Source organism: Nesoenas mayeri, assembly GCF_963082525.1.
Source record: "Nesoenas mayeri genome assembly, contig: SCAFFOLD_43, whole genome shotgun sequence".
NCBI classification, from domain to species: Eukaryota; Metazoa; Chordata; class Aves; order Columbiformes; family Columbidae; genus Nesoenas; species Nesoenas mayeri.
The window spans coordinates 715,473-785,554 of NW_027659994.1; the positions used below are offsets into that span (position 1 = coordinate 715,473).

The 70,082-nt window shown below is 50.1% G+C and overlaps 4 protein-coding genes and 2 pseudogenes across 6 annotated transcripts; 4 read left to right on the forward strand and 2 right to left on the reverse strand.

Moving 5' to 3' along the window:
- Nucleotides 1-10,223: 10,223 nt before the first annotated feature.
- LOC308052460 (nuclear RNA export factor 1-like) lies at nt 10,224-12,866 on the forward strand (annotated as a pseudogene). Its single transcript has 7 exons — nt 10,224-10,268; nt 11,532-11,587; nt 11,678-11,784; nt 11,868-12,003; nt 12,415-12,461; nt 12,551-12,593; nt 12,774-12,866. The product of its transcript is annotated as a nuclear RNA export factor 1-like (transcript).
- Nucleotides 12,867-13,015: 149 nt separating this feature from the next.
- Nucleotides 13,016-13,741, forward strand: LOC308052466 (transmembrane protein 223-like). The gene is made up of 2 exons (XM_080364543.1): nt 13,016-13,290; nt 13,370-13,741. The coding sequence occupies exons 1-2, from the start codon at nt 13,029-13,031 to the stop codon at nt 13,669-13,671; spliced, it is 564 nt and encodes a 187-aa protein (XP_080220669.1). The 5' UTR covers nt 13,016-13,028; the 3' UTR covers nt 13,672-13,741.
- A 255-nt stretch (nt 13,742-13,996) lies between these two features.
- On the reverse strand, nt 13,997-17,060 carry LOC308052461 (TAF6-like RNA polymerase II p300/CBP-associated factor-associated factor 65 kDa subunit 6L). Its single transcript, XM_080364540.1, has 6 exons — nt 16,911-17,060; nt 16,709-16,817; nt 15,976-16,070; nt 15,552-15,832; nt 15,345-15,477; nt 13,997-14,915 (listed from the first exon to the last, which is right to left on the reverse strand). Exons 1-6 carry the CDS (start codon nt 17,055-17,057, stop codon nt 14,436-14,438), a joined length of 1,245 nt encoding a protein of 414 aa, XP_080220666.1. The 5' UTR covers nt 17,058-17,060; the 3' UTR covers nt 13,997-14,435.
- A 256-nt stretch (nt 17,061-17,316) lies between these two features.
- On the forward strand, nt 17,317-19,302 carry LOC308052463 (zinc finger HIT domain-containing protein 2-like; the record flags this gene model as incomplete). The annotated part of the gene is made up of 2 exons (XM_080364541.1): nt 17,317-17,693; nt 17,767-19,302. The coding sequence occupies exon 2, from the start codon at nt 18,193-18,195 to the stop codon at nt 19,300-19,302; it is 1,110 nt and encodes a 369-aa protein (XP_080220667.1). The 5' UTR covers nt 17,317-17,693; nt 17,767-18,192.
- A 24,688-nt stretch (nt 19,303-43,990) lies between these two features.
- Nucleotides 43,991-44,929, forward strand: LOC308052464 (olfactory receptor 14A16-like; the record flags this gene model as incomplete). Its single annotated transcript, XM_080364542.1, has 1 exon — nt 43,991-44,929. One exon carries the CDS (start codon nt 43,991-43,993, stop codon nt 44,927-44,929), a length of 939 nt encoding a protein of 312 aa, XP_080220668.1.
- A 6,979-nt stretch (nt 44,930-51,908) lies between these two features.
- LOC308052465 (olfactory receptor 6E1-like) lies at nt 51,909-54,966 on the reverse strand (annotated as a pseudogene). Its single transcript has 3 exons — nt 53,939-54,966; nt 52,269-52,431; nt 51,909-52,050 (listed from the first exon to the last, which is right to left on the reverse strand). The product of its transcript is annotated as an olfactory receptor 6E1-like (transcript).
- Nucleotides 54,967-70,082: the final 15,116 nt, after the last annotated feature.

Genomic DNA, 70,082 nt, shown 5'->3' on the forward strand with positions numbered 1-70,082 from the left:
CCGTGGACACTGTTTGTGTCACAAACGCCCCTTGACAGGTTGTGTGTCAAAAAGCCACCTGGACACCGTTTGTGTTACAAACCCCATTGGACAGCGTGTGTGTGTCACAAACCCCATTGGACAGTGTGTGTGTCAGAAACACCACTGGACAGTGTGTGTGTCACAAACCCCTCTAGACAGCGTGTGTCACAACGCCCCGTGGATACTGTGTGTGTCACAAAGCCCCCTAAAGAGTGTGTGTGTCACAAACCCCAGTGGATAGCTTGTGTGTCACAAACCCCATTCGACAGTGTGTGTGTCACAAACTCCATTGGACAGCGTGTGAGTCAGAAACCCCATTGGAAAGCGTGTGTGTCACAAACCCCATTAAACAGGTTGTGTGTCACAAACTCCATTGGAAAGAGTGTGTGTCACAAACTCCATGGGACAGCCTGTGTGTCACAAACCCCATTGTACAGTGTGTGTGTCACAAACCCCATTGGACACCGTGTGTGTCACAAACACCCCTAGACAGGGTGTGTGTCACAATCCTCAATGGACAGGCTGTGTCTCACAAACCCCTTTAGGAAGCGTGTGTGTCACAAATCCCATTGGACAGTGTGTCTGTCACAAACCCCATTGGACAGCGTATGTCACAAGCACCCATGGACAGGGTGTGTATCACAAACCCTATTGGACAGCCTGTGTGTCACAAACCCCATTGAACAGCGGGTGTGTCACAAACCCCATTGGACAGCAGGTGTGTCACAAACCCCATTAAACAGGGTGTGTGTCACAAAGTCCATTGGACAGTGTGTGTGTCACAAACCCCAATGGACAGCGTGTGTGTCACAAACGCCCCTGGACAGTGTGTGTGTCACAAACCCCATTGGACAGCGTGTGTGTCACAAACCTCATTGAACAGGGTGTGTGTCACAAAGGCCCCTGGACAGCGTGTGTGTCACAAATCCCATTGGAAGGTGTGTTTGTCACAAAACCCGTTGGACAGAGTATGTGTCACAAACCCCATTGGACAGCATGTGTGTCACATAACCCATTGGACAGTGTGTTTGTCACAAATACCATTGAACACTGTGTGTGTCTCAAACCCCATTGGACAGGGTTTGTGTAACAAACCCCATTGGACAGCGTGTGTCAGAACTCCCCCTGGAAACTGTGTGTGTCAGAAAAACCCCTGGACACCGTTTGTGTCACATACGCCCCTTGACAGGTTGTTTGTCAAAAAGCCACCTGGACACCGTTTGTGTTACAAACCCCATTGGACAGCGTGTGTGTGTCACAAACCCCATTGACAGTGTGTGTGTCAGAAACACCACTGGACAGGGTGTGTGTCACAAACCACTTTGGACAGCGTGTGTCAGAATCCCCCCTGGATACTGTGTGTGTCACAAAGCCCCCTAAACAGTGTGTGTGTCACAAACCCCAGTGGATAGCTTGTGTGTCACAAACCCGATTAGACAGTCTGTGTGTCACAAACCCAATTGGACAGCGTGTGCGTCACAAACAGCCCTGGACACCTTTTTTGTCACAAACGCTCCTGGACAGGGTTTGTGTCACAAACTGCATTGGACAGCGTGTGTGTGACAAACACCCCTCGACACCGTTTGTGTCACAAATGACCCTGGACAGGGTGCGTGACACAAACCCCTTTGGAGAGTGTCTATGTCACAAACCCCTTTGGACACCGTGTGCGTCACAAACACCCCTAGACAGGGTGTGTGTCACAGTCCTCATTGGACAGGCTGTGTGTCACAAATCCCATTAGACAGCGTGTGTGTCACAAACCCCATTGGAAAGTGTGTGTGTCACAAACCCCATTGGATAGCGGGTATGTCACATACCCCATTAAACAGGGTGTGTGTCACAAACTCCATTGGACAGAGTGTGAGTCAGAAACCCCATTGAAAAGCATGTGTGTCACGAACCCCATTAAACAGAATGTGTGTCACAAACCCATTGGACAGCGGGTGTGTCACAAACCCCATTGGACAGCGGGTGTGTCACAAACACCCCTGGACAGGGTATGTGTCACAAACCCCATTGAACAGTGTGTGTATGTCACAAACCCCAGTGGACAAGGTGTGTGTCACAAAGCCCTCTGGACACCGTTTGTGTTACAAACGCCCCTGGACAGGGTGTGTGTCAGAAATCCTGTTGGACAGCGTGTGTGTCACAAACCCCATTGGACGGTGTGTGTGTCACGAACACTCCTCGAAAGGGTGTGTGTCACAAAGCCCATTGGACAGCGTTTGTGTCACATAACCCATTGGACAGTGTGTTTGTCACAAATACCATTGAACACTGTTTGTGTCACAAACCCCATTGGACAGTGTTTGAGTAACAAACCCCATTGGACAGCTTTTGTCACAACTCCCCCTGGAAACTTTGTGTGTCACAAACCCCATTGGACAGGGTCTGTATCACAAATTCCATTGGACAGCGTGTGTCACAAGCCCCCGTGGATACTGTGTGTGTCATAAAAACCCCTGGACACCATTTGTGTCACAAACGCCCCTTGACAGGTTGTGTGTCAAAAAGCCACCTGGACACCGTTTGTGTTAGAAACCCCATTGGACAGCGTGTGTGTGTCACAAACCCCATTGGACAGTGTGTGTGTCAGAAAAACCACTGGACAGCGTGTGTGTCACAAACCCCTCTAGACAGCGTGTGTCACAAGCCCCCGTGGATACTGTGTGTGTCACAAAGCCCCCTAAAGAGTGTGTGTGTAACAAACCCCAGTGAATAGCTTGTGTGTCACAAACCCCATTCGAAAGTGTGTGTGTCACAAACTCCATTGGACAGAGTGTGAGTCAGAAACCCCATTGGAAAGCGTGTGTGTCACAAACCCCATTAAACAGGTTGTGTGTCACAATCTCCATTGGAAAGAGTGTGTGTCACAAACCGCATGGGACAGCCTGTGTGTCACAAACCCCATTGTACAGTGTGTGTGTCACAAACCCCATTGGACACCGTGTGTGTCACAAACACCCCTAGACAGGGTGTGTGTCAAAATCCTCATTGGACAGGCTGTTTCTCACAAACCCCATTAGGAAGCGTGTGTGTCACAAAACCCATTGGACAGTGTGTCTGTCACAAACCCCATTGGACAGCGTATGTCACAAGCACCCATTGAGAGGGTGTGTATCACAAACCCTATTGGACAGCCTGCGCGTCACAAACACCCCTAGACAGGGTGTGTGTCACAATCCTCATTGGACAGGCTGTGTCTCACAAATCCCATTAGACAGCGTGTGTGTCACAAACCCCATTGAACAGCGGGTGTGTCACAAAACCCATTGGACAGCGGGTATGTCACAAACCCCATTAAACAGGGTGTGTGTCACAAACTCCATTGGACAGAGTGTGAGTCAGAAACCCCATTGAAAAGAATGTGTGTCACGAACCCCATTAAACAGAATGTGTGTCACAAACCCATTGGACAGCGGGTATGTCACAAACCCCATTGGACAGCGGGTGTGTCACAAACACTCCTGGACAGGGTGTGTGTCACAAACCCCATTGAACAGTGTGTGTATGTCACAAACCACAGTGGACAGGGTGTGTGTCACAAAGTCCTCTGGACACCGTTTGTGTTACAAACGCCCCTGGACAGGGTGTGTGTCACAAACCCTGTTGGACAGCGTGTGTGTCACAAACCCCATTGGACAGCGTCTGTATCACAAATTCCATTCAATAGCGTGTTTCATAACCCCCCCTGGAAACTGTGTGTGTCAGAAAAACCCGTGGACACTGTTTGTGTCACAAACGCCCCTTGACAGGTTGTGTGTCAAAAAGCCACCTGGACACCGTTTGTGTTACAAACCCCATTGGACAGCGTGTGTGTGTCACAAACCCCATTGGACAGTGTGTGTGTCAGAAACACCACTGGACAGTGTGTGTGTCACAAACCCCTCTAGACAGCGTGTGTCACAACGCCCCGTGGATACTGTGTGTGTCACAAAGCCCCCTAAAGAGTGTGTGTGTCACAAACCCCAGTGGATAGCTTGTGTGTCACAAACCCCATTCGACAGTGTGTGTGTCACAAACTCCATTGGACAGCGTGTGAGTCAGAAACCCCATTGGAAAGCGTGTGTGTCACAAACCCCATTAAACAGGTTGTGTGTCACAAACTCCATTGGAAAGAGTGTGTGTCACAAACCCCATGGGACAGCCTGTGTGTCACAAACCCCATTAAACAGGGTATGTGTCACAAACCCCATTGGACACCGTGTGTGTCACAAACACCCCTAGACAGGGTGTGTGTCACAATCCTCATTGGACAGGCTGTGTCTCACAAACCCCTTTAGGAAGCGTGTGTGTCACAAATCCCATTGGACAGTGTGTCTGTCACAAACCCCATTCGACAGCGTATGTCACAAGCACCCATGGACAGGGTGTGTGTCACAAACCCCATTGGACAGCCTGTGTGTCACAAACCCCATTGAACAGCGGGTGTGTCACAAACCCCATTGGACAGTGTGTGTGTCACAAACCCACCTGGACAGCGTGTGTGTCACAAACCCCATTGGACAGTGTGTGTGTCACAAACCCAACTGGACAGCATGTGTGTGTCCCAAACCCCATCGGACAGTTTGTGTGTCCCAAACCACATTGGACAGTGTGTGTGTCACAAACCCCATTGTACAGTGTGTGTGTCACAAACCCCATTGAATAGCATGTTTGTCACAAACCCCATTGGACAGCGTTTGTGTCTCAAACCCCATTGGACAGCGTATGTGTCACTAAGCCCATTGGAAAGCGTATATATCTCAAACTCCATTGTACAGCGTGTGTAACAAACCCACCTGGACAGCGTGTGTGTCACAAACCCCATTGGACAGTGTGTGTGTCACAAACCCAACTGGACAGCATGTGTGTGTCCCAAACTCCATCGAACAGTTTGTGTGTCCCAAACCACATTGGACAGTGTGTGTGTTACAAACCCCATTGGACAGTGTGCGTGTCACAAAGCCCTCTGAACAGTGTGTGTGTCACAAAGCCCATTGGACAGTGTGTTTGTCACAAACCCCCTTGGACAGTGTGTGCATCAGAAACCGCATTGTACAGCCTGTGTGTGGCACAAAACCTATTGGACAGTGTGTGTGTCACAAACACCATTGTACAGTGTGTGTGTCACAAACCCCCCATTGGACAACTTCTGTGTCCCAAACCCCATTGGACAGTGTGTGTGTTACAAACCCCTCTGGACAGTGTTTGTGTCACAATCCCCACTGGACTGTGTGTGTTTTCACAAACCCCATTGGACAGTGTGTTTTTCTCAAACTCCATTGGACAGTGTGTGTTTCACAAACCGCATTGGCGTGTGTGCAGTCCCAGCTTTGTGGTAGTCTGGGCTTTGCAAGGCTGGACACATGGCCTGCCTCCTTACCGCCAGTGAGGGGTTTTTGGCCAGCACTGAGCTGAGCTTCTGAATCCTCCCCACAACCCTGCTCTGCACGTACACCTTCTTGGAGGTGGTGTAACCAAAGTGCATCTGGGGAGACAAAGAATCTGCTGGTGAGCCCTGGGAATAGCAGCACCGCTCAATGCTTTAGGCCAAAATCAGCCGGTGCGCTAAACTTTCCCCTGATTTTAAGCGATGGCTGCGGTTGTGTTTTAACCCTTGCAAACCTGCTCCGCATGCACACCAGACCTGGAAGGTGTCCCGCAGTAGCGCATTGACTCTGGAAACGTGACAGTTGAGCACCAAGGCCTCCAGCATGGTGTCCATGGCATCAAAGACCTGTGAGGAAGATGTGGCCATGAAGGGTGGGAAAGTAAAACCAAGACCTTCTTGGATCTCTGTTCGTATCGCAGCACCAGTAGCCACAGAGCGGCCCAGGGGGATCGGGGCTCCCGTAACCCGGCACTTACCTTCTTGTAGAGATAAGTGTCCAGCCCCTTCAGTTCCTCATATGGAGGAATCAAGAAGACACAGGAGAAGCAGATCTGGAGGAGATCCCGCTCTTTGTCCTCCAGCAGTTTCCTCACGGAGCTGCAAAGGGACAGAGGGGCCGGTCGGATGCTGGCACAGTTGGACTTGGCTCCGCTCGAGGGGAGGGATGGGCCAGTACCTCAGGGCGGTGATGGTGCCCAAGCATTTATGCCGCATCAACAGGCTCAGCTGGTCCCCAGGCTCCTGTTCCAGCAGTGCCTGCAGAGAATAATGCAGGTGGCACCTCGTCCTTATGGTTAGACTCGGTGATCCTGAGGTCTCTTCCAACTGAAATGGATCTGTGGTGGCTGCTGGCACCCATTGCCACTAGCCCCTGGCCCTGCTCAATCCATCATTTTGGGTGGAAAAGCCCCTCAGGATCAGAATCCAACTATAACCCACTCCCGGTACTAAAATGTCCCCAAGAAGCTCGTCTGTTCACCCACCAGGGCTGGCGACTCCAGCACTGCCCTGGGCAGCCTGTTCCAACACCCCACAGCCCTTTGGGGAAGAAATTACCCCAAATTTCCAACCTCAACCTCCTTCTCCAGCCCCTTCCCCAGCTCTGTTCCCTCCTCTGAACTCGCTTCAGCTCCTCAGGGTTTTCTTGGCGTGAGGTGATCCTAACACCCCTGGGGCAACCATTTGAGCCCTGAGGTGATTCTTGTGCCATTTTGAGCCCTGAGGTGATTTTGTGCCCCTGGGGCCACCATTTTGTGTTTTGAGGTGATTTTATGCCCCGTGGCCACCATTTTGAGCCCTAAGATGATCTTTGTGCCACCATTTTGAGCCCTGAGGGGATCTTGATGCCCCTTGGGCAGATTCTTTGTGTTTTGAGGCAATTTTATGCTCCTGGCACTGCTGTTTTTTGTGCTGAGGTGATTTTGTGTGCCTGGGGCCACTTTTTTGGAGTCCTGAGGTGATTCTGGTGTCATTTTGAGCTCTGAGGTGATTTTGGTGCCATTTGGATCCCTCAGGTAATTATGGTGCCATGTTGAGGCCTGAGGTGATTCTGGTGCCCCTGGGGATGCCATTTTGTGTTTGTTTTGAAGTTATTTTAGTGCCATATTGTGCTTTGAGGTACCAGTACTAGGGGGGCCTGAGTCCCTTCCCTTAACACACCAGGTGTCCCTTCACTCTGACGTTTTCCAGCAGCTCATAGGAGCAGCAGAAGGTCTCCAGGCCCTTTGGCGTGGTGTTGTTGTTGCTGCAGTTGCACAGCTCACAGACATTGTCAAGGAACCTCAGCTTCTCCTTCACACTGTTTGCTGGGCTCTCAATGAACTTCATAATGAAGTCCAAGTTGGGTCTCCGGAACTCGTACACCGGTAACCAGCTGGTGTCTGGTAATGGACAGCAGGGAGGGCTGTGGAGAAGCCGTGTCCTGCTGGCCCCGCAGCCTCTGGGCAGGAGCTGTGTCCCCTCTGTCCCCTCTGTCCTCTCACTCATGCGGCAGCAGCTGGAACCTGGTCACCTCGTCAGGCTGACGTCGAGGTCTGATGGCCTGGGGAACATTCACCTCCTCCCATGCCACCCAGGGGTGGCAGGGGGGGTCTCTGCTCCATCTCGTGGGGAAACTTTGGTGTAAAGGAAAAGCTTCAGCAAAAAGGAAAGTCTTCGGAGATTTGAGATGCTCTTGGGAGCTCCTCACAAGGGAAAGATGTGAGATGGTCTTAGGAGATCCTCGCCACAAAGAGACGTGAATTGACCTCAGGAGCTTCTCGCCACGAAAATATGTGAAATGAGCTTGGGAGCTCCTCACATGAATCTGCCACTGGCAGCTTGAGTTGGGTTGCAGTTGGACTCGATCCAAAGGTCTCGTCCAACCCAAACAAGTCTGTGACTCTAAAAAGATGTGGGCTGCGCTTGGGACTCGCACTGGTCCCGTCGCCGTCCTGCTACAAAGTGCAGCTGGGCCCAGTGCCATGGTGACCACAGGCGGTGTCACCAGTGAGGTGTCAAAGGGCCCCACTGTCACCCCACAGGGGACCGCTGGGGATCTCCAGCCAAGTGGAGAATGGAGCAAGTGACACATGGGGGTCCAGGAGAGTTGGAGGCTTCAAACTGCTCTGGGCTAAAAGGAAAGAATCGAAGAACTGTAGAGTCGTGGAATGAAAGAATCATAGAACCTTGGAGTCATGGAATCTTGGAATTGAAGAATCAGGGAATCAAAGAATCGTAATATCCCAGAATCAAAGAATCATGGAATAAAGGAATCATAGAACCTTACAGTTGTAGAATCTTAGAATCGAAGAACCAGGGAATCAAGGAATCATAATATCCCAGAATCAAAGAATCATAGAATCACATAATCATAGAATCAGGGAATAGCAGAATCATGGAATTACAGAATCACAGAATTGTAGAATTATAGAATCATGGAATCACAGAAGCAAAAAAAAAATAAAAATCACAGAGTCACAGAATGAATATAATTGTAGAATCAAAAAATCAAATAATTAAAAAATAAAAAAAATAAAAATAAAAAATAAAAAATAAAAGAATCGTAGAATAAAAACATCAAAGAATAAAAAATATCAATCACAGAATAACAAAATCCTAGAAACACAGAATCATAGAAACACAGAATTATAGAATCAAAGACTCAAAGAATCAAAGAATTATGGAATTGCAGAACCATAGAATCATGTAATCACAGAATCAGAGAACTGTAGAATCACAGAATCAAAGAGTCACAGAATAATCAAATTGATCAAGAATCACAGAACCATGAAAACTTGTGCCCCTCGTCTGCTCTCATACCCCCCACTTCATTCCTCTCCTTGTGGCCCCCCCATAGCCCTCCCAGTCTCCTTGTGTCCCCCCTTGTGTCCCCCAGTCCCTTTGTGACCCCCACTCTTATAAGCCCCTCCTTGTGCCCCCCAAACCCATGTGCCCCACCAGTCTCCTTGTGCCCCCTGTTATAGACGATCACGATAAATAGCACGCACTCGTCAGAATAAATTGCTTAGAAGTTATTGCAGCAAGAGGCAAGCGGGCAACACAGCGCTGGGCAGCCGGGGAGTCTGCGCTCCACCACAGCACGCCTTTCCAGTAGCAGCAAGCTTGGTTAAATGTGGTAAAGGATTACATACTCATGGTTATTCCAGGAATGCCTATACATATTCATAACTTCTTCCTCAAAAAGGCCATTCTTATTAAAATGAGTTCCAAGGAATTATATCTATAGTCGTCACCTTTGGCTCTTTCCTGTTGCACCTGCACAGTGTCTCCGGGTGGTCACGGGCAGGGGTCTTTTGGATGAAGGCTGCAGTCTATCTTGTCGTGCACTTCTCATCTTTGGCCTAGCACGCTGGATTTGGCCAAGGCTCCAATGGCTTGAGCTGGTTTTCCTCCCGCTTTGTGCTGAAGACCCCCATTATCTCATTCACACACGGATGCAACTGGGCCCTTATCTCTGTCAGTCTCTTACTGAATGTTCTGCAGGATACACTAAATTAGGCTTTTACACATATCTGTGGAACAAGTTTTTTACAAAGACTACATACAGGTTGCATTGTTTAATGGCAGCATGTACTAATATCATGTTATATGCTCAGGTTTCACAGTCACTGATAACATATCCGTTTAGACCAGTTTGATTAACAAATATATCCTTAAGTCTATTACACCCCCGACTCTTGTGCTCCCCCCTCTTGTGCCCCCGGGGTCTCCTTGCTCCCCTCACTTCATTCCCTCCCTTGTGCCCCCCTCTTTAGCCACCCAGTCGCCGTGTTTGTCCCCTATCTTGTGTTCCCCCTTCCGTCCCTCAGGTCCCCTTGCTCCCCCCCACTTCGTTCCCCCCCCCCCCATTTCCCCCACTGACCCCCCCCTCCTCACAGAGTCTCCCCCGAGCAGCCTCGTGACCCCCCAGAGCCGCCTCCCCTCAACAGCAACTTCAACAACAGCTGCAGGGTGCAAAGGGGCCCGAGGGGCCAGGGGGGCCGAGCCCGACAGGCAGATGCAGCTGGTGACCAGCCTGTGACCCCGCTCGCAGGAGGGTTTGCACGAAGGACCCGCCCTGGGAGGGGAGCGGCCTCAGAAGGGGGTCCGGGCCTGCAGGGGATGGCGGCCTTGCTCGAGGACCCGGCCTTGCACGAGGAGCTGGAGTAAAGCAAAGACCTGGACTTGCACGAGGACCCAGACTTGCACGTGGACCTGGCCTTGCACGAGGATCCAGCCTGAGGCAAAGACCCGGCCTTGCACGAGGACGCAGCCTCGCACAAGGGCTCCTCCGTGCCCCCCAAGCTGGACATGGGCCCCTTGTGAACCCCCACCCCATGTCAGCATGAGGATCCTCGTGCCCCCATCAAAAGCACTGGACTTGGCAGGGGTGGGGGTTCCTCGTGCCCCCCACCCTGGACATGTGGGGGTGGGGGGGGATATGGCCTCATTTTGAGGGGGGACCCCACCAAAAGCCATCGGGAGGGCCCCTGTGTCCTTGGCAGCACCGAGCCGGGGCGAGGAAGGGGGGGTGGGGCTGAACCCCCCAAAACTGAGGGGACCCCCCCCAGCTGACACTTTTGTTGCCAAAATCTCCCACATTCCCCCCAAAAAGAGACACATTTTCCTTGTACTATAGATGTAAATGGACCAGCCCTGCCCACCCAGGGAAACTGAGGCATGAGGGGGCCCCGTCCCTTGTTCCTTTGCCCTCCCCCCCAAAAAAAAAAACACCCCCAAACATGGAGAGGGGGCAAAGGGACAAGGACACCCCCCTTTGCCCCCCCCAGGGCTTGGGGACCACCCTGAGATCGGGGGAACTCTCCCCAAGTTTTGGGGATCCCCCCAGAGTCTGCAGACCCCTGTTCAATTTGGGAACCACCCCGTATTTAGGGATGCCCCCAGGGCTTCAGGATCCCCCCCTGGAATCTGGAGTTTTGGGGACCCCTCCTGGGCTCTGCAACCCTCTCCCCCAAATTTGGGGACCCCCGCAGGGTTTGAGGGGACCCCCCCAGGGCTTTGGGATCTTCTCTTGGGATCTGGGGAACCCCTCAAGTTTTGGGGATACCTCCCTCAGACTTCGGGGGGCCCCTCCAGTATTTACACTTCCCCCCATATATTGGGGACCCCCTCAAGCTCCCGGTCAAGGGAGGACACAGGGTCCAGCCCCCCCCAGGTTTTGGGGTGTCCCTCCCTTATCCTACAACCCACCGGCCACTTGGGGATCCCCACATTTGGGTGGGAGGGGAATTTTCCCCCTTCCCCCCTGGATCTTGGGGTCTTTCCCCCCCGCCAAATTCTGCCAAACCAAATTTGGGTCGAGTGCATCAAACCAACAAAACTGGAGGAACCACAGGGGACAATGAGGCCACCAAGGGCCACCATGGGCCACCAGAGGGAGAGCCTCCATGCCTGGAAAGCTCCATCAGGCCCCAGCATGGCAGGGAGGGCATTTGGAGCTCTCACGCACTGCCTGACCCCCAGCCAAGGCCCAGCCACCGCCTCACCCAATGCCCCAGCCCAGCTGCCAACATGGCTCCCTTGACACCGCCCTGCTCAGCATGTCAGGTCTTTCTGACCCACTGATGAGGCTTTCGAGGAACAGGGAGTCTGCTGAGGAACTCTCCCCCCCACCATTTTATTTATTTTTTAGGGCAGCTACTTTGGCTCAGACGACCTGAAGGTTTTGGTGCTGCGGTTCTTACAGCGGTGAGTGCCAGGGGGGTCTCACCCCCACTCTTTTCACCCCTCCCCCCTCAACTTCATCCCCTCCCCCTTTTCTGTGTCCCCCCCCCCCAGGTGTTACTCCATTTACGACTCCAGCGGCCGGCAGGGGCTGCTGGACACGTATCACGATGGTGCCTGCTGCTCCCTCAGCATCCCCTTCACCCTCAGGCCCCCTCCAGGTGCACTGGGGAGGCTGTGGAGGGGGTGGGAAACGGGACCCCCCCCCCAACACAGCCCTGACAGCGTGTGCCCCCCCCTCCAGGAACAGCCTGAAAGAGTATTTCAAGGACCGCAGGAACGTGAAGAAGCTGATGGATCCCAGTGAGTGTCAACCCAAAACTGGGGGGGACACATTAATTGGGGGGCACATTAATGAAGGAGGGTGTATTAATGGAGGGGCAGGCTAATGGGGTGGCATGTTAATGGGGGAGCACATTTAGTGGGGGCACGTTAATAAGGAGGTATGTTAATGGAGGGGGCTATGTTGATGGGGGGTATGTTAATGGAGGGGGCTATGTTGATGGGGGGTATGCTAATGATGGGGCTTGTTAATGGGTGGGCTCGTTAATGCGGGGGACTCATTGGGGGGCTATGTTAATGCAGGGGGCTCATTAATGGGGGACTCGTTAATGGGGTGACATGTTAATGAAGGGGGCACGTTAATGGGGGGGCACGTTAATGGGGGGCAGGTTAATGTAGGGGGTCATTAATGGGGTAATCGTTAATGGGGGACTTGTTAATGGGAGGGCACGTTAATGGGGGACATGTTAATGAGGGGATATGTTAATGGGGGGATATGTTAATGGCAGGCCGCCTTCTCCATGCAGTCCGGCATGAACCTCGAGTGGTCCCAGAAGTCAGTCCTGGGGGAACAGGGGGACCCCCAAATCCATCCCCCCTTTTCCCAAATTGGGACCCCCCAAACTCACCTTCTTACCCTCCCAGGTGCCTGCTGGACAACGACGGGCAGGTCTTCACACAGCTCAAGGTGGGTTGGGGGGGGTCCCATCATTTTGGGGGACATGGGGACACCAGTGGGGGTGGGGACATGGGGACACTGGTGGGGACATGGGGACACTGGTGGGGACATGGGGGCACCAGGGGGGTTGGGGACATGGGTGGGGACATGGGGACACTGGGCTGAGCCGCCCCCCCACTTCTCTTGCAGATGGAAGGCAAGATCCCAGAGGTGGCGTTTCTCAAGTCAGCGGCGCCTGCTCCTTCTCCTTCCCCCGGCGTTTTATTCCCCAGCGTTTTGTAAATAAATCGAGATATCAATAAAGTGATGCGTTTCAGCTTGGGGTGCGTTTCAGTTTGGGGTGCGCTGCGCCTTGAAGGGGGGGGGTAAGGGCAGCTTGGCTTCACGCCCGACATAAAGATGGCGGCCGGAAGTACGGCGGTTGTCCCGGAAGAGACGGCGGCCATGGCGGCGCCGCGGGTCCGTGCGGCGGCGGCAGCGCTGGACGCGGCGGTTCCGCGGGACGTCGTTCTGTTTCGCCACGACCGCGACCGCTTCTTCCGCCTGGCCGGGCTGTTCTGCGCCGGGCAGGGGCTGTTCTGGACCTACCTGGCTCATTTCGCCTTCACGGCGCTCCGCCCCGCCGCCGGTCCCGGGCCCGCCGACCCGCTGCGGCCCCGCGATCACAAATGGCGCTTGGGGTTCAGCGCTTCCTGCCTCACCCTCGGTACCGGCGCTGTGGGGAGCGGGGGCCGCGCCGCGCTGACCCCTCGCTCTATTCTCCCCCGTTCCCGTTCCCCCCGCAGGGTCCGTGGTCGTGGCGGCCGGGTGTTTGTTCCCGCTGCGCTCCGTTCGCCGGGTGACGCTGCTCCGCGGCGGCGCGGCCGTGACCATCAGCACCCACGGGCCGCTGGGGCTGGGCCGCGGCGCCACGTTCACCGTCCCGCTCCGCCACGTCTCCTGCCACGCTCACCGCTCCGAGGCCGCGGCCGCCGTCCCCATCAAGGTGCGGGGGCGCCCGTTCTTCTTCCTGCTGGACAAGCGCGGGGGGCAGCTCTGCCACCCCCGGCTCTTCGACATCACCGTGGGCGCTTATCGCAACCTCTAGGGCGGTTTAATTGCAGGAGGGACCGGGATTGCTCGTTGTTCACCCCTTATCACCCCCAAATAAACCCTGAGCCGCTCACGCGTCCGTCTGTCCCGTGGGGAGAACATGGGGAGGCCCACTGCAATTGCACCTTGTTGGGGCCACCATGGAGCTGCAGATGGTGCTGATGGGTTTGGGGGTCCTGTGGCCCCTTCCCCAGCCTCATTAGTAGCCCCACCTGATGAAGGTGCAGGGATGCAGGCATCCGGGTCCTCTGCTCAATCTTGACCAACAAGTCTCAGCACCCCAAAAAACCTTAGACACAGAGATAGGAAACAGCGAGATTTATTGGGGCAACCACATCTTGACGTCATGGGACGGACGCGGTGATGAACCCACGGTGCCATTGGCAGACTGGATTTATTGACCAGTGGATCCGCTACAGCGGTCAGTGGGATCTCAGCGAGGGATGCTGATGATCTGGTGATGCTGGCGATCAGAGCGGCAGCAGCAGCAAGTACTCGGCCCTTGGCCACCGCCGCGTGCCTGATCACCAGCAGCTTCTGCGTGTAGCGGCAGCCACAGCCCAGCCTGTGGTGCTGCAGGAAGCTGGTCTGGAAGCGCCAGCCCTGGCAGCGCCACCCGGCCTGCCGCCCCACCATCACGAAGCTGAAGCACGGCAACCGGTACCTGGGGAACACGTCCAGCATGTTCCCGGTGGGGTCTGTGCAGTAGGTGTGCGGTCACAGTGTCATCATTGTGCGGGCTCCCTGTGGAACTGACCATCAGCTGCGGCATCTTGCGCGCGGCCCTGGTGGGCGGTGCAGCGGGTGCAATTGGGGGGTGGTGCGGCAGGGGTGCCGGTGCCGGAGCGCGTGGCCAAGCTCTTGCCAAAGAAGTCGAGCTCGGCATACATGCGGTGCAGGGACAGTGCGGGACCCTCGGGCTGTGCGTCGGTGTTGGTGCCATCGTGGTGGACGCCGAGTTGCGCCTTCATCTTCAGCAGCCACTCTACCGCCACCTACAAGGCGAATGGTGGTGGGACTGGGGGGCACGCAGCCAAAGGGGGTTTCCCCCCAACAGCCCAATTGGGGATCCCCAAACAGCCAAACTGGGGTCCCCCCGGCGTGGCGGCGCTCACCAGGATGGTGCATCTTGTGCCCGTCAGCCTTGACCTGCGCATTGGACACTGAGCAGCCGTCCAGCATGGCCTGCAGGTTGGCCCAGTAGGCAGGGAAGTGCGGGTAGGGCACGCGCCCAACTGCCTGCGGAGAGATGGACAGACAGATGGACAAATTGTGGGGATTGCTGTTAGGTCTTTAAGGGTTAGGTCTTTAAGTGTTCTCTTTAAGGGTTAGCTCTTTAAGGGTTAGCTAATTAGTTCCCTGTATCAACAGGACCCAAAAAACAGCGCCGGGGGAGGTGGGGGAACTCCGGGCGGAACAGTTGTGTCGGGTCTCACTTCCGCTGGGAGCCGGATGTGAGTGAACTGCTGGCGGAAGTACTGAGGGAAGGAAGGCGCAACGGACCACTTCCGCCCGCAGTTGGGCCGGTAATGAGGACGCGGGAGGACCTAACCCTTAAAGAGCTAACCCTCAATGAACGAACTAACCCTTAAAGAGCTAACCCTCGGTGAACTAACCCTCGGTGAGATAATAACCCCCGTGGGGACACGTTGGGTGTTTGGCGCTCACCTTCCAGCCCAGCATGTGCAGCCCGGCACCGGCGCCGCAGTGCGAGCAGAGTGGGCGCACGGGGTCAGCCAGCGCCTTCTGCAGCGCCAGCAGGATGTGCTGGCACAGGCCGCTCACCGCCTCGCCGTGTGTCCTGCGTGGGGTGGAAAAAACGCCGAAATCCTGCGGGTTTGGGTGGGTTTCGCCAAAAAAAGGAGGGATGCGCACCAGAAGATACGGCCGAGCAGCATGGCGGCATAGTTACGCAGTGGCCAGTGGTCGTTGAGCAGGTTGATGGAGGCAGCCAGTGGCTCCAGCACGCAGTAAAGGACACTGGAGCTCAGGCTGCGCACGTAGGGGCCCAGGAACAGGAAGGGGTTGTGGAGGAGGCTGTGGGCCACATGGAGGACGTGGTGAAGCTGAGGGAGGTCATGGCTGATGGATTTGACCTGTGAGTGGGGGACCCAGGAGTTCGGGGGGACCTCATCACTTGACCTGCGCTCGCCCTGCTTGACCACATAGACAAAATACGGCAGGAAGGCAGCGATCTTGGCATTGCTCTGCAGGTCCTGCAGGGCCACCTGGGGATGGGGACACCCAGTGGAGGCGCTGGGAATTGTGGGGGGTTTGGGGGTGTCCATATTGCACCCACCTTCATGAGCTGCGCGTTGTCGCCCAGCATGGCGCAGGTGACGTGGTCGTAGTACTTGAGGAGGTTGTCGCTCAGCGTGGACACGGCACTGGGGACTGCAGGGATTGGGGGTGTCACCCCAAAATGGGGCATAAAATCAGAGATAATGTCAGGGGTTGCGTTGGTCAAATGGGCAAAACGGCGCCAAAATCACCTCAGGGCCAAAATGGTGGAAAATGGGCTCAAAATGGCAGGAAATGAGCTCAAAATGGTGGCGACAAATGTGCTCAAAATGGGGGTGCCAAGTTGGCTCAAAATGGCAGAAAATGGGATCAAAATGGTGCCAGAATCACCTCAGGGTCAAAATGCCACTAAAATCACCTTCAATGTTAAAATGTCACTAAAATCACCTCTGGGTCAAAATGTCACTAAAATATGGGGACAAGGGGGAACGATATGGGGATGATATGAGGACGATGGGGAACAATGGGGCAATAGGGACAGTGGGGGATGATGGGAGGACGATGGGGGACACCCCCTCAAAGCCACCGACCACTCCCTAGGATGACACCCATGTCCCCATCCTCACCAGTGTCCCCATGTCCCCACCAGTGTCCCCATGTCCCCAGCCCCACTGGTGTCCCCATGTCCCCACCAGTGTCCCCACATTCCCAACCCTACCGGTGTCCCCATGTCCCCACCAGTGTCCCCATGTCCCCACCGGTGTCCCCACCAATGTCCCCATGTCCCCAACCCTGCCAATCCGGGCCGCTCACCTCCACGTTGCTCCAGCGCAGCGCCTGGTTAAAATCCTCCACCGTGAGTCTCCGCCGCCGCGTGTGTTTCAGGAACTGGGAACTGTTCTGGGGGGCGACGGACACACAGAACCGGCTCCGTCAGCGGCGCTGTGAGCGGGCCCGAGCCCGCCCCGCCCCGCCCCGCCCCGCCGGCCGCACCTGCGTGGCCTCCCGCAGCCAGTAGCAAACGTCCTCGGCCAACAACGCCGCCACTTCGTCGCTGAGCTCCAGCCCGGTGCTTTCCGCCACCAGCCGCACGGATTCCCGCGGCAGCTGCACGGAGCGCCGCTCCTTCCGCTCCGCCATGGCTACCAGAGGCCCCGCCCGCTCCGCCCCCGGCCACGCCCACCCTCTCCCTCCCCGCCACGCCCACCTCGCCGCTCCGCCATGGCTACCAGAGGCCTCGCCCGCCCCGCCCCCGGCCACGCCCACACCCCCGCCACGCCCACCTCACCGCTCCTCCCGCTCCGCCGTGGCTGCCACAGGCCCCGCCCACTCCTCCTGGCCCCGCCCACCTCGGGTGTCAGTACAGCACCCTATCGAAACCGAGAAAGGAAGACGGAAAGGAAAACGGAAAGGAAGACATTGTTGTGGCAACACTCAGATTTTAATTACATTTTTGATTTGCGAGTCTAAGCACAGGCTGACTGAGCCTTGGGGTTCCCGCACCCCAGCTTTTGAGATCCAGCGCTCGGCCGAGCCCCTGCATGAGGACAAAAAACATCCCCATCCCTGCAGGAAACAGCTGAGAGCTCGCCTGCATCACGTTAGCACCCCAAACCCCCCAGGCTGCCCCATAGACACACTATAGATCCCTCCGCCAGGGAATTGGCCATGGACTTGGGGACAACTAAGCGAGGACGGAAGGAGCCGAAGGCGCAGGGCGCAGAGAGACGAAGGGGGACGGAAAGAACCGAAGGCGCAAGGCGGAGAGAACCGAAGGCGCAAGGCGGAGAGAACCGAAGGCGGTGAGGCCGGAAAGAACCGAAGGCGGTGAGGCCGGAAAGAACCGAAGGCGGTGAGGCCGGAAAGAACCGAAGCGGGGACGGAAGGACCCGAAGGCGCAGGGCGAAGAGAGACGAAGCGGGGACGGAAATAGCCGAAGAAGTTACGAGCGGAGGCGGCAACAACCGAGCGTTGCCGGGGCGAGCCGAAGAGGACGAGTGGAGAGCCGAGCACTTCCGAACGACGCCGAAGCGCGGGCGGGGACACCCGAGCACTTCCGAACGACGCCGAAGCGCGGGCGGGGACACCCGAGCGCTTCCGAACGGCGCCGAAGCGCGGGCGGGGACACCCGAGCGCTTCCGAACGGCGCCGAAGCCCAGGCGGGGACACCCGAGCGCTTCCGAACGGCGCCGAAGCCCAGGCGGGGACACCCGAGCGCTTCCGAACGGCGCCGAAGCCGCCGCGGAAACACCCGAAGCAGCGGAAAGCCGGGAAGATGGAGGCGCCGGGTCCGGATCCCCCATGCGGCCTCTGCGGAGCCGCCGCCGCCCCGTACACCTGCCCGCGCTGCAACTGCCGCCTCTGCTCCCTCCGCTGCTACCGCGCCCATGGTGGCTGCTCCGAAGCTTTTTACCGCGAGCAGGTGCTGCAAACCCTCCGTTCCGACCGGGGTCCCCCGCCGGCTCTCCCCGGCCTGGGGGCCGCCTTGAGGCGGCCGCGCCAGCTACGCGAGGCCGAGGCTTCAGCGGGGTGCGCAGGCCGCGGGCTGTGGGGATCGCTTAGCGCGGCGGAACGAGCTGCTTTCCAGCGGTTGATCCACACGGGGGAGGCGGCAAAATTGATTCCGGCGTGGAGACCGTGGTGGTGGCGCCGAAGTAAAGGTAAAAACGAGGATAAATATGAACATAAAGATGAGGATGAAGATGAGGATGAGCCGCAAATTGCTCCACCACCCGCCATCCCCTCATCCATCCCCACACTGAGCTCCTTCCCGGCACCTCCGCCATCCCCATTGCTGCGTTTCCAGCTGCCCAACGTCCTCTTTGGCTACGTCTTCGCCTTGAGCCTCCACGGAGGGGATGAGTCGCTGATGCCGGAGCTGCCGGGCGCCGCCATCGATGTGGCAGCCGCACTCAGGATGCGCCGGGCGTTCAGATCCACTGCCGAGGCCCTTCGAGCCGCCCGGGATGATGCGAAGGGCGCCGGGTACCCAACGGGTCCACTGGGAGATGCTGGGACCGTCCTGGCTGTGGCGGAGCTGCTGGAGGGGCCTGGGGACAATAGCGATAATTACACCCAAAATAATGCCGCTAATTACAACAACAATTACGTAATCGTGGCTCTGGCACACCTGGAGCAGTTGTTAAGCCGGGGACGACTTAATTTGGATGCTAACGAGCGCCAAACGTTCGTTAACGCGCAGAGGAAGTGCCGCTTCCTAATGAGCTGGAGCCAGGAGGCACCAATGGGGACGATGGTGGAGCTGGCGAGGGAGACGAGGGAGGTTGTTAATGAGCTAATTAGTGCTAATGAGGGGATGGGGCAGGGGGAGATCTTTAGTGCTAATGAAGGGAGGGGGAGGCGACTAATTGAGGAGCTTGATTGAGTTAATGAGGTCGTCAAGGAAACCATTTAATGAACATCCAGAGAAGCTGCCATTAAGGAACCAAACTAATTAACATCCAGAGAAGCAGCTCGTTCAGGAACCCGCTAATGAACATCCAGAAGATCAATATCCAGAGAAGAAGCTCATTAAGGAATCTGGCTAACAAACATCCAGAGAAAAGCTGCTTATTAAGGGCTGAGTTATGAGTAGGGGAGTCTAGTCATTAAGGACTCCGCCAAACTGGGGGTGGCTTGTTAAGGGCCAACATTTAATTAACGTAATAACGAATAAATGTAATTACTATAGAGTGGGAGCTGCTAATTGGTGAGGGGGCTAATTAACCTATTGACCCCCAGAGGGGACCCAGGCGTCTGGGGCATGGTCCAAGATGCCACGCTCACTGGCCACTGATGGGGTGAGTGGCTCTGCGTGTGTGGCTCTGCCTCCCTGCGGCTTCGCCCCCTCCTGCTGATTGGCTGAGCAGTTTTGCGTGTGGCTCTGCCTTCTCCCCGCGGCTCCGCCCCTTCCTGCTGATTGTCTGAGCCGTTCTGTGTGTGGGTCTGCCCCTGCTGCTGATTGGCTGAGTGCTTCCACGTGTGGCTCTGCCTCCCCGCGGCTCCGCCCCCTTCCCTGCGGCTCCGCCCCCTTGCATTAATTGTTTGAGCTGTTCCGTGTGAGGCTCTGCCCCCTCCACGAGGCTCCGCCCCCTCCTGGCTCTTAAAGCGACAGTGACCCCGAGATTGGGGGAGGCGCCAATAATTTATTTGATTATTTGGGGTGTACCAGTGACATTGGGGTGGGACACGGGGGTTGTCCAGGGGTTCGAGGAGATCCCAGGAGTTCGAGAAAAAGGGGACCCAGGAGTTTGGGAAAGGGACCTAGGAGTTTGGGAGGGACCCAGGAATTCAGGAAAGGAACCCAGGAGTTCGAGAAAAAGGGGACCCAGGAGTCTGGGAAAGGGACCTTGGAGTTTGGGAGGGTCCCAGAAGTTCAGGGATTATGGGGCAACTTCTAACAATATGAGGTGTGTTTAAATACAGTAAGGTATTACATATTCATAATAACCCCAGGAATGCCTATACATATTCATAACTTTTCCCTGCTTCTTATTAAAATGAGTCCCAGGTAGTTGTTTCCATAGTCTCCTCCTTGACCCCTCCCTGTTACATCTGTGCAGTGCCATGTGGTGGTCTTGAGGAAGGTCTTTGAGGGTCTGTGTATGAAGGCTCCTTCAGCTTCGTCACAGTGAACTCTTTCCCTTTGGCTCATTATGTTGAATTGACTGGAAACCAAGCTGCCAAGTTGATTGAAACCAGACTGGTTCCCCCCTTTTGCTGTAAATCTTCGTTATCTCGTCTTCTCAAGTTTACAGTTGGTGCCTCAAGTTTACATCTAGGTGCTGTAAAACTTATTATCTTGACATTTGATGAGGTTCTGTTTTTACTTAGCATAATTGGTTACATAAAGCTCTAAACTAGGCACCCTTAAAGTGTTAGTTAGTTCCCTCTATCACAAAGCTTGTGTGGTATGGAGGGCGATGACTGAAGTGTAAATACGGAGAGGCCTGGCAAATTGAATATATCACAGTGCCACAAACCCGCCACGGCAAGAGCTCTGTGGAAGCCATCAGCAGATGACTGGAAACATGCACTGTGCCCCACAGCACTGCCCGCGACACTGTCCTGGGCCTTGAAAAGCAAGTGCTGTGGTGACATGGGACACCATGGGGAGTAATTTAGGGTTCTGCTCACTGCAAAACAGCGTTTAGATTTCTTAAAGACAAGTGCAACTTCAAGAATTCAGTGGCAGGTTCACTCTATTATTTACTGCATGGGGGAAATATGGCAAGCTGAATGCTGCTGGCCTTCTCTCCAGGTGCCTGTACCAGTTCACGAAGCAAACTGTCAGGATTCTTGCCTCCCTGATAACTGTTTGCTCTGGAGTCTGTGTCCTGGAGCTCCGAGGACAAACTCTCAGGTGAGGCCATATCCGTCACGGTTCACACTGTCAGGATTCTTCTCTCCTTGATAACTGTTCACTCCAGACTCTGTATTTTCAAGCTTTGAAGACAAACTTTCAGGGAAGGCCTGTATCTGTTTGCAACAGCAAACTTTCAGGCATTCCCTTCCTGATAACCATTTGCTCTGGAGTCCATGTTTAAAGCTCCAGTGGCAAACTTCTCTGATTCCACGTGGACTTTGTTGTGTTCAGCTGTAGAAATTGTTTATTGTCCATAACCTTGCAGGTACTGTTTTGCCTGAACGCAAATTCCTTTCTTCTCAGCAATGTGCAATATAGGCCTTATCTTCTAAGTGTTCAGTGTAGTTTGTAGTTGCTTTTGGTAGATATGAGCAGAACTTGACAGCTTAAAATTTTAGCAGATACAGTTTACCAAGTAACATGAAGCAAAGAGTATATGAAAAATCATACAACCTTATATAAAGAATTGATTATATTTAGTGTGCCTCTACTTAAGATAAATGATTAATATTAAACTTAAATTGATCTCATCCACTGACCTGTGAGTAGTAAAACCATTGCCATACAGCTCACTTATTTAGCAGGGAGAACTCACAGTGGGCTCATCCACGCTGTCATATTTATAGAATGAAGTGATTGACTTGTAGTCAAATTGCATACAGTAGGAAAAGTGTGTCTGAGACTTGTGCACTCACAAGTTAACGGCATTCAGTTGCTCTTCTGCTTCCCTATTGGTCTCCTGGAAGGAGTTCTTGGCCTGGTTACGGCTCAGGCCCTGCCCTCCTCTGGAGCCTGGACCAAACTGCTGTGGGTTTGGCTGGGGGTGACTGGGGGATCGAGTGCATCTGCCACACATGGCAGCCCAGAGAGAAATGAGCCAGACAACGGGACTCCTTTCCACAACATCCTCATAGATGGATGCTCCTGGAGCAAGGGGCGTGGCACTGAGTAGGTTTGTGACATCCCCACCATGCACCAGCTGCTGGGAAAATGGAGCGGTGCAGCAGACTGTTAAAGACTATGCTCAGAGCAATGGGTGCTGGAACTTTTAGAAACTGGGATTGAAATTTGAAAGAGACAGGTGCCCAGGGCTGAGCTGGCCTGTGCCTCCCAAGGGGACATCCTGACCCTCCTTGCCCAGGCGCAGGGTCACAGTGGGGCCCTTTGTGACCTCACTTGGTGACACCCCTGCCCTGCACGTGCTCAGCGCAGCTGCAGGCCCAGCCCACACTGTCCGACAGGACGGTGACGAGACAGGGTGTGAGCACGGAGCTGGCGAGAGCCCCCGAGCGTAGCCCACGTCTTTCAGAGAATCGGAGAATCTTTTTGGTTGGAAGAGACGCTTAAGATCATCGAGTCCAACCACAACCTAGTTCAAGCTGCCCCCGGCAGACTGTCTGCTGCCCCTGGCAGACTTGGAGCAAGGAGCTCCTGAGCACAGCTCACGTCTTTTCCCAACGAGGAGCACACGAGCGCAGCCCTCACCTTTCATCGTTGCCTCTGGCAGAGCTGCAGCACTAAGGCATTTTGCCAAAGCATCCGCCTTCCCCATCCTTAGTCCTAGCCTTTGTCTGCAAAATGGCGGAGAGACCCCCTATCCGACCTAGGCTGGCCTGACAGAAGAGACCCCCCAGCCGCCCCAGGGTGGCCTGGCAGGAGGAGGTTGGGGCTCCCCAGGAGGTCAGATCTCCACTGGACCCCAACCAGGTTGATGTGGTCCAGCCACTGCAGATCGGTGAGTGAGGGGCCCTGATTGTCTGGCCAGGGTGGGGCCCAGCTATCGCTCTCTGCTCCACACCGGGATCACCTTTCCCCTCATGCTGGCAGGGGGTTCCCATGGGTGGTGATTACGCTGCCTGAAGTGCAGGGCTGCTCTGAGCTGGGAGCTGGCACCAGCACAGCTTCTGCGGGCAGAGGGGACCCAGCTCCTGCTCCAGGGCACTGGCAGCGAGAGGCAGCTGGGCGGGCAGGAGGCAGCCGTGCTGTGGAATGGGGACCTTTCCTGCCCGTCTGAAGCGAGTTCCTCACCCGCTGCACTGGGGGCTTTCCCCATCCTGCCTGGCTCCAGCATCTCAGCCCGTCTGCCGGGCTCCCTCCAGCTCTGACACGCGTGGGAAGACCGTGCCAGGGCAGCGGGCACTGGGATGGACATGGGGCAGAGCTCCTTCCTCTGCTCTGTCCTGCCTGCAAACCCTCTCTGCAGCCCTCCCTGCTCTCCTCCTTTATTAGATGCTGGCTGGTTACCTGTCTACCAATTCGAAAGGAGACACGTGGACTCCATCGTGTCCTTTGTCAGCAGCCCAGAAAAGGTAACCATGGTCATTTGGAAGGCGGCTGAGCCAGTGTGTGCTGACAGGGGCTCTGTTGCGGGGCTGCTGGAGGGTGCTGGCTGGGCAGAGCTGCTTCTCCCAGGGCGCTAACTGGCACTGCACCCCCATGCTGAAGTGCCGCTGGCCGTGTGTCCCCATCTCACACTCCCTATTTGTCTCTCTGTCCCCTGGCTGCCAGGAGGAGAGCCAGAAGATTCCATTTCTTCAGAACATTTGTGACCTGTGCTACAACAGCAAGCGCCACGGCCCTCCACAGGGCCTAGATCTCTTCTGCCAGAGATACGGTCTGGCAGAGAATATCAAAGTGAGGGGATACGTGGCGTCTCTGGGGAAGCGGGCAATGCCCGTGGCACCCTGTGAGGACAGCGTTGGGCAGGGCCAGGGGCTGGTGGCACTGGGTGCTGGCAGCTGCCAGGTCTCATCCCAGTTGTGCTCTGCAGGTGCTGCTGGAAGAGGAGCCCAGAAACAGACTGCGCACGGCGGTGCGGTGGAACGCCATGCTTGCCATTGCCGAATTGAGGTACCTGCCCATCCCTCCTGGGGACCCCTGCACAAGATCTCGAGGCACTGCTCCAAATACCAAAGTGTGACTGGCTCCTCTCTCTTTGCAGCGCAGTGGAGAGGGCGCTGGAGGGCAAGGAGACAAGCCTCCTCCAAGCTTGCTTCTCTAGTGTCTTCTTGCTTCCTTCAGAAGAGAAAATGCAGGATATGGGCCGTTACCTCTTCTTAAAAGTAAGTGCTTGGTGAACTACAGGACCCAACAGTCCCTCTGGCTGCTCCCTGTTCACCCCATGCTGATACATAACCAGAAAGACAAGGCAGGGTTGGTCTCAGCTCTGCTTTCACACCCTCATGCCTTCATCTGCTGACAGTTGACCTGGCCACATCCAGTGCCAATTGCTGCTCTGCCTGTAGCGGATTATTTGCCCCTGAGTCTCTCCCAGGCACAGCAAATCAGCACAGGAGTTGCCTCTTGGCACTGAGAGTTCATATCAGTCCCCCGTGTGTGAAACAGATGGCAGGAAACACGGCCAAAACTCGTTGTCTTCTTGCAGACCATGGAAGCCATGGACAACATGCTGCAGGCTTTGGTGCTCGGCTCTTCAGCCTCCAGAGTCAGCGAGCTGCTCCAGAATATCTTTCAGGTCTGGCGTGTGCAAAGAGTGGGCTTCACAAGGACTGTTCCTCACCCTGGGGGACAGGGTGTCCGCTCTGGAGTGGACAGTCCCACCTGGTGCTGTGCACAGAGAGTGCTGCTGGGAGGGTGCCCACCTCCCCGGGGAACCAGGGGCTGCCCACCAGGCTCTTCTGCAGCACAGTGGCTGCAGAGGGTGACATCTGCCTTCCTGCCTGGCCACAGGGCGGGCCCAGGGCATTTGTTCCAAGCCTGCCAGGGGCCCAAGGGCCAGAACCCCACTGCAGGCTTTGCTTGAGAACAGAGTCCAGCCCAGGAGTTGAGCAGTGCTACTTCTGCTGAAGTGGTGGCTGCTCCCAAGGCTCACCAGCAGCTTCTCTCTTCCCAGATGCTCTTGACCTTCACCACCTCTGAGAGAGAATATGTGCAGGAGAGGGCTTTGGGGAGGATTGAGAAGATGAGCTCTATGCTATTCAGACATCCCACACTGGCGGTAAGGAGCCAGGCACCCTCCAGCCAGGCCGTCTCCCCATCCCTGCACCCCAGAGCAGCCTGCAGCTGCCCCATGCGGGGCTGCTGCCCAGGCAGCTGCTTTGGGAGCTGTGGCTGGCACGGGCCTGCAAAGCCCTGACTGCCCACAGAGCTAGCCCTGGACACACACTTGGGTTCAGGGCTTTGGCACCAGTGTCCCAGCAGCAGCCCCAGTCCTCCTGGCCACCAGCAAGCCCTGGTTCACGGCAGGGCCAGCACCCTGTGCCCATGAGTCCAACCCTCCTCCCTCACTCCAGGGCCTCTGTTCTCATCCTCCTCGTGCAGTCACTGCAGCCCCTGCTGCCAGCTTTGCTGTGGGCTCTGCCACCAGCACTGTCGGGTGTCTCTGCAGGGCTGCTGGCACTGCCTGGCTAAGCAGCAGCATCAGGGCACTTGGTGTGATTTGGCTTCACTTCCTTCTTTTCTTTCCTTCCTCCCATAGACTTGTGCGAGATACCTCAGAACTTCTGAAAGGACAGACATCGTCCTTGTGTTCATCGAGGTGATGAGAGACACCAGCATCTTTGACAAGAAGCGGGCAACAGACTTGCTGGACATGGTCATGGAATTCCCTGACTTCTGTCTGACGGATGTAAGTGGCTTGTGGCTGGATTGCCCTACCAGGCTTCAGCCCTGTCAGGCCTTGTTCGTTCTTCCATCCCTCCCCCGCAACCCCTGGTGTCTCAGGAATCTGAAGCCACATGAAGGTGGCAGAGAGGGATGGGAAGGACAGCTGAGGAAGTGGCTGCACTCCAGTGGCAGCGCCATCCTCACCTGTGTCTCCTCCAGCTGCCAAAGATCATGAGATGCATCCACAAAAACCTGGACAGCATCAACACAGCACCAGCTCGGCAGAGCGTGGAGTCCCTGCTTCTCCTCATGGCTGACAGGAGACCTGGGAAGGTGCTCACAATGCTGCTGAGGATTGCTCCACCAGGAGACAGGTACTGGCCCCAAAAGCCATGAGGGCTTGTTCACTGTGGGGAGAGGGGCACAGAGCCAAGGAATCCTGCAGGACACCCCCGAGGAGCAGGACCCTCCATCCCACCACATTTGCCAGCGCTGGTGGTCAGCCAGGCCCGCAGCAGCCACAGCTGAGCAAGACAGCCCGGAGCCCCCCACTCTCTGCCAGCCCCACAGGAGCAGCAGCTCAGCCCTCTGCTGCTGCCCAGGGCATCCCAAGCGTCCTGCAGTGCTGAGCCTGGACACGCTGTGTGATATCACTCAGGATGTTCTGCTCCAAGACCTTCCCTGGCACCGCGACCAGACTGACAGGTCTGTAGTTCCCTGGATCCTCCTTCAAACTCTTCTTGTGGATGGGCGTCACATTAGCCAACTCCCGGTGAACTGGGACCTTCCCAGTTAACCATGATTACTGATAGATAGTGCAAAGTGGCTTAGTAATCACCTTGGCCAGCTCCCTCAGCACCCTTGGGTGTATCCCATCTGGCCCCATAGACTTGTGGGTGTGCAAGTGGTGTAGCAGGTCGCTAACCATTTCCCCTTGGATTATTGTGGCTTCATTCTGCACCCTGAGCCTGTCTCCTGTCTCAGGGTGCTGGGTACCTGGAGCACCACCACTCTGACTCTTAAAGACTGAGGCAAAGAAGGCATTTAGTACTTCAGCCTTTCCCTCGTCTTCTGTCGCCGTGTTTCCGCCCATACCCCTCAGAGGATGGAGATTCCCCTTAGCCCTCCTTTTGTTGCTCATATATTTATAGAAACATTTCTTGTTACCTTTCACAGTGGTGCCCAGGCTCAGCTCTAGTTGGTCTTTGGCCTTTCTAATTTTCTCCCTGCCTAACTTTGCGGCATTCTTGTATTCCTCTTGAGCAGCCTGCCCCTCCTTGCAAAGTTCATACATTCTCCCTTTATTCCCAAGTTCCAGACGCAGCTCTCTATTCAGCCAGGCTGGAACTTCTTCCCTGCCGTCTCATCTTTAGACAGACGGGGACAGCCTGCTCCTGCACCTCTAAGATTTCCTTCTTGAAGAGAGACCAGTTTTCCTGGGCTGCTTTGTCTTTCAGGACTGCTTCCCAAGGGACTCTGCCAACCAGCCTCCTGAACAGGTCAAAGTCTGCCCTTGGGAAGTGCAAGGTGGAAGTTCTGCTGAGCATCCTACTAACTTCTCCAAGAACAGAAAACTCCATCATTTCATGGTCACTATGCCCAAGGCGACCTCCCCATTGCCCACGAGTCCTTCTGTATTTCTTCTGATGATATCAATGCAGGTCTTGGTCATGTAAGAGCTCACCTGTTGCTGGTGGCAGCTTTGCTGTTGGGGACACCACTTTCCAGCAGCCCATGAACCAACCCCACTGGTGCCCAGTGCCATGAGCTCTGCAAGTGGGAACCCTCTGTGCACAGGGACCCCCTGTCCCCAGGGCGGCCATGCCAGCACCCCCAGCCACCTCCAGCCCCAGGAACCCAGAGCAAGCGGAAACCACAACTTGGCCAATACCAGAAAAAGACAAAGAGCACAGGTCTGAAGAAACATGAATAAATATCTTTACAGAAAAACATAGAAAAGTAAACCTATTTACAGAAAGAAAGGCGAACTACAACAAATGAAATACAATCAACATATTACTTGATACATACAATATAAATATACACTACACTATCAATAAATACACACTACAAATCAATACATTATGTAAATACACATAACAAACTACTAACTCCCTCTTCTGTCTCTCCCACCCCACCAAACCCATCATCAACATATAATCTACCCATTCACTTCCACTTCCTCTAACATGTCACTATCCACTTCCATTTCTTCCTCCGCATCCTCATCCACTTCCATGTCTTCATCCATCTGCACTTGTTCCACCTCCAGGTCGTCTTCAATGTTTTCATCCACCTGCATCTCCTCTACCTGCTCATTCCCCATGCAGCAACTCCAGCCCCCAGCACAGTGTGGTGTAACCTAAGGCAAAAGCCAAGCAGAAAAGTGCATTGGTCCTGCCCTGGGCAGCTCAGCAGAGCTGTGGGATGGGAGTCTCAGCACCCCTGTCCCCTTTTGCTGCCCAGGGAGAGCTGTGGGGTGATGGGTCCCCTGGGCACTTCGCCAGCAAGAGCTGCCTGGAGTTTGGGCAGCTCCTGGGCCACCAGCACCCACGGGCCAGCACCTACATCCAGAGTATCCCGTGCTTTGTGCGCTTCAGCATCTTGTGGAGAAGCTCTGTGAGAGTGGAGAGGGCAGGGGTGAGCAGCCATGTCCCTGTCCCTCAGAGCGTCACAAGCACAGACTCCGGCCCCACGCCTCCCTTGGTACCCAGAAGCTCCTTACCTTGCGCAGGTGTTTTTTTGGCTCTGCGCTGCTCCACAGGCAGGGCAGGGCTGCCTTGGCTCCAGCCTGGAAAGGGGCAGAGAAGGCACGGGCTCAGGCTCCGGGCAGCACCGGCTGCTCCCACTGAACATCCCTCTGACACGAGCCCGGGGTGCCCTGGATTCCCACGGGGACGTGTCCCCCCAGGGAGGGATGCTCAATTTCAGCAGGGGATGAGCAGCCCAGAAGGGCTTCTCCCAGCCCATGGCCTTGCAGGGGTAGGTGGAGCGGACGAGCTGAGCTCCTGGTCCCCAAGCTCCCCAGAGTGGGGTCCCCACCCCACGCCATCCCCGCAGTGCCTGCTCCAGCCTGCCCAGGCAGTGGAGGTGCCCAAAGCTGTGGAGCGGGACTGTACCTCCAGCAACACAAGTCTCCTCTTCCTCTGGAGCTTCACAACAAAAGACGGGTGAGCCGAAAAAAGAGACTGAGGCATTGGGTGTAGGTGATTGGTTGGGTTATGCGGTTGAGGCACTGGGAACGGGAGAGAAGGGCTGGACTGGGACCAGGGTAAGTGGGAAGAAAGCAAGAGGAGCAGACAAGGGCAGTGCTGAGAGCTGGAGAGGGTCGCTGTGTTGTGGTTGTTGCTGGGCACCAGTGCTGCAGGTGGAACATGGGCTGTGACATCACACCTGGGTTGCATGGGCACTCTGCTGTCCGCTGCGCAGCAGGGATGGGGATGACCCCCTCTCAATGCTGGTTATGGATGTACTAACCTGCCTTTTCACCAATTTCATCATCCCAAACAGTTATGCTTCCATGCTGCCTTGAGTGGTTCTTCCCAACCATCCCGTCATGCCCGGCAGCCATCCTCACCCGTCAGAAATGTTGTTCTCCAATTGGTTCCTACAGTAGCTGAAGTTTATCTCACTGTTCATGGACATCCCTTTGCAGGCTCTGATCTCGCTCTGCCTCTGTACAGCACAGCCACTCTTCCATGTGGGCATGAATGGCAGCGCAAGGCGGAACCTGGGTAGAATCCAGGAAGACTCTAAAGCCCTGGGGGTGCCAGTGAATTAAAGTGGTGCCCAAGTCATCTTCTCCTCCCTTCTACCATTGTTATGGTTTAAGGCAAGGCAGCAATAAACCGTGGCAGATGTTCTCTGTTATCCCCTTTACCTCCTGCCACCCCTTCCTTTAGATCGGAAAGATGATAAGAAAGATAAGGGGAAAGGAAGAGAGACTTAGCCTTCAAGTTGGAGAGTTTTAAAGGGTTTTACTAATGCTACTAATAAATAGAGAATATATACAAAATATACAAAACCAATGTCAAGTGCTCGATGTGGAGTTGGCATCACTCAGTAGCAGAGCTGGGTGTGCGGGGCTGGCAGCTCCAGCAGCTGCAGCTCAGGCACCTGGAAGTCACAGGCAGGACTCCACAGTAAACTGGAACCGTTGCAGGATGCAGGGCCTGAGGCCTGTAGATCACAGGCAGACAGACATTGTTCTCTCCAGATGCCGGCCATGGGCGAAGAGAGCGTGATCCTCATGATCACCCTCTTATATAGGGGGTATGACAATTATGGGGTGGAATACTTCCATTGGTCAGTTCTAGTAACCTGTTCCATCCACCCCTCCCCAAACACGCCCCTCTCACAACGGAATGTAGGAAAACTTACCAGTCTTTCTTGGCTACCATAGTAATAAATCTAAACATGACCTTCTTCAGCATTCTGTTGGTCTCTTACCAGCACCGAGTACAGCATCCTAGGAAAAATATGCAGGCTAAAACTCAGAAAAGTACAGACACTGAGAAGAACTGAGCTGAAAGAAAAATCACTAAGAGAGAACCGGTCTGGTTTTTAACAAAACCAGGACACTCATGTTCAACTTGCCGTCGATCAGAACCCTGCGCTTTCCATCTGCAGAGCTGCTCTCCAGCATCTTGTCCCCCAGTCCGTCTGTACAGCCAGGATTGCCATGGTGTAAATCTGGCACTTGGTCTTGTTGAACTTCATGTGGTTGGTGATTGCCCAGTTCTCCAGTTTGTCCAGACCCCTCTGCAGGGCCTCTCTGCCCTCCAGAGTGTGAACAGCTCACCCCAATTTTTTGTCATCAGCAAACTTACTAAGAAATCCCGCAAATCCTGTGTCCAAGTCATTTATTAAGACATTGAAGAGCACTGGCCCTAAGATGGAACCCTGCGGAACCCGCTAGTGACTGGTCGCCAGCTCAATATGTCCCCATTTACTAGAATGCTTTGAGCCCAGCCCGTCAGTCAGTTGCTCACCCACTGTAGTGAGTGTTTGCCCAGCTGCGTGCTGGACATCTTGTCCAGGAGGATCTTGTGAGAGACACTAACAAAGCTTTACTCTAATCCAAAAAGATCACATTGATTTGCTTCCCTTGGTCACCTTGGTGGGTAACCTTGTCATACAATGAAATAAAGTTAGTCAGGCAAGAGTTTCCCCTCATGAACCTGTGCTGGCTGGGACCAATGACTGTGTTGTCATTCAGATGTTTTTCATCTGAATGAGTTACCCAGAGTTAGCCCCGTGGCTGTGTCTTTCTGGCAAGGAGTCTTGCAGGAGAGGAACGGAGGTTACACAAGAAGGCCTCCAGGCGGGTTTGAGTGTCTTCAGAGAAGGAGACTCCACAGCCTCTCTGGGCAGCCTGTTCCAGGCTCTGGCACCATCACTGTGAAGAATTTCCTTCTTATATTTAAGTGGAACTGTTGGAGCGTTAAAGGACTCAGCAAACAATTCGATTCAATGTGAATCACGCTAAAGCCATTTATTACAGAAACAAGCCTCCTTATATATGCAACTATATTCTAATCACGCGTCCACGCTCCAAGCATGGATTCGCTAAATGAGTATCATGGGCTGTCCGTGCTCTGGAGTCTCACTGATGATACGTCCGATGATTCACGCCACGCCAGGACCCCGCTGATTGAGGAACGCCCCTCTTTCTCACAGCAGATTCTGTTCTCAGCTTCTCGAAGAGGCCTTGAGATTCCTTTGAGCCTGACTAATTCAGCAACAAATCTTTATCTATCAAAACCCCTCCACACTTCCCCCTTTCTGTTCTTGAATTAGTCAGGCCCCTTTAACCGCACGGTGAATCATTTTTGAAATATACTGCAACATAGAACACGTGATTAACAACATAATTACATTTACATATAATGCAGTTAAACCTTGCTTAATAAGATCAAACAACTACCTGCCTATTCTTAAAACCTTAATTCTACTATGACAACCTTATTAACACAATATTTAAATAGATTCAAAATAACCAGAGAAGTTAATACAATATATTCTCTTAAATTCCTAAAAGATTTATAACTGCGCAGTTTATAGGGTAACATACTTAATACCATCAGTTTATACTAATAATTGAATTAATATCTTAAAAGTTACCTTAACCTATTTAAAAGATCAATAGCTTAACCTTAATATCCCTTCTAAAACTTTATCAGTTGCTAAACTTAGATTACTATGGTAGAAATATCTCATAATTTTACCTTATCTATGCATTGACTATCTAATCATAATACCACCCTTTTGGATCTCCTGCTGATTGTTCAAATTGCCATTCTCCACAGAAGGCACACCACCTGCTTGCTAATAGGCTTCTAGACCACCAGGTCTGTGAGCATCTGTAACACTGAATTGGGGTCCATGGTTTACATCTGAAACAGTCCTCACAACTTATCTCCCTCCTGTCCATCTGCATCCACTGAATCTTTGTTGAATCTACTTCAGTTCTCGGCCTGTAATGACACAAACATAACCTTTTCCCCAGGTTATCAATTGATGTGGCCTTTTTAATTGACTAGTGATTTGACCATAACTAATGTAGGTTCCTTCTGATTTAGCATGGTTTTGGGTCATACTTGCAAAGTATTTCATCACATACAATGCTTTTGATAATTGGTTTTGTGGTGTTTCCCCTACTTCCTCCTCTTTTTTAAAAAACAAACAAACAAACAAACAAAAAAGTTCAGAACCAGGTATGTGCGTTGGATCTTGACTACGTACTCAAAATCACAAATCAAATTTAGAGGTTCCTCCTTAGAAAGCTCTAAGTAATTTAATGCTGTGCCAAGTTCTGCTAATTGGGTTGAACCTTCAATAATTTTTACAGAATGATGCCAATTGTTATCTTCACACCAAACCACTACAGCTTTATGAGACTTCCCAGAACCATCAACAAAAACTTTGCAAGTATGTAGGATCAGACCAAATACAAGTATGGCCTATGACCTGATGTTAAAGACTTGCAGGTTCTGCAGCAATTTACATTTATGCATGCCAAAAGCTGTGCTGCTAAGAAAACCAGCTAGTGCAATTTATAAAGACATAGATTACAAATGAAAAAAAAAAAATCAGAATTAAATTTCACAAATGGTACATATATGACAAAAGGATCATGGCCTATTAAGACTTAAATTCATTCCCTGCATTTTCTTGATCAGAGTGACAATTGGTATATAACAGACGGTGTATCAGTTTGCTAGCAATCTCATCGTACTGTCCCACAATAGCCACAGGTTGTTTCTATGTTGTAGATATAGACAAATCTGCAAGTCCAATTGAATGCAGTCAACCTGTAAGGTTGTCATAAATTTATTCCTCAAAGTTTCCAACTCCATTTTGGCTGTCATATTTATTGGATATTGTTTTCCCTTACCGGATCAAAGTCCTGTTTCAGATCTACCAGTGTAGTATTTGCTTTATCGAAACATTGGCTGTTAATACTAGTGGAAATACAGCATTTGAAATTTCCTTGGAGATTTCTCACTTGCAGCAAGCAGATCTGCGCCATCCCAGCAGCTTCTTGTAGGCCATGCAACTAAACAGAATTCTCAGAAAACGTTATTTGAGCTTACAATTTACTTAAGAAATCTTAACCTAAGAGAGGTATAGGACTTTCTGGCAACCATAAGAATTCATGTATTAAAACTTTGTTCCAAATTTGGCATTCCATTGGTCTCAAAAAATGACCTTTCTTTTGTTCTCTCCCATGACCTCAACAACTAGCATGGTGAATTTACTAAGAAGTCTCTTACAACTAATTACCACAGAATAAGTCTATCAACAAATTTTTAGTTTAATTTTCCAGTTTCATTAGAACTATGGGTCTGCTAAGGATGCCTTTAAACTTCACCCTCGGACGGCTCCATTCAGTATTACAGCGCTGCAGTGGGGGGTAGAGAGAACTCCCCTTTCACTGCTTTAAAAGCGGGCAGCCAGGTTTTTCCATTTTTTTTTTCTTTCTCTTCTTACTGCAGTTCAGATATAACCAAGGTCACGCAGCTGGCATAATGGCTGGTACGAAGTAGGAGGCTCTGGCAAACTTCTCAGTTACAATGAGCTGCACACAGTCCTGGGATATTTTGCTCTTTTGTTTTCCCATTTCATTCCAACCATAATACACTTTATATGCAATTTCAAGTAGCTCAGCAATAGTTACATTCCTTAGCTCCATTTACCTTTTAAAATTTAGAGATGTCAAAAAACAATATAAACCAGTATAATAAACATAAATCCATTATTCTATTTTCCTAGATCCAAATTAGTTAATATTCTAGCAACTTTTAAATACAACCTCTTCCAAATTCACATCTATCATAGCATTTTAACAATTTAAATGCTTTTCTAACAATATAAGCAATTACTCTAATGTGTAAGGATGCATCCTAAGGGGGAGCAAGGTGGAATTTTAGCAGTGGAACCGGTTCCCATTTTGTAATTATCTCCCCAAACAAGATTCTTTTGGTACCAGATATGAATATGCAAACTATAATACTGAGCTCAGATATGAAAACCAAATACCCAGTTCAAATATGCAGAGGGATCACAGTCACAATAATTTAAGACAATATCTCAATTTTTGCATTGCACCTTTGGGCCGCTCACTGCTCAGCCCGGTGGAGGTACCTCTGGGTCTCCCTGACAAAAAAGGTCAGTGCGCGCTGGAGCCCCATCGGCACCCGCCCCCCCCGTCACAGTGAGCCGGACTGGGCAAGGCCTTTTTGATTTGTTTTGTTTTGGTTTTTTTTTAGTGTCTCACCTGGTGCGCTACAGCTGTTATTCCAAAACCAGGATTCTTTACATGATGTGCATATGGAAAAGCCAAATCCAGCACACCGAGATGAGACACAGCCTGTCACAGAGTTGCGCAAGTCTGAATGCTGGAATAAAGGTAGCATGTTGGAGAGAAAAGTAACAGCCACTACACGCAAAATTTTACGATCACATTCACGCAGTAAAGAACTAAATTACTCATGATCTTCTGTATTATCACAAAACGCACATTTTGAGTCAACGGATTCTCATGATTTAACAGACTGTGAACTTATCGTACCATATAGCACAGACCTACCAAAATTGCAACATGCTTAAACAGATACCCACAAAGAAAACAGGTTAATAAGGAAAGCATCTTGCAGACTTTAACAAGTTTTCTGACTTGTGTGTTAGCAGTTAATTCTCTCAGCTTGTTGAAGTTCAAATCGCCCCGCCTGTAAAACTGTCTGTAATGATCTAATGATCTCTTGTAGAGATTTATTTTGTCCTACTCTTCTGGCCTCAAAAACATTAATCACAACAAGATTCTATTCTCCGGACACTTTTCCCAATCATTTAACTTATACAGCAGCCAACACTGATTTCAATATTTAACAAGATCTTCCTTCCTTATAATTCTGAGTGCTTTCCTAAGTTTTAAAACACCTCCCAATACTGATTTTTTAGGAACACAACTGAAAACAATTATTCCTGACCCCATCTTGCAAGTAAAAACCTTGAGAAGAGGGAGGGAGGGAGGGGGCGGAGGGGCTGCTTGCAGCGTGAATGGGAAAAGCGGGGAGAAGGTTTTACGGTGCACTTAAAAACAACTAGTAAAACAATTAGCTCACATTCTTGACAAGCTGCTTGATTTTCAGAGAGGCAATAAACAGGAGCACATAATATGTACTGTAAAACTCACAAATAATGTGTTGATAGCAAACATTAGCATTCTCTACTGCTAATCTCAACACTAGTGATTCCCTAGCTTCTAAGTTTTCGACCTGCTTACTGATGGCCTCTTGAAGATGGTCAATAAATTGCATGTAATTCTCATTGGGACCCTGATTAATAGTTGCAAATGATTTGGCTGCTTTATTGGTTTCAGCCACCTCTCTCATAGTTTGATATGCAAGATCTGTTGACTGCCTCAGGATTTCAGAAACTTGTCGTGTCTGTAGTTGTGGTGTGTCAATTAGTGTCTCTTCCAGGAGTTGTGGGATACCTGCCCCTTTCAACGAATCCCCATTGTTCTGTCCTAAATGATCTATTGCTGTTACATTAGATAGGTCTAATTTTGCTTGAATTTTTCATGTTTCTTATCTGATCTTGGGGCAACTTGTACACATACTTAACTTTTCAAGAAAAATGCTTCAAACCCTCATCCTCTTCCGAGTCATCAGCTAACACGGACTTGAACGGTGCTGGAGAATCAATAGTAACAGGGGGGTTCGGAACAGTGCACATTCTCGCCAATACTTTCTAGCATCATAATTATTCGTATAACCTGAGTCCCCAAGTGCATCCCCTTTCCCGTCATGATCAGCATGACCGCATTGCTGACTGTTGGATTCACTCGCTAAAAGCTGATCTGATCTTTCACACAGTTCTTTTGCCCAGTTCTTATCCGGCGCCTCCTTCTGCTCTCTTGTAGGAGTTAGAGGGGTAGAAGGCGGTAAAGGCGGACACGAATCAGTAAAAGGACTGATATTACACTTATTTATGACTTTAGCATTCTCAGCTTTCAACAGTTCTTTTGAAAAATTATCTGAATCCAGTTCCTTGGGCTGCTTGGTCTCTTTAGGGTCGTGTGATGGTATAGGAGGCCATCTACTGAGTGATTTTCCTCCCCCCGCCCCAGACTGCTGTATCATCAGGGGTGCCGACAGCACAATAGGGGTTGGGGCAGGAAGGGAATCAAAGACACGAACTGGGTAAGCTTCACAGTTATTTTTAGGATTCTTATCAGGCTGCAACGCTGTAAAAACTCCAGTAACCACAGCCCGTTCAGCCTTAAGTTCTTTTAAGGTGGTAATTATAAGCTTCCATGTAGTCGCTAGGGATTTAGCTTCTTTATCTCCGTCGCTAATCTTATCCCATAATTTCTGCCCTATATTGTCCCAAAGTTCAATTTTTAAAGCTTTTCCAGCTTCTGTCGGGTAGCCGTTAGTTCTACACCAAACCAACACCTCTACGGATGTTACTTTCTTCATATTTAAGTCCTCTCATAGAGCGAATATGCAGAAGGAGTTTAACTATAGCTTCTTCCTCAGAGGATATATTTTGCCCCATAACTTCACTTTTCCCTCCTCCTGCTCCCAGCCGCTCACCTTTTCCAGTGATTTCTTCAACAAAATTAATGCGGAACGTCCGTACGCCTCCGCCCGGTCTCAGTCCAGCTGATCCGCCTCCAGCTGGGCCGCTCCAGGCTTTTCCCCGACCTCAGTGGTACGCCGTTCAGAGTATCACGTCGGGGTCACCATTTGTTGGAGCGATAAAGGACTCAGCAAACAATTCAATTCAATGTGAATCACGCTAAAGCCATTTATTACAGAAACAAGCCTCCTTATATATGCAACTATATTCTAATCACGCGTCCACGCTCCAAGCATGGATTCGCTAAATGAGTATCATGGGCTTTCCATGCACTGGAGTCTCACTGATGATACGTCCGATGATTCACGCCACGCCAGGACCCCGCTGATTGAGGAACGCCCCTCTTTCTCACAGCAGATTCTGTTCTCAGCTTCTCGAAGAGGCCTTGAGATTCCTTTGAGCCTGACTAATTCAGCAACAAATCTTTATCTATCAAAACCTCTCCACATGGAACCTCCCGTGTTACAATTTGTACCCATTGCCCCTTGTCCTATCATTGGTTGTCACCGAGAAGAGCCTGGCTCCATCCTCGTGACACTCACCCTTTACTTATTTATAGATATTAATAAGGTCACCCCTCAGTCTCCTCTTCTCCAAGCTAAAGAGCCCCAGCTCCCTCAGCCTTTCCTCCAATCCCTTCATCATCCTCGTGGCTCTGCGCTGGACACTCTCAAGCTGTTCCCTGTCCTATAATATAAATAATAATATTTAAATATAAATAAATATAATAGAAATATATTTATTATATAATAAATATGATCTAATATAAAATATTATATAATGCTGCAGCACAAGGTTCTGTGAGCTGCACAAACCCCACAACTCACCTCACACACACAAGGCACAAGTTATTTTCCTTCCAGCCCTTGCAGGAAAAGAATGGACTCCAACAACTCTATGAGAGTTATAAACGGAAGCCGTTTAATGCAAAGTTTGATCAGGCTATATACTCTTAAACTGCTGATTTTGTAGTTACGTTATTTATACTTGAATTATTATAGTTAGATTACATGCTGCTTACATTTGTCTAGCTAATACATGATTGGTTGCTATCGTAGACACTCATCACCTCCCATGTCTTGCCACAAACTACTTTGATTCCTCATTCTTCTCTTGCTTCATCAACTTTCTTCCCCATTCTGTGTGGTCAAGGACTTTTCAATGACCCTTCACTTGTGGCCTAAATCAGCTTGATGCAGTCTTGCTCAGTGCACAGATGCCCATTTGTTTCCAGAAATGATCCCACAGAGTCTGTCCTGAGAAGGGGATCCAGCCTCTGCCACTCTCTGGAGAGACAAACTCTGTGTCCATGGCACCAAGGGACACAAAGGGTGACTTGTGCAAGACCACCTGTCATCTGAACCACTTAGGTATGTACTTGTGGATGGGGTATCAAGGCTTATAATGTAAATGTCCATATAATTGACACTGCCCAGAATGGCTACTGCAGACGCAGACTGCTGTGTTGCAGAGCTTTATATTTAGGCAGATTAACCTTTTGTTTCCTTTTGATTTTTATTTTAAAAATTATATTAATAATATTAGAGAAATTACACAAACACTTGGAGGATTATTGATGCATTTTACCATTATTCTCCACAGAAGGCCCACCAGCTTTGCATCTCAAGAAACCGGAGGCCAAAGCCCAAGGGAAGGATGGGTTGGACACTGTCCTGGCATGTGGGAAACTGAAGTGTGCGCCCACCTCCCAACACCTGCCCTGCTCAGTGAAGGGTGTGAGAAACTCTGCCAACCAGCCTGCAGCCAATGTTGTCCTGACAGCTCAGGACTGGAGCTTCCATCCCTGGAGGTGTTTAAAACATGTGCAGATGCGGTGCTTTGGTATATGGTTTAGTGTTGGGCTTGACAGTGTTAGATTTACAGTTGGATTCAATGATCTTCAGGGTCTTTTCCAACTTAAATTATTCTCAAATTCTATTATTTCGGTCAAAAACATTTCAATTCCCATCACTTCCACCTTCCCTCAAGGGTGGCTGTTGTGTGGCACAATGGTCTTGGCTTTCCAGGAAGGTTGGGCACTGATTTGGTGCCTGCATTGGGAGTTTTCCCCTTCCTGGGGTAAAAGACCTGCAATGACAGACAGTTGTAGAGATTTGGGTGGCAGAGGTTTGAAGTCTACCTTCCAAAATCTGAGCAGGCTGAGCTTTGGAGCTGAGGGACAACAGAGGCGGTCTCAAGGATGTTTTTCAATAGTGGCACTATCACTAATAACAGTCACAGGGAACTCCTTATTCTCAATGATGATGGTGAACTAAAGCTTTTGAATTTCTTTCCCAACAGTTATTCTTTCTTCTCCAAAGAGCTGCTATGTTTCAGCAGCTGATCTCTTGCATTAAGTTCTTAGATCAGTGCTTTTTCTCTTTCTACTACATATTTTATCATTGAAAAAGTACAACTCTTAGACAGAATTGCCCCCAAGTCCTCCTTATTCCATACCTGTTCTCCTTTTTTTCTGGTGAGAGGGGGAGGTAGCATAAGGGAGTTGTTTCTTTTTTAGCCAAAGAATGCTAAGAAACAGATGCTGGGTGGGTGCAAAGGCACAAAGGAAGCCAGAATGTTAATGTGGTGTCCACTGACATGCACCATCACCTACATTTCCAGTCTCTCAAGTCCCAGCTGTGCAGCAGACACTGGAGTTCAGAGCTGCCTTCATCTACCCTGTGTGACACATGTAAAATGAAACTGCTGCAGTCTAAAAGTTGGTTTTGATTCTCTTCAGAGCCTGAAGCACCACATGGGTTAGGAGACAAGCCAGGATACCCAAGGAGGACTCACATGCTTTTCAATTCAAGTTCAAGTGTTCTCGGGAGTCTCAGGTGACAAGGCGTGCTGATTGCTGTGTGCAAGGAGCCGGTCAAGAGCCTCATCTCCATTTCTGTAATGGTGGCTTTGCTGCCTGGCTGATGTGCAGACTCTGTACATGGATGCTGACACCTGTTGAGCAACCTGCTCTGAAAGAATTAAAAAGGCAGGCATGAGGACAGAACCTGGGTGTGGTCAAATGAAAAGGGATGCACAAGATGTGGTCAGGGCTGTTTGGGGGCAATTGTAAAGCAACCCTGCACCTCAGGTGGATTATTCCTGTGGTCAGGGAGAACCTGAGAGTTCTTCCTAAATTTAAAACATGAAGGAGATGAAGGGACAGCATCATTCAGGCTGAATGGAACCTCAGAAGGAGTCTTGACCAACCTCCTTCTCAAAGCAGGGTCAGACCAGATTACTCAAGGCTTTATCAAAACATATTTTGGATGTATTCTGGGGTAGAGTGAATGCGCACTCCTGGGAAACAGCTTCCAGTGCTTGACTGTCCTCATGATGGGAAAGTTTCTCCCTTTCTATAGAACCTTTCCAAGCCCAACCATCCAAACTGGTGTTTACCCATCTACTGACAAAGACTGTGATATCTTTCCTTGCATACAAGAATATTGTGGGGGATGATGCTGAATGCCTTGCTGACTTCCAGGTAACAGACCACCACTGCTCTGCCCACGTCCAGGAACCCTGTCCTTTCCTCGCAGAAAGCAAAGAGAATGGACAGACACAACATACCCTGGGTAAACCCCGTCACCCTCTCTTCCAGACACCCAGAAATGGGGTTCTAGTGGACATGTTCTGGGGCACAGCCCTTAGTTCCCCTGCTCACCCATTGGCCATTTTTGAAAAGTGCACACACTGTGTGAGAGCTGCCAGTAGGTCAGGGAGTCCCCCCAGTCTCCATGAGCTTTCCAAGATGGTGGAGAGTGGCCTCACTGTGACATCGTCCTGCTGTGTCAGCTCCTGGGGTGCTGCCCCTGCTGTCCCATAGACTGGAAAGGATTGTGTTAGTTCCAGTGACCCCTGACTTGATCCCCATCCACTGCTGGTTGTTCTCCTCCAGATTCCCGTCTCATGTCACAGAGGCCTGGGAGAACTTGCTGGTGAAGATGGAGGAAAAGAGGGCAAAGAAATTCTCACTACTTTCCCTTACTAAATTCAGCAGTGGCCATGTGGTGTCTTTGTTTCTCCTTCAACTGTTCCTGAAGTAGTAACAGCTCATTATGGGGACCTTCAATTGCCTTACAGGTCTAGACAGTTCTGATCTGGACTGTTGCTGTGCTTGGAGGCTGCTGTCATTGAGCACCAGATGAACTAACTGCTGCCACCCTGCCTGGCAGTTCATTCCATCCGTATCACAGCTCTGTCTGCAGCACTGACAGCTCCAGTCCACCCCGTCAGGTCCCTGGCTGAGGACATGGCCTCACATCTGGGCTGAACCACCCCAGCTGTGGCACCAGCCCAGCTCTGACCTGCCACAAGAAACCTGGTACCAAGTGTCCAAGACCCCATGTGTGCAAAGGCTTTGCCTCAGAGCACAGACATGACATGGCCAAAAGATTGATGAATGTCTCTCTACACCTAGGAGTATAAAATGAGAATAAAATGCCTAAATTCATTCAACTGAAGATACTCCTCCCCCAGCTTGGAGGAATTAGATCCTTTGCTGTAACCTTCCTGGTGTCCTGTCTAATGATGGGACAAGAAAATATGATTGTCATATCAATTCATTTTTTTTAATACAAAGAACACAATGCTGGCAAGAAGTGTCTGTGCAGAGGAGAGAGAATCAACATCACTGATTACTTCAGGTTGTTTCAAAGGATGTGCCCATGGAGGCCCAGGGCCACCTGGAGTGAGCCCAGAGGGGACAGAGAAAGGGACCTCATGGGCTGCTGCTGTGCTGCTGAGCTGGGCTGGGCTCCTGGGACACAGGGAGCTCATGGCAGCGGCAGCGCTGCAGAGAGACAGCTCTGCCCAGGAGCAGCTCCTCTGCAAAGTGCAGCAGGGCTGAGGGCTCTACCTGCAGCACCGAGGGCACAGGAGACAGGCAGAGGGAGGGAAACACAGCCTGGGGTGGGAGGATTCTGAGAGATCACTGTGAGAAAAGACTTCACAGATATTAAGCCTATGGCTGTAGGGCATTGCATCTGCAAATCATGGCAGAATCTCAGAAAGCTGTCACTTTTCAGAGCCTACAAGAGATGTAAGTACAACTGTCAGAGATTCTCTGATGCAGAGGAGAGGATGTGCTGCAGAGCAGGGATTGCCTTCTGCGCTGTCAGAGTGACAAGACATGAATGCTGCATTCTCCCCAGGATGGCTGTGGGGCGTAAATGTAAATGTGCAGGCAGGGGTGCCCAGGGCTGTCCTGCAGAGCAGGGTCCCTGCACCCCAGGGCTGTGCCAGGGCAGGGACTCTGCTGCCTGCCAGGGTCAGTGCTCAGCCTGCTCGGGGAGATCCCAACAACACTGAGGGGAGAAGATGTGGGTGGGTGAAGCAACCTCCAGCAGGTCAGGCTCCTTCTGCTGCTGGGTTCTCCATGGGTCAGGGCTGCTCACAGCTTCAGCTCACTGCAGACTACTTCCAATAGGAGCTTTCAAGGAGAAGATCTATACAGGTATTACTTCAAAGATAAGGAGCTTTCCCGAGTCTGTCTTTTCAGTTTCGTACTCCAAGACTGAAGGGGCGGGAGGGGCGTGCGGGAAAGGCTAAATGTAAAAAAGAGCTCTTAAGTTTTAACAAGTCACTGACACTCCTGAACTGCAACTCTGAGTGATCAGTACATCTGCCAGAACCCTCGGAACATCCCTTCAGTCACTCTTTTGCCTATGGACAGCAGCAGCATCACATCTGCTGAACCCATCAGCCTTACTCCGACCTGTCCTGTTTTCCAACCTGCAAACAGGAAGATGCCCCCAGGCAGTGCTCTGTGAACAGGCAGGATCTGTAGGGCCAGGAGGAGGGCACAGAGGGTGGGATGGTCTGTGTGTGCTGACAGGGAAGAGACATGGACAGGGAAACACCTTCCAGGAGGAGAACTGCCAGGCAGCTGGGAAATTATCAGAAATGAGAGGAAACTAAACCCGGAATTGTTATGGGAGGGAGAACAGAGAAAAGTCCCTGTGACTCCCTGCAGGTCAGATCCCTCCTGTGAGCAGCCCCCTGGCCTCCTCTCCCACCCAGCAAAGCCTCTGCCCTCAGGGCCGGGGGCTCCAAGGCATGAAGCAGCTCCTGTGCAGCCAGAGCTCCAGTTCCTCTGCAGAGCACAGGGGCTGAGAGCAGCTGCCCGGCACTGTTGGTGTCTGGGAGGTGGCTGCACAGCTGGGGAAGGGGGACGCTGTCTGAGTGCCCGGCTGCCTCTGCCCTGGCCTCTCTCACACCCACCCTCACCGCATTTTCCTTCTTGCTCCACTGCTCTGGGTCACTGCTGTTGGGATCTTGTTCTTGCTGTCAGGCTCTCTGGGGATTGCAGTTTCAGCTGCAGAGTCACAGCCTGATCTTGTGGGTCCTTTCCTGCAGGTGTATCCATGGGAACACGTGTCCCAGCTTTGCTCTGACCTGTGGGGCTGTGAGCAATGCAGTCTGTGGGGCTGGGGAATGAGCTGAGTCTCCTTTAATCAAATGCCATCATTAGAACACTTCACTATGTCCTTGAGGTTTCCTTCCAAGCTGTGAGCTTCCCTCCAGGATGCAAAACTATTCTATAGCACTTTAGCATTATCTGAATTCCCCATGGAGACGTGCTGAGATGCTATGATGGAGGAAATGCTGTTGGGTTTGTGAAATGAGCCGTGTGTGTCATGGTCCAAACACAGGGTACTGAGACCTTAGGAAAGGGTGAGACATGTCATGGTTTCATCTGACAAAACTGAACCCCAGGTCTGTCCCCTGCCCCCCGTTCCCATGACCCCCTGCTGCAGAGCAGGGCTGACTCCTCGGCAGCCAGCGGGCACAGGCCCTGCTCCTCACTGCACCTCCAGCCAGCACTACCCAGGGCTCAGCCGTGGAGCTGAAGGAAGGTCTGGAAAAGGACAGTGGGGGTGGACTAGGGGACGGTGTATGAGAAATGGCTTTGATTTTGCTCAGATAAATGTCCCGTAACTTGTCACTGTCTTTTCTTTGTCTGGCAGTGCCCCAGGCTCATTGGCAACAAATGTCCAACAGCAGCTCCATCATCCAGTTCCTCCTCCTGCCATTCACAGACACTCGGGAGCTGCAGCTCTTGCACTTCTGGCTCTTCCTGGGCATCTACCTGGCTGCCCTCCTGGGCAACGGCCTCATCATCATCACCATAGCCTGTGACCAGCACCTCCACACCCCCATGTACTTCTTCCTACTCAACCTCTCCCTCCTCGACCTGGGCTCAATCTCCACCATTCTCCCCAAGTCCTTGGATAATTCCCTCTGGGACACAAGGGCTATCTCATATTTGGCATGTGCTGTACAAGTCTTTATCTTTCTCTTGTTTATTGCAGCAGAGTATTTTCTTCTCACCATCATGTCCTACGACTGCTACGTTGCCATCTGCAAACCCCTGCACTACGGGACCCTCCTGGGCAGCAGAGCTTGTGTCCACATGGCAGCAGCTGCTTGGGCCACTGGGTTTCTCATTGCTCTGCTGCACACGGTCAGTACATTTTCACTGCCACTGTGCAAGGGCAATGCCCTGGGCCAGTTCTTCTGTGAAATCCCCCAGATCCTCAAGCTCTCTTGCTCACACTCCTACTTCAGGGAAGCTGGGCTTATTGTGGTTAGTGTCTGTTTAGGATTTGGGTGTTTTGTGTTCATTGTGCTGTCCTATGTGCAAATCTTCAGGGCCGTACTGAGGATCCCCTCTGAGCAGGGACAGCACAAAGCCTTTTCCACCTGCCTCCCTCACCTGGCTGTGGTCTCCCTGTTTATTTGCACTGGCATGTTTGCCCACCTGAAGCCCCGCTCCATCTCCTCCCCATCCCTGGACCTGCTGATGTCCGTTCTGTACTCGGTGGTGCCTCCAGTTGTGAACCCTCTCATCTACAGCATGAGAAACCAGGAGCTCAAGGATGTCTTGAGGAAACTGATGACTGGATTATTTTCTAAAGCAATAATCTGACCATCATCTTCTGCATTACAGTTATAATGTAAATTGTTGCAGGCCCAGCCTGTCTTCTGTATTTTTTGTTGCTACTTGTGGTTTTTCACATGTGATAATATTGTCATCCCCTTTCAAATTCACTGTCGTCTCTGCTTTCTGAGGAGCTGTGTAAATGAGGAGCTGTTCTCTATGTGTGTTTAAACAAATTAAAAGGCCTTGCAGCATCTATTTTTTCCTGAGATCCCTTCATCAAGGCCTGTTTGGAGCTGCAGGGACAGTTCCTGTGTGCATGGGAGGAGGGGAAAAGAGTCCAGCATGGCAGCACTGCCAGGGAGAAGCAGAGCTTCATCTTCCAGAGCTGTTCTCATTCCACTCCCACACTCTCCTTCTGATCCCTCACCTACATCCCTGGGAAAGTGATGGAACAACTTACCCTTGGTGCCATCTCAAGGCATATCAAGGATAAGACGGTCATTAGGGGCAGTCAACACGGTTTCACCAAAGGGAAGTTGTGCTTGACCAACCTCATCACCATTTATGAGGACATAACGAGGTGGATAGATGATGGCAGAGCAGTGGATGTGGTCTACCTTGACTTCAGTAAAGCATTTGACACAGTCTCCCACAGCATCCTCATGGCTAAGCTGAGGGCGGGTGGTCTGGATGACTGGGTAGTGAGGTGGACTGTGAACTGGCTGAAGGGAAGAAGCCAGAGAGTCGTGGTCAATGGGGCAGAGTCCAGTTGAGGCCTTTATCTAGTGGAGTGCCTCAGGGGTCAGTACTGGGGCCGGTATTATTCAATATATTAATCAATGATTTGGATGAGGGAATAGAGTGACTGTCAGCAAGTCTGCTGATGACACCAAGCTGGGAGGAGTGGCTGACATTGGAAGCTGTGCTGCTATCCAGAGACCTGGACAGGCTGGAGAGCTGGGCAGGGAAAAATTTAAAGAAATATAACAAGGGCAAATGTAGAGTCTTGCATCTGAGTAGGTACAACGCCATTTTCCAGTGTAAGTTGGGGAATGACCTATTAGAGAGCAGTGTAGGGGAAAGGGACCTGGGGGTCCTGGGGACAGCAGAATGACCATGAGCCAGCACTGGGCCCTTGTGGCCAGGAAGCCAATGGTACCTGGGCTGGGTTAGAAGGGGGTGGTCATTAGGTCAGAGAGGTTCTCCTGCCCCTCTGTTCTGCCCTGGGGAGACCACACCTGGAATCTTGTGTCCAGTTGTGGCCCCTCAGTTCCAGCAGGACAGGGAACTGCTGGACAGAGTCCAGCACAGCCACGAAGATGATGAAGGGAGTGGAGCATCTCCCATGTGAGGAAAGGCTGAGGGAGCTGGGGTTCTTTAGTTTGGAGAAGAGGAGACTGAGGGGTGACCTTATTGATGTTGACAAATATATAAAGGGTGAGTGTCTTCTCGGTGACAACCAATGATAGGACAAGGGGTAATGGGTTCAAACTGGAACACAGGAGGTTCCACTTAAATTTGAGAAGAAACTTCTTCTCAGTGAGGGTAACAGCACACTGGATCAGGCTGCCCCGGGAGGTTGTGGAGTCTCCTTCTCTGCAGACATTCCAACCCGCCTGGACACCTTCCTGTGTAACCTCATCTGGGTGTTCCTGCTCCAGCGGGGGAATTGGGCTGGATGAGCTTTCCAGGTCCCTTCCAATCCCTAATATTCTGTGATTCTGTGATCTCAGATGAGTGCAGAGCAGAGTGACACATCACAGAGCTGAGGTGTCTCCTGTCCTTTGGGAGTGGCAACAGGAGGCCAGAGGGATACTGTGACTCCTGCCTCTGTGAGTAACAGGGACTTACTGTTTCTGAACAGCCCTGAGTGCATAAGGAGTCCATGAGGACAGCTCAGATGTGGACACCTAACGGAACCCTGATATTTCTGTGTGTGACACCAGGAATAAACCTCACTGGATCAGTGAGATTCATCTCAGCTGCCTTGGGACAGGCTCATTGTAAGTGCTCCAGTCTGCTACATCACCCTTGTCCGTGATTCCAGATTGTGCTCTCAAAAGTGCCATAGAAACCAGAATGGTTCTGCAGTCCTTAGGAAACAGAGACCTCAAACCCATCTTCAAGAAGAGGACAGACAGGAACTGGGAGAATTACAGGCTTGCCACCCTACCTCCCGTCCAGGGAAGGGGATGGGACACGTCCTCCTGCAGCCATTACCATTAATGTGAAGGACAAGGAAGTGATTGCTGAACCCAAAACGGACAGGGGAAAGAAAGACATGTTTGTGTAAGGGCATTTGCAAGGCCCCAGACATGGTCTCCTTCTGGCTAGAGTGGTGCTGATTGGGCTCAAGAAGCAGATGCTGGGTGGGAAGCTGGCTGAACCATTAAGTGCAAATATCATCAGCGGTACAAAGTCCTCCGTGCAGCCAGTTACTGGTGTCATCTCTCAGTGACCAGCACTTGGACAACACTGTTGAACATCTTTGTTCTCCCCTTCTAAGATGTCACAGAGAGCACTTTCAGTGCCTTTGAGGATGATGCAAACCTGGGAGGAGGCCTTGAGCAACCTCCCCTGGTTCACCCTGCCCTGAGCAGGAGAGTGAGATGAGTGAGACAAGGGCACTCTGTAAACCTGAGGTATTCTGTGATTTGCCTTGTAGAGGTTTCTGGAGAGAGAATAGGTAGAAGAATAGTGAACAAAAAAAAAGGCAGAAGAGGAGATATAGAAGCTGTTAACATTAATACAGCAGTTCTAGTGAGGAGTGCTTTGCACTCTCATTGTTAGTAGGAAGTATATTTGAGATATTTGAACAAGGCAAGGAAGTGAGATGGATGTCTACAGCCTCCAAGAAAGAGGGGCAGGTGTAGGATGATGTAGAACATGTTTCAGTGTTGATCAGGTCCTGGGTGCTAAGGAGGACGATGGATGGGTGTGGTGTTATGAGGTCAGTTGTGTCTCAGACGCTGATAATCCAGTCAGAAGCGTGTGGCTGTGAAGGGGACAGTGAGGTCAGTTCTGTCTCTGGAGGTGATGGGACAGCAGCAGGGACATGACTGGGAAAGAATCTCTGCCAACGTGTCCACAGGCCATATACAGGAAAAGGCCTTGGAGACGGGTTGTCGTGTCCATTCCACCTGAGTACATGACAGGACAGCAGCAGGGACATGGTCGTGTCTGTCAGAGAAGCTGAAAGGCCAGCAGCAGTCATGGGATTTAGAAGATCATGGTGAGGTGACCTCTTTCCAGTCAGGTAAAAAAACACAAGAAGCCTGACAGTGGGATTCCCTGCATGAAGAGAAGTTTCTGAGGTGGCTGAGCTTCCCTTGGTAGAAGGAAGAAGCAGGAAAAACAAAAAAATGTCAGAAAGTACAGTTTGGAAGGTGAGGACTGGATATCAGGAGGAAGAAATGTCACTGGAAGGGCAGTGCTATGGGGCAAGAGGTCACCCAGGGGGAGCCGGATCAGCCCATGGTTTGTGTTCCAAAGAACAGCCAGTGAGGGTGCAGACACAGCAGTGAAGGTGCAGAAATGGTGGTGTGAGAGCAGGTGGGGAAGCGAGATGGGTGTCTGCAGCCTGCAGGGAAAGAGGGGCAGGGATAGGACCGTGTAGAACAGCCTGTGATGGAGATGGCAAAGGGCGCTATAAGGTTGGAAGGGACGAACAGAGCACAGGTGTCTGTCCCCTTGGCCATGACAGTTGTCTCTGCCACTGAGGCCTATAGGAAGACATGTTGTCCTCATGGCACTGGGGCCTCGTTGCCTCCTTGCAGCCCCACACAGGGAAGTTGGAAGTTGTTGTACCAGTGTTGTCCTTCCCTCAGCCTTGCACACCCACTTCCCACAGTCCCAGGAAGAGCCCTGAGCTGTGTGTGAGGGACAGGATCCCCCTTCCCATTGCCTGGAGGTCAGGGCTTCTCCTTTCTGCTTCAGAAAGCAAACCAAGCAAACTCCCCCTGGGAGTTACATCACTTTTCTTTACATCATATTCCCCACTGAAGTTTACGCCTGGTTCTTACAGCTTTTCTGCACCTGGCAAATGTGATGCCCATCTACAGGAATGGCCAGAAGGAGGATCTGGGGAACTACGGTCAGTCTAACTTCTGTGCTGGGCAACGTCATGGAGCAGATGATCTTGAGTAACATCACATTGCACTGACAAGAGAACTATGTGATTGGGCCCAGTCAACATGGGTTTATGAAAGACAGGTGCCGTCTGACCAACCTGATCTTCTTCTATGGCAAGGTGACGCCCCTAGTAGATGAGGGAACGGCTGTGGATGTTGTGTACTTAAGACTTCGATAAAGCCTTTGACACCGTATCCCACAGCATCTCCTGGAGAAGCTGCAGCTCATGGCATGGATGGTGTATCTGCGATGGATAGAGAATTGGCTGAAGGGCTGGGCCCAAAGAGTTGTGGTGAACGGAGCCAAATCCAGTTGGCAGCCGGTCATGAGTGGTGTCCCCAGGGCTCAGTATTGGGGCCAGTTCTGTTAAATCTCTTTATCAATGATCTGGATGAGGTGATCGAGTGCACTCTTAGTAAGTTTGCAGATGACACCAAGTTGGGTGAGAGTGTTGATCTGCTGGAGGGTGTGAAGGCCATGCAGAGGGATCTGGACCAGCTGGATCATTGGGCTGAGGCCAGTTGTCTGACTTTTAACCAGAACAAGTGGCAGGTCCTGCACTTGTGTCATAGCAACCCCAGGCAGCACTACAGGCTCAGGAAAGAGTGGCTGGAAAATTTTCTGGTGGAGAAGGATATGGGGCTGTTGATTGACAGCAGCTGAACAGGAGCCAGTGTGTGCCCAGGTGGTCAAAAAGGCCACCAATAGTATTCTGGCTTGTATCAGGAATAATGTGGCCAGTGGGACTAGAGAAGTGATTGTGTCACTGTACTTGGAACTGGTGTGGCTGCACCTTGAATCTGGTGTTCAATTTCAGATCCCTCATCATAAGAAGGACATTGAGATGCTAGAGAGAGTGCAGAGGAGGGAACGGAGCTGGTGAGGGGCTGGATCAGAAGTGTGACGAGGAGTGGTTGAAGGAGCTGGGGCTGTTCAGCCTGGAGAACAGAAGGCTGAGGGGAGACCTTATTGCTGTCTACAACTGCCTGAAAGGAGGCTGGAACATGGAGGGTGTTGGTCTCTTCTCCCAAGTAGGAAGTGATAGGACAAGAGGAAAAGGCCTCAAGTTGCACCAGGGAAGGTTAAGATTGGATATTAGGAAAAAATTCTTCCTGGAAAGGGTTGTCAGGCATACGGACAGGTTGCCCAGGGAAATGGTGGAGTCGCCATCCCTGCAGGAGTTTAAAAGGAGTTTAGATGAGGTTTTTAAGGGAGATGGTTTAGTGCTCGAGTCAGGTTATGGTTCGACTCGATGATCCCGAGGGTCTCTTTCACCTGAAACGATTCTATGATTCTGTGATACACACTGCATAAGTCTTCTGTCACTTCTTCTAAGTGCTCTTTACATACCTACCTCTTTACCTACAGTCCTGAAACTTTTCTAATTAAGCACAAAAGTCTTGAACACTAGATATAAATGATGGAAGTGACATGTCTTTATCAGTCTTGTCTGATACCTGCCAGTTCCAGGCAAACACCTTAGGTACCCAGGGACCTCTCGAGGTTTGCACTAGGTGCTTATAGTGAGACCATGGAGCTCCGCCCGAAAGCCTGAGAATTCCCCTCAAAACTGAAAACCAAACCAAATGAAACCAAACCAAAGCAACAACAACAAGAAGAACAAAAAAACCCACACTTTTTTAATCAGATGAAATAATTCAGTATTTCCAATAAAATGTCTGTGGAATTTCTATTCTGCCAAAATAAATTTTTGGAATGTGTGTGTACTGTGGGAGAAGAAACATTGACCTTTCCTTGTGCTTGCATTGCCAGAATTCTGTCTATCACGATGTGTATTTAAATCCCCTGAACATCCAGGTGTTTCCACCTGTCCTTATTCAGCTCACCATGTCTGAACTCATCTCTCCAGAAGCCTGTCTGGACATTTGCACTTTCCATTGCTCATTCAGTGCCTCTCAGCTCTCTCCCTGCTTTGAGCTTCAAGCAGGTAAAGTCTTTCAGCAGTTGCTCTCATACTCCCTATAGGCAACTCTTCAATTATGGCAATGGACCTTGCTGGAAACTACTTAATTTAACCATAGAATGGATAAACATCATTAAGTTCTTTTGTGTTTTTTTTTTTTTCTCCTTTTTTTGTTTCCTCTAATTATAAATTCCCCCAGTGCCTGTTTACATCCAGTTCTCTAAGGAAACATGAAGCAATTCCTGCAAAGAAGCTGTAACAATCAGGTGCAAACTTCAGTGCAGAATCTGATATAAAGAAATGGGATGTAAATCCCAGGGGGCCAGTGAGTGAAACAAGGAGTTTGGGGAGCTGATTATAGATTTCCTGCTAACAATTTGAGTAGAGAAACATTCTTCACAGGAACTGCTCTGTTTATGTTGGCACCTTTTAGGTCTCCTTGTCTGCCTGTATTTTTTTTTTTTTCTTTTCTTGTTCCTCCACCTATTCCTTCTTCCAAAACCTTTCCAGGGGAAAGATTCCTTGAATCACAGAGTAACTCAGGTTTGAACATCATCTTGTCTCACTGTCCTGCTCAGGGCAGGGTGAACCAGGTGAGGTTGACCAAGACCTCTGCCCAGCTTTGCACCATCCACAAAGGAGCTGAAGGTTCACTCTGTCACATCATTCAGGGGGAGAATAAAGACATTCAACAGTGTCGGTCCAGGTGCTGGTCGGTGAGGGATTCCACTGGTAACTGGCTCTATGGGGCACTTTGTACCACTGGTGACATTTGGGCTTCATCATCCAGCCAACTTCCCACCCAGCATCCACTTCTTTAGCCCAGAGAGAACCAATCACATTATAAGGACATCACAGGAAACCATGTCTGACACCTTGCAAAATTCCATGTGCACAACATGCTTTTCTTTCCCTGCCCATTTGGGTTCAGTAATCCCTTTCTTGTTTTCCCAGTGCCTAGACATGGCTTCATGAAGACTTGTCCCATCCCCTTCCCATGGAAGAACACAGGCTGACCTGCTCGGAATTCTCACAGTTCTTGTTCATGTCCATCTTGAAGACAGGTTTGACAACTGCCCTTTCCAAGGACCTAAGAACCTCTCTGATTGCTCTGGCACAATTCAGAATCACAGTGTAAGAGTCGGTCCGAAGAACAGTATTTGTGTGAACATCAACATCAGGGACTTCAAGAACAGATGCCCTGACAGAGAGAATTGTACAAGGACTTGGAGAGAGGCCTGAGGAAAATAATTGTGTTAAACAGGTCTCTCCAACCTGGGGCAATAGCTGCTGTCCAGAAGGTGGATTTCGCCTGCTGCATCAGCCAACCTTGCCCCCACCTCCTCCCTGTTACAAAGGCCAATGAAGAAGAGCATGCGCAGAGACATGTAGAAGGTCTTGAGGCCACCCAGTGGACCAGTAAGAGACCCCTGAATGCAGGGTGATGCAGGCACAGATGGGTTCTGACAAGCAAAGCGGGGACTCTTCAGGCCTGCGCAGTTAAGCCTGGATTACAAAACAAAGGCAGAGATTGGCCTCAATCCATGACAGTGAGGGGGGGTGAAGAAGCATAAAAGATGATTCCTGACTGGACATCACTGAGATTCCCCCCACCAAAGGATCCCAGATCTCAACAGAGGACTGGCAGGACTCTTCTTACAGGACCTGGGACCAGAGGGAGACTTGTTTGGTGGTAGCCAATTCTTTTTCCCCCTTTTTCTTTTTCCTGCCTTTTTCTCCACTTGCTCTATCACGTGCTGCTTTACAAGCAAAATAATAAAGTAACACTGTTTGTTTGAATTATAACCCCTTGGCATTTTGGTTGCCTTAATTTTGCACTTCAAGATCAAGGTAAACGAACCATCATGAGTCCATCACCAACTGGACTGTGACACCTCCCCAGGACACCAGCCTTGCCAGTTGCAGACACCAGGACACACGAGCGCCCCATTGGGGCTGCAGCCCCATTCCAGATACTGGTACAGACAACCCCAGTCACACACGTGCACACACACCCTTATGTCCAGTGACTCTAGTCTCTCAGTTGCTGGCACCAATGTCATACAGGCTGCCTGACCCTCTGGTCTCGCTCTGGTTGCTACACTCACACGTTCACGCAGAGAAGAAATCTGCTCACATAGCAAAGACTTAGAAATTAAGTTTAATGAGAAGACAGGACAGACGGCACTGGTTGGGGTCCTTCCCCAAACTTCCTATGGTAAGTCCTGTGTAATCCAAAAGTGCTCTTCCCCTGCACCCCTAATGTGACCTGCAGCCCTGGGCAACAATCTCGTTAATCTAAGTGGTGATCCAGAGAGCTGCTCTCAGTGACTCCTCTTGATGGGCTTCACACCTGGACAATGAGGCTGATGGCTCTCCCAGGGTAGCCTTGAGACAAGATGTTCATTCTTCAGAGCCTGTAATTAGGGTTCCCACTTGCCAATGAGCCTTTGTGCTCTTCTTGGTTTTGGAGATGGGCTCGCGATGAGCTGGTGGCTCCCCAGTGATGGTGCTGGGAGCAGTCGGGTCAGAATATTAACTGACTTACTCCTCCTGCCATTGTTAGTGCCTTCTTTGTGTGTGCAGAGGAGCTTTTTATCACTTAACACAATCCAACGAGAAAGGACAAGAGGAAAAGACTTCAAGTTGCACCAGGGGAAGTTCTGATTGGATATTAGGAAAAAATTCTTCCTGGGAAGGGTTGTCAGGCATTGGAACAGGCTGCCCATGGCAGTGGGGGAGTCACCATCCCTGAAGATGTTTAAAAGGTGTTTAGGCGAGGTTCTTAGGGACATGGTTTAGCACTAGAGTTGGGTTATCGTTGGACTTGATGATCCCGAGGGTCTCTTCCAACTGAAAGGATTCTATGATTCTATAAATCTCCTGAGGTATCTCTGTCTGGAGGTTACATACATATGCATTGGTATTATTTAACATATGATAGCAGATCACTGGAATTGCTGTCCAGAAATGTCTCATGAAAAGCTGTGTTGTTGTACGGGCAACGGCTGCATTCGGGGCCAGTATCACAGTCTTGTTTCTAAGACTGTAGATGAATGGATTTAAGAATGGGTGCAAGATGGTGTTCAGTAACGCTACAATTCTGCTGTTCTACAAGGAAACATCTACTGAAGGACCCAGGTAGAAAGCAATGCAGCTCCCTTATTCAATTGTCAAGGTGGTGAGGTGGGAAGAACATGTAGAATAAGCTTTTTGCTTACCAGAGGCAGCTGGAAGATGTAGAATACAGAAAAGGATGCACATGTAAAATGCCAGAGTTAAACACAAGGAACCCAGAATGACAAATGATAAGAAAACAGAGTCTGCTTTCCAAAGCAGGCTGGTGTCAGAGCAGGACAGTTTGAATAAGGGGGAGAAAAAGCAATGGATCTCATTAGAGTCACAGAAAGTCAGCTGGGAGAGGATGACCAGGTGGTAAGGCAAGAGTGTGAAGCGTGTGACCCAAGGAGCAACAACCAGGTGGATGCAGAGCTGAGGCTTCATGATGGCAGCACAACACAAAGGTTGGCAGATGGCAACATAGCGGTCAAAGGTCATAACAAAAAGTAGAACAACTCTGTACAGCCCAGGGCAAAGCAGAAATAGGATTGGGCAAAGCAGCTGCTTAGTGAGACTGTTCTCCTACCAGAACCCAGGATCACAACCAACTTGATGCTTGTGGAGGATGTAAACCAGATTTCCAGGAAGGCCAGATTGCCAATGCAAAAGTAGATGGGGGTTTGAAGGCAGTGATCTGCATACATGAGGAAAATGATGGTAGAGTTCCACTGTTGTCAGATATATGAGTAGAAAGACCAGGGAGAGTACAAGCTGTAGTCTTTGATCAAGTCTGTAGGATGAACCCAGTAACTGCAGTTTCATTTTCTGGTCCCAGGTTGAATTTCGGTTCGTTATGCTGAGACAGGAACATGGCAAAAAGCAAGTGTGATAATTTCACAGTCTGGGTGAAAGGCTCTACAAAACCTTCTCTGCTTCTTTCCTTTCTTGCAGTCTTCCTATAGTACATGGGTAGAGTACTTCAAGCATTTCTCATACCCCGATTTTTCTGTATCATATTTCAGTTGGAGTTCTCAGGAAATTTGTTGTCTTCTTTCTACCTTTTTCAAACATGCATAAAGAATTCTTCCTTCATGACAGAGGATTTTAAAGTCTGTTAGCTATTTTACCCCATTCCTGGCAAATTCCAGTTTCACGCAGACTGGAAGAGATTTGTAACTTCTCTTTTGCATGCCAGCTATACGTTGGGAGGACCCAGCCTTGAGAGTTTTCTCCCGTCTCCATTGATTATGCAGGGAGCCTTGAGAAAACAAATTCTCACAGGCATCTGTTGTGAAGTAGGTGAAACTCACTATTCAAGTCTCAAATCTGCCATTTCTTGAGTTATTATGTTTTTTAAATCAAACTACACATCTAGGAGAAAGAAGCACAAAAAAAGTCCACATATACAATAAAGACTGGTGTTTATCCCTTCATCTTTACATTTGTTTTCAGACGTGGAAAGGAGTAGAGCAGACAGCTCCAAAACCAGGATGATTCAAAATGCAAGGGGAGAAGGGGGAGAGGAGATGGTGGATTTGAGGTCGTGAAATGAAATTGTGTGGGTGTGCAACCAGAACTCTTCAGTCATTAGTCACCTGGGTGGTCCAAGGACTTGTCCATCTCATCATCAGAGACAACAGGAGAAACTGGTCTGAGACAATGGATCAACTTGAAACCAAGTGACTGAGTTCAGTCAACCTCCTTCAACATCATCCACCTCCAAAATAAGCAAAAATTAGTCACCTTCAAATCAAATGTTGATTTGACTTGTGTGGGATTTCTCCAGGTGGGGTTCCAGACAGTGCTGGAGACAGATAGATCCTGCTGTGCCTGTGCCTATTTCCTGTGCATAAAGGTAGTTATTAACATCCTGGGTGAAGAATCTGACTGTTTCAGAGATCCCTGTAGCAGTTTCTGCTGCAAAACTGAATAAAATTGAGTAAACAGTAATTACTTCAGTTGCTTGCACATGCCAGAGAGGATGTGCAGGACAACAGGCTGGCTGCATTATAAGAACTCAGCAGAACAGTTGTAAGGGGAGACTCATTGATCCAGTTGAAGACACTGTCGCAAATATCCTTGCAAAGGAGTCTCTCCAAAGAACAGGCAAGGATGTAAGGAGACAGAGGGAAAGAAGCAGAGATACAAAATGTGCCAATACAAATTGAGAAGAACCTCTGAAAAGTGTTTCTCAACTTGAATCATTGGTAGGCAATGTATTTTGGGAAATGATGGCATAAAAACATTCACATAGAGATACAGTGTTTAATTAGCTTGCTGAAACTTGTCCATGGTGGACAACAAACAAACAAACTAACTAGCTAACTAACTAACTATGAAAAGTTTCGTGAGAATTAGTTTAAAAATACTAGCAGTATGGAGATGCACCTGGCAGGCAGAGGAAGACCACCAGCAGGCCCATGTGAGGTGCGGAAATGACCTTACAACCCTTGAGATTGTAAAGAAGGTATGTATTTGCGGCACTGGACACATGTGGAATAATTTCACCTAATACCTGTGTATTTCCAGTAGCTGTGAGCTTGGTTAAATGCAGTAAAGTGTTACATATTCATGAAGGTTTTAGGAATGCCTATACATATTCATAACCTGTCCCCAAGAAGGCGGTTCTTATTACAATGAGTTCCAGGAGACCATTTCTATAGTCTCCAGCTCCTCATGGTTGCAGCTCCACAGTGATCGTGAGCCCGGGTCCTCTTCTCTGTACACGGTCACCATTGGTCCAGTGTGACGAGTTGGCTGGGACTCAGACTGATGAGCTGGTTTGAACTGGCGTATCTCCTGTCTTGTGCTCAAGTTTCTGTTATCTAGTTCACCCAAGGATGCACCCAAGGTTTTTTATCTTTGCAATATGTGAGCGAACTCCTGTTTCTCATACAATAATTTACACAAAGCTAAGCAAGGTTAGGCAATAGTGATGTGGGTTAAGGGTTAGCTCTCTGTTAGCTCTTTAAGTGTTAATTAGTTAATTGTTAATTCCCTGTATCAAGCTGGTGGAGGTGAAGTCACCCTGCCTGGGTAGGGGAGGATGTGACTGTCAGCGCCTTGGTACCACCCTGGTGTGTACATGGGGACAGGCACAGTGGGGCACAAAAGGTGCTAAGGAGCCATCGACTGCCCTATTGAAGGCTCTGGATCTCAGGGAAATGTGCAACTGCCCAAGTGGGGCATTGTGATGTCACTGGTGATGTTACAAAGGGCCCCGTCCAGGCATCCCTTTAAAAAAGGGACAGGGGTTGCAGAGCTGCATCCTCTGGCAGGATAGGGAGGCAGCCACCCCACCATGGTGTGGTCCCAGTGAAAGAGGAGATGTGGTCACATCCAGACACACTGCTGCGGCCAGCGTCGCTACTGAAGCTGCTCTTGCCACTGCAGTGTCCCAGTCCTGGAAACTGTGAGGCCACTACAAGTCAATACTTCCCATCCCTGGACACCTTGGGCCACTCAAGGTAAAATTTTCTGTCCCTGGACCAATTAGGGTACCAAGACATAAAATGTGATATCTCTGTCCTGCTGCCCAGCCCAGGCTTTTTTACCTCTACCTGTGCCCCACTGCCTGTCTCTCACTTTTGCCTGTCTTTGCCTTTGTGCTGCCTCACTCACCATTTTTCTCTGTCCGTGTCACCCTGTCCTGCTCCCTGTCTTTGTGTTTCTCTGACAATTCATGTCCTCCTCCCTTCTCTCTTTGTCTCTCCCATGTCCTTCATCCTATCAGTTTTCTTTCTATCTTTCTTTTTCTCTGAAGTCAGAGAGTCACAGGGTCACACTCACAGAGTCACAGAGTCACAGGCACACTCAGAGGGTCCCAGACACAGAGTCACAGTCACAGAGTTACAGTCACAGAATCACAGTCAGAGTGTCACATTGTCACAGAGTCACAGTCACATAGTCATAATCACAGAGTAACACATGTCACAGAATAAAAGTCATAGTCACAGAGAGTCACAGTTGCAGCCACAGAGTCAAGGTCACAGAGTCACAGATGTCACAGAGTCACATATGTCACAGAGTCACATAAGTCACAGGGTCAAAATCACAGAGTCACAGTCTCAGAGTCACAGAATCATAGTCACAGAGTCACAGAGTCACAGAGTCACAGAGTCACAGAGTCACTGAGTCAGAGGCAGAGTCATTGTCACAGAGTCAGAAAGTCACAGAGTCACAGACACACAGTCACATACTCAGAGTCACAAAATCACAGAGTCACAGAGTCAGAGTCACAGTCACAGAGTAACAGTCACAGAGTCACAGAGTGACAATCACAGTCACACAATCACAGAGTCAAAGACTCACAGAGTCATGGTCACACAGTCACAGAGTCACAGAGTCATAGTCACATAGTCAGAGATGTCATAGAGTCAGCGTCATAGTCATAGAGTCACAGACACAGAGTCACAGTCACATCCACAGAGTCACGAAATCTCAGTCACACAGTCACAGTGACAGTCACAGAGTCACAGAGTTACGGAGTCACAGAGTCACAGATGTCAGAGAGTCACAGTCATAGTCACAGAGTCACAGACACTGATTCACAGTCACAACCACACAGTCACAGACTCAGAGTCCCAGAGTCACATAGTCCCAGAGTCACATTCAAACAGTAACAGAGTCCTCGAGTTGCAAATACTGAGCCACAGTCACAGTCACAGAGACACAGACACAGAGTCACAGTCACAGAGTCACAGATTCACAGGGTAACCCTCACAGAGTAGCAGTCACATAGTCATAGAGTCACAGTCACAGAGTCACATAATCACAGAGTCACATTCACAGAGTCACTGAGTCACAGAGTCAGGGTCACAGTCACAGATAAACAGTGTCACAGTCACAGATAAACAGATAAACAGAGTTACAGGGTCATAGTCACAGAGTCACAGTCACAGAGTCACAAATGTCAGAGAGTCACAGTCACAGAGTCACATAATCACAGAGTCACATTCACAGAGTCACAGAGTCACAGAGTCACAGAGTCACAGAGTCACAGAGTAAGGGTCACAGTCACAGATAAACAGTGTCACAGTCATAGAGTCACAGAGTGACAGAGTTACAGGGTCATAGTCACAGAGTCAGAGTCACAGTCACAGAGTCACACAGTCAGAGTCATAGAGCCACAGTCACACTCACAGAGTCACAGAGTCGCAGTCACAGAGATGTCAGAGAGTCACAGTTACACAGTCACCGAGTCACAGAGTCACATTCACAGAGTCACAGAGTCACAGAGTCAAAGTCACAGGGTCACAAATGTCAGAGAGTAACAGTCACAGAGTCACAGACACAGTCACAGCTGTCAGAGTCACAGTCACAGTCACAGTAACAGAGTAACAGTCACAGAGTCACAGTACAGAGTCACAGAGTCAGAGTCATAGAATCGCAGTCTCAGAGTCACACAGTAACAGAGTCACAGAATCACATTCACAGAGTTACAGAATAAGAGCTGCAGGGTCACAGAGTCACATAGTCACAGAGTCACATAGTCACAGAGTCATGGTCACAGAGTAACAGATGTCACAGAGTTACAGGGTCACAAACACAGAGTCACCAAGTCACAGAGTCACCAAGTCACAGAGTCACAGAGTCACAGAGTCATAGAGTCACAGAGTCACAGAGTCACAGAGTCACAGTCACGGAGTCACAGATGTCACAGAGTCAGAGATGTCACAGAGTCACAGTCACATTCACAGAGTAACATTCACAGAGTGACAGAGTGACATTCACAGAGTCTCCAAGTCATCGAGTTACCAAGTCACAGAGTCAGGGTCATAGTCACAGATAAACAGTGTCACAGTCATAGAGTCACAGAGTGACAGAGTTACAGGGTCACAGTCACAGAGTCAGAGTCATAGTGTCACAGCCACACTCACAGAATCACAGAGTCACAGAGTCACAGTCACAAATGTCAGAAAGTCACAGTCACAGATTAACAGTCACAGAATCACAGACGCAGAGTCACAGTGTCACAGATGTCAGAGAGTCACAGTCACAGATTCACAGATGTCACAGAGTCATAGTTACAGAGTAACCGTCGCATAGTCACAGAGTCACAGTCTCAGTCACAGATTAACAGTCACAGATGCACAGAGTCACAGTTACGGAGTCATAGAGTGACAGACTTACAGGGTCACAGTTATAGAGTCACAGTCACACTCACAGAGTCACAGAGTCAGAGAGTCACAGTCTCAGAGTCACAGGGTTACAGAATCACAGTCACAGACTCACAAATATCAGAGAGTCAGAGTCATAGAGTCACAAATACCAGAGAGTCACAGTCACAGAGTCACAATCACAGGCACGGTCACAGACTCAGAGTCACAGCTGTCAGAGAGTCACAGTCACAGAGTTACAGAGTAACATTCACAGAGTCACAAATGTCACACAGTCACAGATTAGGAGTCACAGTTGTAGAGTCACAGTCACAGGTACACAGAGTCACCATCATGGAGTCGCAGAGTGACTGAGTTACAGGATCACAGTCACAGAGTCAGAGAGTTACAGGGTCACAGTCATAGATTCAGAGTTACAGAGTCACATAGGCACAGAGTCACAGTCACAATCACAGAGTGACAGAGTCACAGTCACATTGTTTGGTGACAAGATTTTCTCAGGCTGCTTCCTAAAGACTCTCAGGATTATTTTGGAATCCTCTTGATTTCTCCTTAGGTTTTGCAGTACCCAGAATATTTGGACCTTGGCACATACACATCTCAAGCAGCTGGAGCACCACTCCTTTATTCCTTGTATGTTGTTCTGGTCCATGGTGGTTACAGCTGTCAGGCAGGACACTATTACTGCTTCTTAAAGGTAAAAGTCAACTGTGTGATTTGTGTTGGTCTATTGTGTCCTTCAGTGACGTCCTGCCTGTGTTTTTGTTTTAAAAACCCTGTTGTGCATCTGAAGATAGAATTGCCTTTATTTGCAGGCCAGCGATGGACAGTGGTACAAGATGAATGATGACTCTGTGGTTCTGTGTGACATCAAGATGGTTCTCTGCCAGAGAGCTTATTTACTCTTCTATGTCAGGTAAGAACAAGTGTGAAAGCGTGTTCAGAATACACTCCCTCTCCTGTTACTTGTCTTGTCCTTGCTATTCTTCTCTGGTGGGTTCTGCTTTCTGTCCTAAGAGAGAATGACCATCCAGCTGAGTTCTGTCTGCTCTGCGGATGGCCCCGTACTTTCTTCTTCCTCCTTCTTTGGCACTAAACACTTGCACTGGTGTAAATTGCCAGCTGTCTGCTCTCTGGGGCTGGCTATCTGTGAAAAGAGGTGAAATGGGGGTCTGAAAGGGTATAAAGATGCGTTCCTGCTCTGAAAGGGGCGGACATGGCTGGCAGACCATGATCTAATTTCCAGCTTCCAGTCCTGGTTCAGTCTTCTGCGTGTCATATCAAGTGCTGCCAGAAGATGCCAGGATGAGACTGAAGTCACACAGAGGCTGCAAGAACAACCCTAAACTAAGATCCCTGTTGTTTCTCCAAGAACCATAATTTGACCCCTGGAGCGGGCGCTGAACACCAAGTAACACAGAGCACTTGGTTGGCAAAGAAATACCCGCTTGAACAACAATGTATGCTCCCCACAGTACCCATTCACCCAGAGGCTGAAAATGGAAAACCACCATGCAGAAAGAGAAAACACTCCTGTGCAGAAGAGGATGAAAGTGCACCTGAAAGAAAGTGGCGAAGGATGGAAGTGAGCCTTCTGGTGATCCAAACTTGAAAAGCAAATGCTAGAAAGGGAAGAAGATAAAGAAATCCAAAGAGAACACTGGAGAGGAGGACTATAAAGGAGGCAGCGTTTGCAGCCTCCCCTGGAAATTTTGCCAACCCCTCTGCCAGGTGTTCCAGGTGCACGGCTTATGGACAGAAGCCTTCAGTACTTGTGACTGAAATTACCATCACAACCAGCAATGGGCCAACGAAGGCCACAGACAAACATGCTCAAGAGAATGCTGACCACTGAACTTGACATTTATGACAGAAACAATAAAAATACCATCATAACCAAACCCAGTCCTCAGTGGTGCATCTGATTTCTGTAGAGACTGACCATGCAGGAAAGAACAGAACAGCTTTGGGTTTGGCTTGTGTTTGGGGTTGGTTGGTTTGTTTCTTTCTTTAATTTTTTTTTAACTTCAGACTTCCTCTATGAAAGCACCCTTGTGATCTATAAGGTGGAAGCTTTCTACAGGTACTGAGCGTCTTAAATTAGCATGTAGAGATCTCAAAGCAAAAATGCCCAGGAACAGAGCATCTCCAGAGTTGCTCGATTAGAGGCTCGGGTTGCATATGTGGGATTCATCGTGTCTTCTCCCATATGCGACATTTGATACTAGAGAGACAATGAAAACACAGCATTACAAACATTGCCACTGACCATCCCCATCAGCAGGGTCACCTTGTTAACACAATGGGTTTCCATTCTTCTTCCTCGTAGCGGTGAAGAAGGTGGTTCTCCTGGCAAACATGGACAGTGGTTTTGAGAAAAAGAGACAATGGCATTGAGTCTTGGGGATGATATTGCAGTGTCGTACAGGTTCAAGCACCTTCTGGGCCTCTTGTGAATACTGCAATTTGTTGTTCTTTTTGTTGTTTTTTCCCCTTTTCTTAAATATTTCATCACAGAGGTGCCACCACCATTGCTGATTGGCTCAGCCTTGGCCAGGTCTGTCTTGGAGCCGGCTGGACTTGAATCTATGGGACACAGTGGAAGTTTCTTGCAGCTTCTCATGGCAGGTGCCCCTGTAACCCTTTTGTACCTTTTTCCACTGAGGAGGGAGGTGGGTGGGGAGCAATTGTTTTCATCTGCATCACTTGTCTTTCTTGGGTTTTATTTCTCTCTCTATTTGCCTTTTCATTACAATTTGTAATTATGCTCATTATTTAATTTCACTTATTAAACTGCTTTTAACTCAACGCATGAGTTTTCTCACATTTATTCTGATTCTCCTCCCCCATTTCCTCAGCCCATGGGCCACCCCTGTAAAACATCTACAAAATGTCACAACAGCCGTTGGGCTCACGGAGTCCGTGGCTCTGGGCTCTGCCTGTTCCGTGGCCACTCTGGGCAGCACAGGTGTCTGTTCCGTGGGGTCACGGGCACCAAACCCAGCTTGGGTGGGAACCCAGAGGGTCCCCTCGTGTTCAGGGCCCAAAGCGCCATCCGCAGCATCTGCCCGTCCTTCTGAGTGCCCAGAGCCTCCTTCTTGGGGCCAAATCCTCATGTTCAGGGTCCCAATGTGTCTTTCATTACCTGTGGCCTTTGTTTAGAGCCCCCAGTTCCATTTTTAAGTGGAGCTCGTTGCCTGGCAACAACCACCCGGAAGTTGGTGGAGGAGTCAGGACGGCCAATCACATTTGAGGAGGCAGGAGAAGGTCCGTGATGGATATGTATCCAACCAATAAAGCCTTCAGGCTGCAGGGAGGGTGGCAAGGGTTGTAAAGGTGGGCGCTGTGAAGGGCGGGCCATGCTGGCTCCACCAATCACGCCTGGAAGGAGAGTGGGGTATGAATGACTGACAGGATTTCTGACCAATCATTTGATGGGAGGAGCAAGGGGGCAATCCCAGGCAGCCAATCAGAGGAAACATCACTTCAGGGAAGGGTGGGCACTGCTCCTGGCAGAGTGACACCTTAGGCAGCCAATCAGAGAGAACCCCCAGGGGCGTGTGGGCCCCGAACCAGCGCACTGACATAACAGGAGCTGAATGGAGAAACACCAGCTCTGCAGAGACTGGACACGAGGCGCAGCGGGATGGCCTTGGTTGGCAAGCTGGGAAAGCGGAATGTTCCACCGAATGAAGAAAGAGCTGCGTGACTTTTCTGAGTAGCAGCACAAAACGACACCACGCACGCTCAAGAGATCAGGCCCAGGAGCCGACACTGGGGGCAGCAGCTGCAAAGACACCGGAACACCAGAGACCCTCGATGAAGTCCCTGGAATGCCAAAGATGGACTTCCAGCTAAGCGCGGGGTTATGTAAATCATTTATGTTTGATGCATGAACTAAGCTCTTTTGGGCTCTGTCAGACAATGCCCAACAATGCCCGAGAAAGCCCAACAAAGCACAATAAAGCCCGACAAAGACCTATAGAGCCCGACCGAGCCTGAAAAACTATGACAGAGCCCGACAGAGCCCAACAGAGACCAGCGAAGCCTGAAAGAGACTGACAGGGCCCGACAGAGAGTGACAGAGCCAGAAAGTCTGACAGGGCCCAAAAAGGCCCGACAAAACCCCTTAGAGCCCAAAAAAGCCCGACAGAGCTGGAAAGAGCCCGACAGGGCCCGACAAAGCCTGACAAAGCCCAATAAAGCCTGACAAATACCTATAGAGCTCAACAGAGCCTGAAAAAGTCTTACAGAGCCCAACAGAGCTTGACAGAGCCCAACAGAGCCTAATAGAGACCAACAAAGCCCGAAAGAAACCGACAGGGCCCGACAGAGCCAGAAAAAGTCCGACAGGGCCAGATAGAGCCTGACAAAGCCCAATAAAGCCTGACAAAGCCACTTAGAGCCTGACAGAGCCTGACAAAGCTCAACAGAGTCTGACAGAGCCTGACAGAGCCCAACAGAGCCCAACAGAGCCCAACAAAGCCTGACACAGCCCAAAAGAGCCTGACAGAGTGTGATAGGGCCCAACAAAGCCTGACATACCCCAATAAAGCCCAACAAATACCTATAGTGCCCGGGCTCTGTCAGGCTTTGTCGGACTTTATTGGGATATGTCAGGCTCTGTCGGGCCCTGTCAGGCTCTGTCAGGCTCTTTTGGTCTCTGTCAGACTCTTTTAGGCTCTGTCAGGCTGTATAGGTCTTTGATGGGCTTTATTAGGCTCTGTTGGGCTTTGTTGGTCTTTGTCGGGCTCTGGCTGCCTCTGTCGGGCCTTGTCGGTCTCTTTCAAGGTTTGTTGGGCTCTGTTGGGCTTTGCCAAAAGAGACCGACAGAGCTGGACAGGGTGGGACAAAGCCTGACAAAGCCCAATAAAGCCCAACAAAGACCTATAGAACCTGACACAGCCCAAAAAATCTGACAGAGCCCCCCCAAAAAAGGGAAAAATAACTGTTTTCAAGAAATAAAAACCCATCAGAATTAGTTGGAATACAATAAATGCAATTTCCATTAAAATAAAGACAAAATATAAAAACCAAGTAAGAGACACATACTATTCGACCTAAGTGGCAAATCCAGATCCAGACCATTTACCAGTCAAGCATTGCTTTGCGTTTCTCATTTATATAAAATTAAAGCAGCAGAGTGACAGTGTTTGGAAACCTGAAGAAAAACACCACCCCTTTCCCAAATGTAAATTCATAGTTGTGTAGCAACGATATTTAAATTCACAACAATCTATTAAAGACATTTTTGTACTCAGAGGGGCCCAACCAAATCACTTCAATTACACGGTTTTAGGAACAAATCCCCAAGTATTTAGGGACATGACAAGGAATCATGGAGCTGCACAGAACTGTCCTCACAGCAACCGTGTGAACTCACTTTTTACCTTGCTGAGTCCAATATTTAAAACATTTACTGGAAAACACATTATGTTAATGCTTGGAAAATTCATACAAGGCTGTGTTGGTTAAAATTCCGCGTGGTGTGTAGGAAAAAGGGTGAGAAAATGTTTTTACATGCTGCTTTTGATGTTCCGCTCACTGGCTCCTTGTGACTTCTAGAAGGAGAAATAAAGGTGATCAGAACTTAAATAGACGATCCTGACCCAAGAAAAAGCAGTGAAACCAGATTCTAAAACATGAAAATCAAAACTTTATGTTCTGATCGCCTAAGGAATGTGGAAATTTATTCTTATACATAAACTCTTTTTGGTGCATTCAGTGCTACTGAAAAAAACCAACTCAAAATTACATTCCTACTTTGTGACAAATCACTCTACTCAGTCATCTGACAAAGACACAGCAAAAATCTCTTTAGAAGAGTGTTTCTTTGTGGAAGCCCAAGCACTGTGATCAGGTGTTTGCCATGTTTACCAAAAAAGCAACAAAATACTAAATATGTCATAAAATATATGCTGCATTGACTAGAAATAGCAGTAGAAATGTCATTTGAAAGCAGTTACAAGGGGTTTGTGGTATTCGGAGCCCTGCAACAGACTGAAAAGAAACCAAATAAAAAGGTCTTAATTGCCAGAAACTGCTTTAAGTGCTTTAAAGTAATATTGAAAGCACTGCGATATTTTAGGAAATATTTATGACACCTGAAAACCTGCTGAGATTCCACATACTCATTAATCTGTCACTTTGTTCTTTCGTATTTATTTGATCTTTATCTTTAGTGTGCAAAAAACTCAGATTTGGGGTCTACAAATAACTGCTATATCCCCCCTCACCCAAACGGAAGAAACAGACAAACACTGAGAATGAGCCTCTTCCCAGATGGGAACAAATTCCAAGCTTATGCTACAATGTCTTTACTATAAAAGCAAACACATAAACCAAGGAATCTCTCTGTGTCCAGGAAATGGGATCTGCAACATGGGTCTCAGAACAACCAACCCCAAGAACAAATCCATTTAAATCATCTGAAGAGTCACTGCTCTCAGAGTTCAAACCTCACGTCCTAAAAATGTAGGCCTGAAAAATCAGGCCTAAAAATGTAGGCCTAAAGTTTTAGGCTGAAAAATGTGGGCCTAAAAATGCAGGCATAAAAACAGAGGCTGAAAAATCTAAGTCTACTTTGTGTCAGATCCATTCAAATCCACCCCATCACAGCAAAAACTAACAGCTGCTTTAATAAGTAAGATACAATCTGAATGCCACTGTAAACTAATAACCATCAAAAAGGTCAAACCACACTGAAATGCCTCACAAAGAATACAAAGTCCTAGGAATACTTCCAAAATGTGTGTTTTGCTGGGAGTTTTAACTGCTCCAGCTGCGGTTCTTCCAACAATTTCTGGTGACTCCTTAGGGACTGGGGCGTTGTCATCTGTGTGTTCTGAAAACAACAGAAATACAGAAAAGAAAAATAAATAAGCCAATTCATGTGTGTATATGAATATGAGAATCCCTTTACAGATACAAATGCAAAATATTATACTTAACATCACACTTCTCTCCACTCACCAATGAGACATTTTGAGAATCCACAAGCAGCAAAATATTTTTCACAGAAAAGAAAAAAAAAACCTCCTTGGGAAATGTAGACTGAGCCTGAAACATCAAGATCCCTCCAAAAAGATGGTATTTATTTTTATATTTTATACTGCATTCTTCTTTAGACAAGGAGGGAAGCCATCAGACCTTTTAGATTAGGACTGAACAAAAAGCCAACTACCTGAGACACTTGGACTAAGACTAAACTGCAAAGATTCCTCCATGAGGATGTTTTTTATACGGTACTTTCACAATCTGGAGATGTCTAAATCTCTGAAAGCTCCATCAGCAGCTGTTCCCTGGGACCTGCTGGCAGTTTTAGGAGTGAAAAAAAAAACAACGAAGGAATTAAAAAAAAAAAAAGCTGCAGAACTCATTAGGCTCTGTCATGGTGGTTTGGTGCAGGGATCATGCATATCATGGGAATATTTCCCCATTTCTGCTCTGTTTTTCAGTGTATTACACCAAAACACCCACCTGATGACATCATTTCAACAGCAAATGCTGTTTGCAGAATTCAGCTTCTTTGGGAAACTGAGAAATTGCTGAGCTGACACCAAGTCCTGCAGCGTCCCTGTCACCTGCAGAGTCACCGTTTCCCCACCACGGTAGTGGGCATTGTGACAAAGGTTCAGTGTCAGCTGGGTGTGGCAGCCGAGCGCCCCCTAGGGGAGGGGGAGCCTGTCAGCCCTGGGCCTGTCACTGCCTGGTGTCCCTCCTGTCAGCCCCAAGGTCTCCCAAACCTGGCCAAAAAGGGTCAAAACATCCCCAGATTTGGAGCCAAACTGGCCCAAAGTCTCCAAGAGAAAAGACGGGAAGAAGCATATGGGACAGAGGGAGAAAGTGAAGGGAGCAGGACAAAGGGAGGGAAGAGGAAAAACTAGAGCCGGGCTGCAGAACTGCGAGGGAGGAATTGAAATAGCCAGGAAGCAGGAGAGTGAGAGAAAAGGAAAGAAGAGAGGAAAGAAGAGAACTGCAGCGAGACAAGGAATTAGTGAAAGAGGATGGGACAGGGAACAGGATGAGAAGGAAAAGGCAAGGCAAGGCTGCATGACAGTTTTTTTATTTATATTTTCTACCATATTCGCCTTTAGATGAGGCGGAAAGCCATCAGACTTTTTAGACTAGGCACAAACAAAACCCACAACTACTTGAGACACTTAGACTAAGTCTAAAATGCAATGGTTTGGGATGGTTTTTATACTGTACTTTCACAATCTACTGGCAATTTAGGAAAAAAAAGCTGCAGATCTAGTTAGGCTCTGTCATGGTGGTTTGGTGCAGGGATCATGCATATCATGGGAATATTTAACCATTTTTTCTCTGTTTTTCAGTGTATGGCACCAAAACACCCACCTGATGACATCATTTCAACAGCCAAAACACCGGTTTGCAGAATTCAGCGTCTTTGGGTGCGGCAGGATGCAACCCCCCCTCTCTCCCCCTCTCTCCTTCATCATGTCAGGATCAGACACATCTTCCTCTCTCTCTGCTGTTTGAGGCCGACACCTTCTTTTGTTTGGCCCCAGAGCCCCTGGCCAGGGCCGTTAGGAGAAGGGAGCGCTGAGGCGCCAGGGAGCCGCTGGGCACCTGCGGCCAGTGTGGGGGATGTTTGGAGGCTGGAGGGGCACCCACAGCCAGGGTGGGGGTGCAGAGAAGCTTCTGGAATGCCTGCAGTCAGATATGATCAGCCAATAAAAACGCGACTCTCGTCAAGATGTGTGGTTTTTATGCACTATCTCTTGGAGTTATGAGCTGAGCCACTGCCGCCAGGAGCCACAGCCTCCCCTCCCTGGGACTGAGACTATGCTTGTCTTGCCACCACGTGTGTAAGTAAAATTAACCTTCGCAGGATTGCAAGTGCATCTACTTTCCGTGCACATTTGCACGTGTATTTATACTTTCTGTGCACATTTGCATGTGTATTTCTCCTCGCAGGATTGCAAGTGTACCATAAATTTACCCTCGCAGAATCATGAATGTACACTTTCCGTACTCAATATGAGTACACGTATCCCTTTAAAAATAAGCCCACACGGTATCAGGCAAGTGTGTACTCTTCCCAGACTCGGGGTGGCTCCGGCATTATTTTTGGTGATGCCATGTGTATGGACACTGTGGACCTCTTGTTGTATTAGTTGCTGCCCCCTAATAATTTTCCTCAACTGTTATCCGAACCTGTATTTAAGTCACTTTTGGAGTGCTAAAACCCTGTTTCTCACCGGTTTACCCTCTTGTCCCTTAAACTAACCTTGGGGTGCTTCCATGACATCAGGGAACTGAGAAACTGCTGAGCTGACACCAAGTCCTGCAGCGTCTCTGTCACCTGCAGAGTCACCGTTTCCCCGCCACGGTAGCGGGCATTGTGACAAAGGTTCAGTGTCAGCTGGGTGTGGCAGCCGAGCGCCCCCTAGGGGAGGGGGAGCCTGTCAGCCCTGGGCCTGTCACTGCCAGAAAGGAAAGGAAAGGAAAGGAAAGGAAAGGAAAGGAAAGGAAAGGAAAGGAAAGGAAAGGAAAGGAAAGGAAAGGAAAGGAAAGGAAAGGAAAGGGGAAAGGAAAGGAAAAGGTTTTCTGGAAAGTCACCGTTTTGGCTCAGTGCACCCTTTTCTGTCTGTTCAGAAGCCATTCAGAAAGGTGAAGGTTTGGTGCAATTTGTCCATGAAGGAATCCTGTCCCTACTTGTGTCTCTTGTTTCTTCCTTTCCTCACCTTCCTGCAGTGTCTCTGTCCATCGCAAGGAACAGTCCAAGCTCAAACCTGAGTGAAACATCTCGACAGGGCTTCAAAGGGGCAAAACCCTCACCAGCTGGGGACAAATTTCAGTATTTCTGGGCACGGTCTGAAGATTCAAAATGACTCTGAGCAGGGGGAAGGATCGGCTGAAGCAGAACGTGGGCCTGAAACATGGTGGCCTGGCAGCCCCAGGACTGCAACTCCCAGCACTTCAACAAGATGTGAAGTTC

Coding starts and splice junctions, on each gene's coding strand:
- LOC308052466 (XM_080364543.1), top strand. CDS start 13,029: ATGGCGGCGCCGCGGGTCCGTGCGGCGGCGGCAGCGCTGGACGCGGCG. Junction 13,291..13,369: donor CGCTTCCTGCCTCACCCTCG/GTACCGGCGCTG, acceptor TTCCCCCCGCAG/GGTCCGTGGTCGTGGCGGCC.
- LOC308052461 (XM_080364540.1), bottom strand. CDS start 17,057: ATGGCGGAGCGGAAGGAGCGGCGCTCCGTGCAGCTGCCGCGGGAATCC. Junction 16,818..16,910: donor GGCTGCGGGAGGCCACGCAG/GTGCGGCCGGCG, acceptor GTCGCCCCCCAG/AACAGTTCCCAGTTCCTGAA. Junction 15,833..15,975: donor ACAACGCGCAGCTCATGAAG/GTGGGTGCAATA, acceptor TATGTGGTCAAG/CAGGGCGAGCGCAGGTCAAG.